Here is a 70,992-nt window from a genome sequence, read left to right as displayed (position 1 = left end):
AGAAAAATCATCAATAAAAATAACATAATAACAACAACCACTCAAGGAAGGTGTGAAAGTGGACCAAATATCAGAGTGAATTATTTCTAGAGGAGCAGTGGATTCTCTTGATGAATCAGAAAAGGGCAATTGTTTAGACTTGCCTAGTTGGCAAGTTGTACAAACTGATGTTTTATTGATGGAATCACTAACTGGAAGAGAAAATTTGGAAATAACACGATGAAGAATTTCTGGGGAAGGATGGCCCAGGCGACAGTGCTAGATGGAAGTAGGAGCCTTGATGCCAATAGTCATTGTGAGAGCATGATATGGTGAAGCAGATAGTTGATGAAGGTTGATTGGATACAATCCATTATCACTTGGTCCCGTCAGGAGCGTGTTCCCCGTCAGGATATCCTTAACAGAAAAATCAGAACCAGTGAGTTTAAAAAGAACATTATTATCCTGATAGAATTTATTAATAGAGAGGAGATGAGCTGATGCTTGAGGACAATAAGCAACATTATTTAAGGCAAGAGTAGTAGAAGAGAGGGTTTTAATAGAAGCATTGCCAATATGAGAAATGTGCAAACCTGTACCGTTACCTACGCCCACGGAAGCATCACCTTCATAAGGGTGAGAAGTTGCAAGATTAGCAATATCTGAGGTAACATGAATATTAGCACCACTGTCTGCATACCATTGATGTTGATTTAAATAAGTTGTATTGGCTTCTGCAACCATGGCAGCTAAGTCAGTGGGAGGATGACATCCTTGAAAAGAGTAATTCATGCGATTAAAGCAATCCAAGGCCTGATGTCCCTCTCGTTTGCAGATTTGGCATGGAGATCGGGAACGAGAGTTAGAAGGAGCTGATGAAGATGGGCGTGAGAGGTGAGGTAGGGGCTGCCGAAACTGAGAGGAAGCACTACCCGATCCTTTAGATGCCCTTGAGAAGCGAGATTTATTACTGCTGTGACAAGAACCTATTTTGGCTGCAGGTTTATGTGAGTAAAGAGTATAGGAACCTGCCTCATGGTGAAGAGACTGACTATGAAATTATTGCATAAGGTCATGGTTTAGTAGTTCAGCATGAAAATCTGAAAATGACATGGATTTCTCTTTGGAGAGGAGCATATACGTGGTGACAAATGAATGAAATGAAGAGTTGAGACCATTGAGAACATATAATATTAGATCAGAATCATCAATAGGTTTGTCAACGGCAGTGAGTTCTTCTGCAAGAGTTTTGACTTCATCCAAAAATTTCTGACAAGACAAGGAGCCTTGTTGCAAAGATTGCAACTTTCACTTGATAAGAGAAATTCAAGAAGTTGATGGTGCAACAAAACGTGCACCAAGGGCTTGCTAAGCAAGACGAGAAGTTTCAAGGCCATAAATGGTGGAAACCACCGAAGGAGATAATGAGGAGATAATCCATCCAAGTATTGTTTGATCTTTATACTGCCAAGCCATATAAGCAGAATTAGTAATACCTTGGACTTTATGTTCTTCGCTAGAAAATTGAGGAGGACAAAGATCAGAACCATCAACAATTCCCATGAGTCCATAACTCCGAAACAGAGGAAGCAATTGAGCACTCCATGCAAGGAAATTAGTTCCATCGAGTTTGATGGAAATAACTTGAGCTGGAAGATGAAATGCAACGGAAGGAGAAAAATCTGAAGCAGTAGCCATAGAATCGTTGGAAGCGTTAGCTATGAGACGCTCTGATACCATGAAAGAATTAAATTAGAACTGAAATTGCTTGACTAAAACTGTGTTTACTCAGCCATATATATACACGTAAAGTCTGTTACAACGGAAACTCTTTATAAGAGTTGTAGTTACAAAAGGATTCATCTGTAGAGATAGGAACAATGCAGAGACAGGAACGAACAAAGAACTGGAAACAATCAAACACTGGGTGACAAATATCAGTGTTTATCCACAATCTTAGTATTGTGAATGTTATCCTTATTAGAGGAAGCCGTTTTTTCTCCAGGGCCATTAGGCCAAATTCCAAGTATATATGATGAAGGAAAGTAATTGCAACATCTGGAGGACACGCTTAACCGACTTTCTGATGTATTGCTTGCAAATCAGGAGCCTCCAAACCAAGCCAACCAGCAACGTGAAGGACAAGAAGGGGGACGATTAATTGTCTCATCCAAGACAGCAAGACTTGAGTTTCCTAGATTCTCAGGAGATGATCCCACTGAGTGGTTTAATCATGTGAATCAATTTTTTGCATTTCAAAACACTCCAGAACTGCAGAAGGTTTCCTTGGCTTCTTATCATTTGGAAGGGGAAGCCAACCAGTGGTGGCAATGGGTTCGACGGTTGACTGAAGAAGAAGGAAGAGTTTTATCATGGGCAAACTTTGAAGACGAACTCTGGGTGCGTTTTGGTCCTTCAAAATGTGAGGATTTTGATGAGAGTCTTTCAAGAATCAGGCAAGGAGGTTCACTGCGAGATTATCAACGCGAATTCGAGCGCTTGGGCAACCGAGTACGCGGATGGACTCAAAAGGCTCTTGTAGGTACATTTATGGGTGGTTTAAAAACTGAGATTTCAGATGGAATACGCATGTTTAAACCACAGACATTGAAAGAGGCCATCAGTCTGCCCCGAATGAAGGATGATCAGCTTAACCGACAGAGGAGGTTCAGCAGACCAGCACCATCACCACCAATGAGATCTATCATTTCTCCTCCCAGTTTCAATCGAGTTGTCCCAACGATTCCTACTACTCCTATTCGGCGCATCACTTGGGAAGAAATGCAGAGACGACGAGCTCAGAATTTATGTTTCAATTGCAATGAAAGATTTACTGTAGGACATAAGTGTCGTGAGCCTCGCATCTTAATGTTAGAAGGGTACGATGACAGTAACACTCTGTTATGTGATAAGGAAGGTGACGACCAAGCATTTCAGGAGAATGTTGAAACAATAACCGAACCAGAAATTACACTACATGCATTGACAGGTTGGGCTGCACCTAACACCATGCGCATCACTGCAAGAATTGGATCGAGCGATGTCATCGCACTAATCAACAGTGGATCAACTTATAACTTTATTAGCGAAAGATTGGCCAATGCATTACGTATACCAGTGGTGCCTACAACATCCTTCACCGTGCGGGTTGCAAATGGTGAAAAATTGAAATGCCAGGGACGTTTTGAAGCAGTCAGAGTGGACCTGGAGGGCACCCATTTTTCATTAACTCTTTATTCTCTTCCACTTACAGGGCTGGATTTGGTGTTGGGCATCCAATGGTTAGAAATGCTAGGTTCTGTGGTCTGTAACTGGAAACAGTTAACCATGGAATTTCAGTGGAAGAACCAACTCAGGCTGTTACGTGGAATGGGTGATGAAGGCATACAACTTGCGTCTATCACTAAACTAACCAAAGCAATTCACCAGCACCATGCCATTTTTGCAATCTGTTTACAGATTAGTACTGTGAAGTCAAAAATACAGCCAACGCATCTGGATATGGAGGCCGTTTTGCATGAGTTTGCAAACATTCTTAAGGAACCAACAGGTCCACCACCTGCCAGGGGGGTTGATCACTGCATTTCTCTCAAAGACGGCACAAAACCTATTAATGTTCGGCCATATCGTTATGCATATTATCAAAAGGAAGAGATTGAGAAGCAAGTTCATGAAATGCTAAATTCCGGCCTTATCAGACCCAGTACCAGCCCTTTTTCATCACCGGTATTGTTGGTGAAGAAAAAAGATGGAACATGGCGTATTTGCACAGATTATAGGGCTCTCAATGCTGCAACCGTGAAGGACCGCTTCCCTATTCCTACAGTTGATGATATGTTAGACGAGCTCTATGGTGCTTCATATTTCACCAAGCTTGATCTTCGAGCTGGATATCATCAGGTACGGGTTAATCCTATGGATATACCAAAAACTGTTTTCCGCACTCACAACGGACACTATGAATATTTGGTTATGCCTTTTAGGTTGTGTAATGCTCCCTCGACATTTCAAGCTATCATGAATTCAATATTTTAACCTCATCTTCGAAAATTTATATTGGTTTTCTTTGATGATATATTAGTCTATAGTCCTACGTGGGACATGCATTTGATGCATGTACGACAGACTTTTGACATATTACAGCAACATCAATTTTTTGTCAAGGCTAATAAGAGTGTTTTTGGTCAACAAGAGCTGGAGTACTTAGGGCACATAATCACCAATCATGGCGTGAAGGTAGATGAAAATAAAATTGCAGCAATGGTAGCATGGCCACGACCTACTAATATTTCAGAGCTTCGTGGTTTTTTAGGGTTAACAGGGAGTTTGTTAAAAATGATAGCATTGTGGCGCGGGCTCTCAACAATCTCCTTAAAAAGGGCCAATTTGGGTGGCATGAGGAAGCTGAAACTGCCTTCCTCGCGCTCAAACAAGCCATGACAACGACACCAATGTTAGCAATGCCTAATTTCAAGGATGTCTTCACTGTAGAGACCGATGCCTCAGGTGATGGTATTGGCGCCATCTTATCCCAGCAAGGCAAACCAATTGTATTTATGAGTAAGGCACTCGGAGTAGCAAAGAAATCTTGGTCTACTTATGCTAAAGAGATGCTGGCTATTCTTGAAGCTATAAGATTGTGGCGACCATACCTATTAGGCCGAAAGTTCTATATTCAGACGGATCAACGCAGTCTAAATTTTTTTCTTGAGCAACGGATCATCACACCAGAGCAACAAGAATGGGTCGTCAAACTCTTAGGCTATGACTATGAGATCAAATACCGGCCTGGTCGAGAAAATGCTGCAGTTGATGCTCTCTCTCGTAAACAGGGAAGTCTTATTCTTCATCATCTTGTGGTTTCTCAGGTTACTTTATGGGAGGACATTACACTTGATTTCATCGAGCGTTTACGCTCTTCTCAGGGCAAGGATACAATCCTGGTTGTCGTCGATAGACTCAGCAAATCAACTCATTTCCTGCCATTAAAACATCATTTTACAGCTAAGAGTGTTGCAGAGAAATTTATGGAAGGCATTATTAAGCTTCATGGCATGCCAAGGTCTATAGTCAGCAATCGGGATCCAGTTTTTGTTAGTCATTTCTGGCAGGAATTCTTTAAGATGTCAGGAACAAAGTTGCAGCTCAGCTCCGCGTATCATCCACAAACGGATGGCCAAACCGAGGTTGTCAAATGATGTGTTGAACAATATTTGCGATGTTTTGTTCATCAGTGGCCAAAGAAGTGGAGTCTCTACTTACCATGGGCAGAATATTGGTATAATACAACATTCCACATCTCAACCGGAATGACTCCTTTTCAGGCATTATATGGCTGGCTTCCACCAACTATTCCATCATACCATGATAGTCTATCACCGGTGCATCAAGTGGATCAGCAGTTGCAGGAGCGAGATGAGTTACTTCAACAGCTCAAAATCAACTTGGCATGCTCGATTAATAGGATGAAACAACTCGCAGACAAAAAAAGAAGAGATGTCTCATTTGATGTGGGTGATTTAGTCCTTCTGAAACTCCATCCATATCGACAGCATACGGTTTTTAAGCAAGAATACCAGAAACTTGCTAGTTGCTTCTATGGACCCTATGAAATTTTGGAGAAAATTGGACCCGTCGCTTACAAACTCAGGTTACCAGCAGAGTCACGTATTCATCCAATATTTCATGTCTCTTTGCTTAAACAGTATCACACCAACACAGAGGTTCACAACCACAGCACAGAGATACCATCCTTCAATGATGATGGGGAAGTTCTGCTGATACCACAAGTTGTTCTTGATCACCGCTGGGTAAAACAGGGTGCCCAAATTATCGAAGAAAGTTTAGTTCACTGGAAGTATCTAACTGTAGAAGAGGCCACATGGGTATCTACCAAACAGCTACTGGAACTGTTTCCAGGTATCAACCTTGGGGACAAGGTTGCACGTGATGGGGGAGGAATTGATAAGCCACACAGATCAACCATGGCCATTAGGCCAAATTCCAAGTATATATGATGAAGGAAAGTAATTGCATAAGCCATGCAGCAATAAGGAACGTGAACAATATTTACATGGATATGCAATTATACAGAAAGAAGAGGAGCAGTTTCAATACAAGATCGGGTCTTGCGATTTATCAGTTATTGCTTTTATTGTTATAGTTGTTGCGATTAATATTCAGTATGTTTAATTCCAGTTTGTACGTGGGTAAACTCACATAGAGCGTTACCAACTTTTCCTTAATTCTAGACATTATCTATAACGGCTTTGCTTACTTAAAGCAGCCGGCTTTGCTTATTTAAGGCAGCCAAGAATTATGAAGAGGCAGTCAATTTGATATTAACACAATTTGTGGTTCTTTCTCACCCGAAAAGAAACAAACAGTTTCAGCAATTACTTGCTAAATAATTGTTGAACTTATCATTGAGCGGCGAAAAAAGCTGCAAGCTTGATCTCTAAATTTATAAAATAACATCGTAACCTTAAAATATAAAAGAAAATAACATAAAATTAAAATGAACACAAAAAATCCAGGAAATGAAGGAAAATTTTCCATATTAGATCTTCCAAGTCTAATTTCGATAAATTTGTATAGTGCATAAACTACAAAAAGAGGATTTTTCATGGAACTTGGTCTAGAAATTTCTTGTAGATTACAAATTTAAGTCTGATTCAACTCGAATCAAAAGTTATAATTGTTTCGAGTAACTATGCAAATCTCGCTAAATCAAATTTATTTTTAGGCCTGACCCTATCTTACTGTACATAAAAATATATGTTAAATCATACATGTAGTATTTAACCGTGGACTGCTAAAAACTTTTAGTTTTGGGTGACATGTCAGCATCAGTTTTCCTAGGTTTCTGATGCCCCCACCGGGCATAAAGTGCGCCTGGCTGAGATGGTTCACTTCCTAAGTTCGAAGTCATATCTGTAAGTCTTAGAAGAATATTCTGATCAGTGGAAAAACAAGCCTTCTCCATTAGTAAACGAAAAGAAAACGAGAATAATTAATCTACCCTTTTACTGTAGATTTTCCTATGTTGAACTTGCTCATTGACCGAGAATCATTAACATAATGTCAAGATGAATACACTATATTTCTAAATAGTCAAGACAAGATTAAATGCCAAACTTGTTTTGAAACTGAAATTGTTGTGACAAAACAGTTAATTTGTATGATGATGTTAAACTCGTTGAATTTCGTCCTAATGGTTTCCTTACAATAGGGGGCTTTGGGAATTATCTGTTTGGAATGAGTGAAACCGTGGCCAAACAATCAACAGAATATAGAGATTCTTTTAAAAATCCATCTCTGTTATGGATGATTGGCTTTCTGTTTGTTGTTAGCTTTCTTGGACTCTTTTCAGTGGTGCCTCTTCGAAAGGTAGACCTCACAACGCCATATAACCATTCAATTTCGTCATATGATTATTGCAAATAAAACACTTTTCTCCGCATTTTCCATTCTTGTCGACTGTGTTGATTTTGCCAAAATCTAATCCTCATTGTTACCCTGGTTATTTCCAGGTCATGATTGTAGACTTCAAATTGACATATCCAAGTGGCACTGCAACTGCTCATCTCATCAACAGCTTCCACACTCCCACAGGGGCCAAGCTAGCAAAGTAAGGCATTTTCAGATCTCATCATGCACTTATAGTTGGATGATCATTTGGCGACTAAACGTATCGTACTTTGTTAATTTTTCTACCATTACAGGAACCAAGTGAGGGCGTTGGGCAAGTTCTTCTCATTCAGCTTCTTGTGGGGTTTCTTTCAGTGGTTCTACACTGCCGGAGATGGTTGTGGTTTGCTGAGTTCCCCTCACTCGGGCTTAAAGCATATGAAAACAAGTAAAAGCATTACTCCACCTTCAAAAATTTTCTCATCCTACCGAATGTAGTTCAATTTATATTGGCTTTGTGTTTCAAATTCGTTGTGGTGTCTTTGACTAATGATGTTCTTGTTACACGTACAGATATTTCTGACTTCTCAGCAACATATGTTGGAGTTGGATTGATTTGCCCATATATCATAAACATATCAGTATTGCTTGGAGGAATTCTTTCCCGGGGTCTCATGTGGCCTCTCATAGATACAAAAAAGGACGATTGGTATCCAGCAGACCTCAAACCAGACAGCCTAAATGGCCTCCAAGGTTACAAGGTAAGTTTTCTAACAAGGTTAAGGTGACAAGAATGCCCAGTACATGGTTTTTTACAGATTCTTGAAGACTTTTCACTCATACGTACCAACACTTATGCAATGTACTCAGGTATTTATTGCCAGTACTGCCTTGATCTTGAGTGACGGTCTGTACAACTTCTTCAAGGTGCTAAGCCGAACACTCGCTGCATTGTTTTTTTAACTTCAAAGGAGAGATGCAACTGGTGGCCTCCCTATTGCGGAACGTTCCTCTCCCGAGACCTCCAGGATCTCATACAATGATCAACGCCGCACCCAACTCTTTCTCAAAGATCAAATTCCAACATGGTTTGCTGTTGCAGGCTATGTCGCAATTGCTGCTATCTCCACGGCCACGCTACCGCATATATTTCCCGAACTCAAATGGTATTATATATTGGTTATCTAAATCTTTGTGCCAGCCCCTGCATTCTGTAATGCTTATGGCTGTGGTCACACTGACTGGTCTCTTGCTTCCACCTATGGCAAGCTTGCAATTTTTGTAATTGGAGCATGGGCTGGTGGCTCTCATGGTGGAGTTCTTGCAGGACTAGCGGCCTGTGGAGTCATGATGAATATCGTCTCCACAGCCTCCGACCTCTCTCAAGATTTCAAGACTGGTTATCTAACCCTTTCTTCACCACGATCCATGTTTGTGAGCCAACTAATTGGCACTGCAATGGGTTGCATTATTTCACCTTGTGTCTTTTGGCTGTTTTTCAAGGCCTTCAAGGATCTTGGGACTCCTGGAAGTCAATACCCTGCTCCTTATGCTACTGTATTTCGAAACATGGCTATATTGGGGGTAGACGGATTCTCGTCTCTACCAAAGAATTGCCTCTATCTTTGTTATGGGTTCTTCGGTGCAGCTATTCTGATAAATTTAATTAAGGATGCTGTGGGTAAGAAATGGGCTAGGTTCATTCCCAATCCAATGGCGATGGCTATACCGTTCTATATTGGCGCATGCTTTGCCATCGACATGTGTGTGGGAAGCTTGATTCTATTTATCTGGGAAAAGATTGACAAGGCAAAGGCAGATGCTTTTGGGCCAGCAGTGGCTTCTGGTTTGATTTGCGGGAATGGGATATGGACTTTGCCTAGTGCGATACTTGCTCTAGTAGGAGTAAAACCTCCCATTTGCATGAAGTTTTTGTCAAGGAGAACAAATGCTAAGGTCGATGCGTTCTTAGGGTCATGAAGTTGAAGTTCAGACCAACTTGAATAGAAACTGTGAAGTAAAGCTGAATTGCTTCCTACACTAAGGTTATGAAGTTTACATGTGAAGTTCGACTAAAAAATGCTGCGGATAATCACCTGCTATTCCGTGGAGCCAACAACTATTTTCTCTGTAATCATTTCTGGAGAAGAAAATCAAATGTCCATTTACTTATATATATATATATATATATATATATATATATATATATATATATGTTTGTAGTTTTTTTCTTGATAGTAGAACAGATGCATCAAGCAATGTGAAAAGTGAAAATTACAGTACCCTTTGTGAGCTGTTATGATCAGTTGCTATATTTGGTAGCTCATTTTGCTCATTTTGCTAGCTATGATCATATCAAGTGGTCCAATGTGTTACTATCAGTCTCACAATAAAACCATGCCAGACTTAGTCATCCAACACAAGAAAAAAAAAGATGGAAAAAATATCAGATGCGTCGAGGAAGACGATAAAAGCTTCAGCGAATATGAGACTTGTAACAAATATGTTGAAGGTTTGTCCTAGGAATATGAAAAGAAGCTGAAAATAGACAAGCATTTCCGTAGTCTTAATGGCATCTAAGCCCAGAGTGAGCGAACTACATAAAGAGGTTATCATTTGGATCATACGTTCTTCCCCATGCAAATATATTCAAAGTTAATTATCATAGAATCCCTCAACTCTCCATCCCTCAAAGGTTTTTGGGAGTTTAGTAATAATTATTTATTAAATTATTTTTAATTTAAAACTATTAAAATAGTGTTTTTAAATTGTTTTAAATTCTACTATATTCTAGTCTAGCTTCTTTAAGTAATTTAATATCATTTTCTTTATTTCTTATATCATTTTTTTTTCCCACAAACTTTGGACAATGGACATTCACAGATCTTTTATTTTCGCTTTATTTTTTTTTAATTTTTTGGAAATTGACTATTGACTTCTCGTCTTCCACAAATTAGAAATAGAAGCTTTTGGCATTGGATTCAGTGGCCATTTGGTAACTTGATTAAAACATTCCTTTTTAAAATTATTTTTTTATTTTAAAATTGTTCTGAAAATATTTTTATTTTTAATTAAGAAAATATTAAAAAAATATTTTTAGATTATTTTAAAAATAACTTTTATTTTATTTCTAGTCAAACAATTTAAAAATATATACGGATCACATATATAAAAAATTACAAACTTAAATCAAACACATGTCATTTAGACTCTTGGAGTGACTTTATTATTTTAAAGGGTATTTAAAAATATAATAATAGTTATTTTTTAAATAATTTTCGTTAAAAAAATTAAAATAATATATTTTTTATATTTTTAAATTTATTTTTAATATTAATATATCAAAATAATTCAAAAATATTAAATAAAATTAATTTAAAATTAAAAAAAAATAACGCAAAAAAGCAGACAGGTTAAAACGCACTCCAACAACCCGTTTTAACTTTTAACTCCTCCTCATATTCATCGTCTTCAATTCGCTTGTGATGTGTTGAGCAATAATCACAACCACTTATTAAACACGCTCCCAACTCTCTTCGTCTCCATAAAGAATCATTCTTTTAAGAAAATAAAATGGAACGTAATGGAAGAGACGAAACCAAGGTAGAGAATGGTTATAATTTGGAGGATGATCATGATCACAGAAAGAAGGACAAGAAAGAGGAACAAGAAGAAGAGTTGTCAGTGGAAAGAATATTTGAGAACCAAGAAGTGCCATCATGGAGGAATCAGCTGACACTGAGGGCCCTTGTGGTGAGCTTCGTGTTGAGCACTTTGTTCTGCGTCATAGTAATGAAGCTCAATCTTACAACCGGTATCATACCTTCCCTCAATGTCTCTGCTGGCCTTCTGGGCTTCTTTTTTATCAAGACCTTGACAAAGTTTCTTGAAAAGTCTGGACTTTTGAAGCAACCCTTTACGAGGCAAGAGAACACTGTAATACAGACTTGCGTGGTTGCCTCCTCTGGCATTGCCTTTAGTGGTATGCTTTCCGTACTGTTTACTGCCATTAATTTTCATTTCATCTCTCTTAATTATTTTGAAATTCAATTTTCTTTCTCTTTTCTTTCGAAGTTGAGGCGATATCTAGGTTTCTTTGATCAAGATATTAATATTTCTGTGCATTTGGTTTTGTTTCTGTTCTTAAAGGTTGCAAACTTACAGTAGTTACTAAAATTCAATGTCAAGATTTTCATCTTCTAATTGCTAGATTACATGATAAGGCAACCATTTTTCTCTCTCTGGATCCCTTTTATCTCAGATGTGAGTAGATTTGCATGATCCTTGAAGACAAAGAATCTCTTACTGCCTAAAGTCTTTGAGAGACAAATCAAAATTGAGGCTTTATGACTACCACTTGTGAAGTTTTGCTAAACTAATCAACACTTGAACTTACCATTAGAGACATGAAAAAATCTATCTCTGTCTCCTGGAGTGTGATAATGTTAGGGGTGCAGCTGGTATGTCACTTGACAGATACTTTTTTGACAGTTCAATTCATATGCGCTGGATATGGATGACTTACTAAGTTCAGATTTGTGTCAGGAAGTCTTATAACAATTTTCTGATTTGTGGAAAAAGAATTCTTCTCCATTAGTAAAAGAAAGGAAAATGTGAATAATATCTGTTTCTAGAATGCTAGTTGTGAGCTTGAGTTATTAATCAAACCTTTTCTTTAACTGTGAATCATTAACATAATGTCAAGATGAATACATTATATTTCTAACTTATCCAAATAGTCAAGAAAAGCCTGATTACTTGCCAAACTTGTTTCGAAACTGAATTAATTATTGTAATGAAACGGGTAATTTGTGATTATGCTTATGATGATATTAAACTTGTTGATTTTTGTACCAATGGTTTCCATTCTATAATTTTTTCCTTGTTTCCTTATAATAGGAGGCTTTGGGAGTTATCTGTTTGGAATGAGTGAAACCGTGGCCAAACAATTAACTGAACATAGTGATGCCTTTAAAAATCCATCTCTGTCTTGGATGATTGGCTTTTTGTTTGTTGTTAGCTTTCTTGGACTCTTTTCGGCGGTGCCTCTTCGAAAGGTAGACTTTACAACCTATATCAGCATTCAATTTCTTTATATGATTATAGGAAATATAAAACTTTTCTCTGCATTTTACATTTTTGCCTAGTGTATTGATTTTGCCAAAAACTAATCCTCATTGTTACCCTGGTTATTTCCAGGTCATGATTATAGACTTCAAATTGACATATCCAAGTGGCACTGCAACTGCCCATCTCATCAACAGCTTCCACACTCCTGCAGGAGCCAAGCTAGCAAAGTAAGGCATTATGAGACCTCATGCACTTATATGGATGATCATTAGACATGAAAGAGTATCGAACTTTGTTATTCTACTGTTACAGGAAACAAGTGAGAGTGTTGGGCAAGTTCTTCTCATTCAGCTTCTTGTGGGGTTTCTTTCAATGGTTCTACACTGCAGGAGATGGTTGTGGATTCGCTGAGTTCCCCTCACTTGGTCTTAAAGCACATGAAAACAAGTAAAAGCATTACTCAATCTTCCAAAATCCTCTCTTCTTGTTGAATGTAGTTCCATTTATTATGGCATTCTGTTTCAAATTTGTTGTGGTATCTTTGACTAATAATGTTCTTGTTACATGTGCAGATTTTTCTTTGATTTCTCAGCAACATATGTTGGAGTTGGAATGATTTGCCCATATATCATAAACATATCAGTATTGCTTGGAGGAATTCTTTCCTGGGGTCTCATGTGGCCTCTCATAGATACAAAAAAGGGTGACTGGTATCCAGCAGACCTCAAACCTGGCAGCTTACATGGCCTCCAAGGTTACAAGGTAAGTTTTCTAACAAGGTTAAGGTGACAAGAATGCCCATTACATGATTTTTAACATTTTCTTGAAGCCTTTTCTTTCATACCAACGCTTATGCATTGAACACAGGTATTTATTGCCACTGCCTTGATCTTGGGTGACGGTCTGTACAACTTCTTCAAGGTTCTAAGCCGAACACTCGCTGCATTGTTTTTTCAACTTCGTGGGAGAGATGCAACTGGTGCTCTGCCTGTTGCTGACCGTTCCTCTCCCGAGACATCCAGGATCTCCTATGATGAGCAACGTCGCACCCACCTCTTTCTCAAAGATCAAATTCCAACATGGTTTGCTGTTGCAGGTTATGTCACAATTGCTGCCATTTCTACAACCACCGTTCCGCATATATTTCCTGAACTGAAATGGTATTACATATTGGTTATCTACATCTTTGCCCCAGCCCTTGCATTCTGTAATGCTTATGGTTGTGGACTCACTGATTGGTCCCTTGCTTCCACCTATGGGACACTTGCAATTTTTGTAATTGGGGCATGGGCTGGTGCCTCTCATGGTGGAGTTCTTGCAGGACTAGCGGCATGTGGAGTCATGATGAATATTGTCTCCACAGCCTCTGACCTATCTCAAGATTTCAAGACTGGTTATTTGACCCTTTCTTCACCACGTTCCATGTTTGTGAGCCAACTAATTGGCACTGCAATGGGTTGCATGATTTCCCCGTGTGTATTTTGGCTTTTTTTTAAGGCCTTCAAGGATCTTGGGACTCCTGGAAGTCAATACCCTGCTCCTTATGCTACTGTATTTCGAAACATGGCTATATTGGGGGTAGAAGGATTCTCCTCTCTACCAAAGAATTGTCTCTATCTTTGTTATTGGTTCTTCGGTGCAGCTATTCTGATAAATTTGATCAAGGATGTGTTGGGTAAGAAACGGGCTAGGTTCATTCCCAATCCAATGGCAATGGCTATACCTTTCTATATTGGCTCATACTTTGCCATCGACATGTGTGTGGGAAGCTTGATTCTATTTATCTGGGAAAAGATTGACAAGGCAAAGGCAGATGCTTTTGGGCCAGCAGTGGCTTCTGGTTTGATTTGCGGGGACGGGATATGGACTTTGCCTAGTTCGATACTTGCTCTAGCAGGAGTAAAACCTCCCATTTGCATGAAGTTTTTGTCAAGGAGAACAAATGCTAAGGTCGATGCGTTCTTAGGGTCATAAATTTGAAGTTCAGAGGAACTTCAATAGAATCTGTGAGTTAGAGCTGAATTGCTTCCCAGACTAAGGTTATGAAGTTTACATATGAAGTTCGACTAAAAATGCTGTAGATAATCACCTGCTATTTGTGGAGTCAACAACTATTTTCTCTATAATCATTTCTGGAGAAGAAAATCAAATGTCCAGTTACTTATATATGCTTGTTAGTCAATCCTTGGAAATATGCTTGTAGTTTTTTTCTTGTCTAGTTTGAAGAAGATAGTGGAACAGATGCATCAAACAATGTGCAAACGGAAAAGCACAGTACCCTTTGTGAACTTTAAACATAATATCAAAAGTGAATGTGCAAATATTACAGGTTGCAGGCATGTTGATTTTGAACATATTGCAATTATCTTTGTTGATTTCTTCTTCCTTATTCGTATACGACCTTCCAGAATCACACCCAAGACCGCTGTTGTTATTCTGGGTTGCTGCTTTCCTGCCTTCAATTCCTCAGCTGTTGTTTTGCTGTTTGATGTTATCACAACATTTGCACCAGTACGTAATATCTTTGGATTTTACTCAAACTGGTAAGGTTATGATCAGTTGCTATATTTGGTATCAGGTTTGCTCATTTTGCTGGCTATGATATCATTGGCAAATCAAAGATATTAAGTATGTCGACTTCCCCAATACAAGTATGTCGACTTCTAAAAAAAACTTGTAAATACACAATACTCTATTAATAGCATAACGTTGGCAAATCAAAGCAAGGTGAAGAATTAATGGGTGCATACGCCAAAAAGCTCGGGAAAAGAAAACATGGCAATAGCTAGGAAGTAACCTAAACCAGCGAAGGAGGACACACAAATAATTACCATGGATAAATTAAGTAGAACATGCCTTCCTTCTTGGCTAATACAAGGATAAACGATTACTGATCATTCATCATACGATTAGGTCAAACCACCTCTCCTAACTCCTCCCCCCATCAAACCTTTGAGCTGCAGCTGGTTCACCGGGTCTGCACTTAGGATCATTGGGGTTATATATGCATGGATCGCTCTTCTCTATTCTTGCTATCACAGTAAGGTTAGAACATGATAACAAAATAATGGTTACAAGGAGTACTATTATTGTCAAGTATCGAGCCTTTCCTTGAGACCCCATTTTTGACACGAAAGAAACCTGAGATTTTTAGGGGATCAAATGTATGTCTTGGTATGTGTAGAGAGCGAGCTAGTCTGCGAGATGGGTGGTTGTAGAGATGGAGAGGGTTAGCTAGCTGATATATATATGAGACACGATATGTTGAATTGGAAAAGTTGGAAAAGTATACTTTCCTCGAAATAGTACTTTCGTATTATTTTCTTCGAAGCAGTTGTGACTTGTGACATAGGTTGAAATTAACATTAAACGGGAGTAATGTGGATCATGTCCAGGTTCTTTAAGTAGTCAAATAAATAAAATTTCTTTGATATTTGTTTTTTAATCTTCTGGCGTGGCCCTTCAGAAACAAACAGTCAAAACCTGTTTAAGTGCCTGTTTTGTTCAAGCAACTTGTACTGTAAATAAATGTTGTGCAAAAACTGAGCACTCTCAACTTTTACTTGATCTTTTTTTTTGTGCGGTATGATGAGATAGAAGATTACACAATATTGTCCTACTCTGATATATTTATCTAATAATGCACAAATAAACATTGAAATAAGCTCTTCAGTTGATTTTATAAACTGCAAATTTGAGGTCTTGGGCTCTTCGCAGCCGAGAAAAAGTCATTCATGGCTGAGGTAAATATAATTTCTTCTTCTTTTGATTTTTTGATGAATGAAAGATTATATTCGTCGGAAAGCAAAAGAACAGGGGGCTCATGACCTGCAAGTGGTTGATGTAAAATAAGTGCTGGAAATTTGATACATGAAGGATACGGTCACAGAGTCGTTCTTCCAGCAACCAAGAAAAAAATTTCCAAATCCAAAAAAACTGAGAAACTATCATACATATAATAAATATAAGAAATAACCATCTAGGTGGTGGCCTAGTGGTAAGAGCTTGAGACTAAGAGGTTTGCTCCCTCTGTAGTCTCAGATTCGAGCCTTATGATTGCTTATATGATGACCATTGGAGGCTTACATGGTCGTTAACTTCAGGACCGTGGAATTAGTCGAAGTGCACATAAGCTGGCCCGGACACCCACATTAAACTAAAAAAAAAATATAAGACATCAAAACAGTACAAAAGACTGAGTAAAAATTGACAACAGATAATTAAAAGACTGATTGGATTGAAAATTAAAAAAGCATGGCGAAAATAAGAAGGTGGAAAAATACTTTTGCAATAACAAAAAAGCAATTAATGGAAGAGAGGTTTGATTTATTCGTTGTGGAATTTATAAATCCTTTCTCATACAATTAATTCAAGAGTCGGTCTTGACTTGGAAAATGAATGATGATACGTATACTTCATGAACACTCGTGTCTTGACTTTGAAAATGAATGGTTATAGGTATTCCCTTGTGAGCACGCAAAACTGTGACTATTTGAACATATGTTCGGCCAACACCTGTCTAAAACAGGCCCATGTCGGCCAAAAAAAATTGGGCCAACACCAGTTTAAAATAGGAGTTAGGCTGATGTCGGCCCAACAAAACTTCTTTTCTATTTATGAAATTGGGCCGAACCTGACCTCACTATTTTGGTCTGGGTCAAAACTAGTTTGGTCTAGTAAACAATGGAGAGACTCTCTACTATTCTGCAAGTGAATAGTAGATAATTAATTATAATTCACTCTCCACTTGCATAATAGTGGAGGGTGACTTAAGGAGAAGCAGAAAATGGAGAAGGAGGAGAGGTTGACCTAGTGGTGGCTTCACGGTGGTGCTAACGATGGCGACGAGGAAAGCAGGCGACGGTGGGGAGAAAAAATAGTGGTTATTGTTGTGGTTTTTTCTTCTCTGTACAGGAGCATGAAATTCCTCTCTTTCCTTTTTTTTATTCCTTTCTTGTTGTCTCTTTTTTTTTCTTCCCTCGTTCTTGTCTCTCCGGTTCTTTCTTTTTTATTCTATGTTTTTGTTTTGTTTTTGTTTCTCTCCTTTTTCCTTCCTTTGTTCTCCCATATTTCTTTTTGTTTCTCTTATGTTTTTGGCTCTTTTCCCTCCCTTTTTCATCTCTTTATCTCTTTGTTTTTGTCTCTCGTCCCTTGGTATTTATAAGGGGACAGGGAGCAGAGAGAGCTACTACCCCTGTCCAATCATGGCGCAAGGGTAGGGTGGCTGGGCGGTCTCTATGTAGCCATCCTAGAGCCGCCCATATGGCTTTTCTCCTCTGCCTCTTTCATCATGGTGGTAGGCCATGAGGGGGATGTGGGTGGTGTCATGGTTTTTGGGCAAGGGGAGGGGGAGAGAGGGAGAGATAGACGCTGCAAAGGAATGGAAGAAAAACCTTCTTCCCCTGCCTTTGTGCGTTAGGGGAAGAAGAAGATACACAGTGCCGTTCAAAACAACATCGTTTTGAGTTTATATATATATATATATGAACAGTGAATGAAACGATGTCGTTTTTTACAAAACACATCATTTTATTTAAATTAAAATAGCGCCAAAACATATCAATTTCCAAATCAGTCCTCAATTTTTTTTATTCAATCAAGTCGTCAATTGCAATTTTGATTTTAAGAATCAATTCAATTGTATCCCTATCAAATTCAAATACCAACCTTGATGTTCGATGTCTTTTTCACTTTAGTCATTGGTTTTGAATTTGTGTATTTTGACCCTTAATTGATCAACAAACTTTTAATTTCTTCAATTTAGCCCCTGATTCGGTCAATTCCAGCCCCTATATTCACGAGCCTTTTCCAGTTGGGTCTTTGGTTTTGGATTTCTTCAATTAAGTCCTTAATTGCCCATCAAACTTCAATATTTATGCAATTAAGCCCCTAATTTGACCAAATTAACTCTTAAAAATTATAATTTAACCCCCAAACTTTAATTTTTTTTCTAATTAAAGTCAAAATTGACTTAAAAATGAATTTTTCTTGCAATCAAACCCTTCAAAAACTTAATTAATCTTTCAACACAATCTAATTGAGTCCTTAAACATTTTATTTTTGACTTTTCTTCATCAAATTGAATTTTCTTTGTCAATAGAGCTTTCATCGATCAAAAATATACTGTCGAATTTTAATATTTGTATTTTTGAACTTTCTCAACCAATTTTTAGCTATTTTCTGGGTGTCCTTGTGTCTTCTTCTCACTGCTATCTATTTTTTGGTTTTCTTCTGGTATTTTTTTTTTCTTTTTTTTTGTGGGGACCCAAAAATAAATAATAACAAGTAGTTTGTAGTTCATATAGACAAATGCTAGAGTAAAGTGGAATGATGGTATCTATCATGTTATGATTTATTTTCTATTTTGTATCAAGAATGATTGATAGATTGGGGTGTGGGGCAATGCCTCTATACTGTAAATGAGTATTGTTAAAAAATTTATAATATCTCTTAGATGGTTAGATCCTTGAGCGGTTTAGGGTGTACTATAAATACACAATAATTCTTGTTGTAACCCAATTTTGGATCCACCAAGATTTTCTCGAATGTTATTTTATTTCTATTATTATTTATAAAAATCCAAAAAAATTAAGAAAAAAGTTTAAAAATTCAAAAATATACTTTTCTCGATTCAACCGCATCTTTCCATCAAAATCGAGTCCACCGGGTCAATACGGGTCAAACCATGTCGACCAGGGTAAAAAATGAGTTTCGGGCCGTTTCGGGTCAAAACCGTCATTTTTGGTCAAAACCGAGTCCACCGGGTCAATACGGGTCAAACCATGTCGACCAGGGTAAAAAATGAGTTTCGGGCCGTTTCGGGTCAAAACCGTCATTTTTTACCAAAACCGAGTCCACCGGGTCAATACGAGTCAAACCATGTCGACCAGGGTAAAAAATAAGTTTCGGGTCAAAACAGTCATTTCCAACCAAAACCGAGTCCACCGGGTCAATACGGGTCAAACCATGTCGACCAGGGTAAAAAATGAGTTTCGAGCTGTTTCGGGTCAAAAACCATCATTTTCGACCAAAACCCGGTTCACGGGTTGATACCCATCAAAAGTTTTTTTCCCAGTGTTTCAACATAATTTTCGGTCATTTAAAATGGATTTTTAGCGGTTGAATCAGGTTTTTCTATTACTAAATTGAGTTTTTAATTTTACCTATATAAATATATATTATTATATATAATAAAATAAAAAATTTTGTCAAACGGCGCAACTCGTTGCGCCGAAAGCAAACGGTGATTAAAAAAATGACAAAAGCAAACGGTGATTAAAAAATAAGATTTGTGGAAATTTAAAGATTTGCTTGCCCCCCTGTGACTAGCTATAAATAGCCAGTGACAGTTCGCCAGACGAGGAGGAAGAAAAAAAAGAAAGAGGAATAAAAAAAAAAAAAAGAAAAGAAATCTTTACTATTCACGTTTTTTTTACTATTTCTTCATGCGAGTAGGATATTGATTTTCAAAAAAAAACAATTTGAAAAATACCAAATATATCCTAACCGTTAGATCTAATAGTGTTTGGATCTGAACTGTTGATTTAATAGGGTACAATAGGACTTACCACACTAGATTAAAACCCAAATCCATCTCAGCCCTTAAAAACATTTTCTCTTAGGTCCTGTGGCGCCACGTCACACGGTGTACCAAGCTTTCGGTACACCGCGACACACCGGATCACACATCTGATCATCCGGACCGTCCGATCAACCTGCAGATCCAGCCAATCACAGCCGTAGGATCAGTTCAACTGCAATCCAACGGTTCACAGCCTTCAGCGGCACCGTTGCACCATGCGCGCGTTCATACCGTAGCACATCTCAGACTCCCTCTCTCCTCTCGCCGGCGACGCTCTCTCTCTCATCCGATCTCCACTTTCCGGCCGTCTCCAGCCTCCGCACCACCACAGAAAGGTTTCTCCCCTGATGTAAAGAAAAACCCCGGTGGTTTTCATTGTTTTCTCCGCCTCATCTGGCCGGAAAAAGACCGCGATCGTTGCCGGCCACCGAAGCTTCAAGTCGTCGATTCTCCTTCGTCAGCCATCAACGGCCGTCGAGACCACCGCCATCAGAATCCTCGACATTAGATCCACCAGGATCGACCGTCGTTTGGACAAAAATCTCGCCGCCGCCCACAGTAACCGCGCGTGTGCCACACGCGCTGCCAGTGGCATTTTCGTAATTTTTCAAGAAATCCGAGGGTATTTCAGTCTTTGACCTATACAGTGACACTCAGGTAATTTTTTGGGTTTCAACTGGTATTTTTGATATTTTTTTATATATAAATGCTTGTAAATTTTCTTGCATGTTGTAAAAAAAATACAAAAACCAAAGTCGACACGTCTCTTTTTTAAAAAAGGACCGATGTCAAAAATGTAAATACCAAATATGGATTATGTCCATTATTTCTTTTGGTAACCCAGACGTAATTCTCCTTTTTAGGGTTAAAACGTCATTTTTTAGACGAGTCTCCTAATTTTTAGGGACTGATGTCATTTTTAACGCGTCTCCTATTTTAGGGACCGACGTTAACCATTTTAAAAAACAAATTACCAATAAGCCCAAAATATAATAGCATTTGAATCAAATAAAAAAACACACAAGTAAGGGTAACATTTCTATTGAAAGGATGTTTTAAGGGTGGTGTCTACCTTCCCTTAATCATAACTAACCCCGTACCCGAATCTCTGGGACCAGTGTTTAATTTGGGATTTCTAGTTTCCCTCAAATTACTAGATGGCGACTCCAATAAAATCTTTGTTTTCCCCAATCGAGAAAAAACCCTTTTTGTTAAATAAACAAAAAAAGCGGGAGCCGTCGCCCGACGTCGTGTATCGACAATTCTATTCGACATATAGTGAAAAATAAAATATCATTGCTCATGGGGATACATACACATTGCCGAATCACATTAAATCTTGTGTTCATTCTAGTTTTTCTCCTTTTACAATATTCATCAATAATTGTTGCAGGTTTTTCACAACAGAGATCATGTTTAAAGTATAAGAATGTGTGAAGGAACTACCAGTGAACTACTACTAGTGAACTTTACAAGAACAAAAGGTGTAATATTTGATATGAATCCTTCTTTAGCTTTCATACACCATAAATTAGAATTTGAAACTCACGAGTCAAAGACATTATACTCAGAGAATATGCACTATAAAGCTATATTCAAAGTATCTATGTTTTTGGAATGGAAGAGTTTAGTTTCTAACACTTAAATCGAGAGCAAGTTTTTTTTATAAGTGGAGAAGAATAAAGTAGGGCACTATATTCATTATGCTTAGCATAATTTGTTTTATTTCTTTATATTTTTTCATTGTTAAGATTTTTTAGATTTTAAGGAGTTTCGAATGAGTCTAATAGGTAGTATAATGAAATAAGGTATAACTTATCATCCGATTATTGAGTTGAGATGAAATTTTTTCAAAACATTCTAAAAGCCTTGTTCCTTAAATGATTAGTATGTCAACTTCATTTGAATTCATGAACATGCTAAATTCAGTCTAAAAGTTATTGCTTAAGATTGTCTTTATTTTTCTTATTGTTTTTGGATTATTCTCCCTATTTAGATTAGGATTTAAAATTTAATTAGGATTTTACTAATAAGCATATATAATGTTTTTTGTATTTAAACTTCCTTGTAGGCTATTTTTAAGGGAAGAATTTACGATATAAAGACTTTTATATTGTGAGACCCCTAGTTTATTTCTCTGCAGTTTAAGACTATGAAATTTTAGGGTTTGAGGATCCTTAACACTATACACCATGTCAATTGATATTAGAGCAACCTATGTTAATAGGGAGGAGTGAGGACTCAAGCAGTAAAATGCTTTTTTTTTTTAATATTCCACAAGAATAAATTCATGAATTATGGATAATCAATTATCCATGCTATAAAATTATTAATATTTGTTAAATAACTATTTTAATCTAAAAATCTAAAAATAGTTTAATAGTAATTCTTTAGCACACTTCTTCAAGTAAAAATTTACATATCTTATGGATATATATCTTATATTTAATTTTTAATTTAATTAGAGAGAATAAAAGCTATCACTATCTTGCTAATAATTTTTAATCTAATTAAAAAAAAAGAGTGATAAGATCACTAGGATTAAAAACTTAATTTGAATATGAAATTAGCTTTTATTTCCTTAAATGAGGAACGAAATTAGTCACCATGAATTTCCCTACGAGGGAGATGAGTTTCGTCTTTAAATCCAACAAAAAGTACAAATTTGTCCCTGGGATAAATTTTCTTGTTATGCACGTCTAATCTTAGTATGTCATCTAGATATTTAAGTTCTTGATATTTAACTGATGTGGGATATATGAAATTTTAAAATATAATTTATATTATTTTTTAATATGTAAAATGTTGATCTCTTAATTAAATCCAAGGCAGACTTTAAGATACAGAACCTGTATAATACGCAAATTAGTCCTCTCAATTGTCATAATCCAAATAAGATGGAGTTGATTTGTCGTTGTGGGATCTATTGAAATCCTTCCTCGTATAACTAATTAATTGAAGAGTTGATCTTGACTTGGGAAATGAATGATGATAGGTATACTTCGAGTCCGTTTGGCTAAGAGTTTGTGGCTGCGTTTAGCATGTAACAGTGATAACATAGTGTTTGGTTAAGAAATGAGCCATGATTTTGATACGTGGAACCTACCATTATCTGCGTTGAAAACACGGTTTTGTTGAAGCAGAATTTACATGCTTTCTGTCACGTTTTTCCCTCTCTGCTGCATGCTTTAACACATCAAGCAAATTAATTGGCATGAACAGTGCAACATGCTGCACTGTTCATGCCAATTAATTCACGTCAACAGTGCAGCATGCTGCACTGTTGATCATAATTAAACAGTGCAGTGTTGCACTGTTCGCGTCAACAGTGTAGCATGCTATATTATTCTGGCCGAACCGATTCCGATTCAAAACTTAAAATATATTAAAACGGGTTTGATCCAGTAAAATAAAAATTATGTTTTATTATTTTAATTGTATTTTATTTAAAAAACTAGTATTTAATATTATTCAATATTTAACTACATAAATTAGACAAAGATCACTTAATGACGTAGCATTTGCAGAATTGTAGATATTTTAATGGAATAATAAAAAATATTTTATATAAAGTATTATTTATTTTATGATGTAATATCAATAGTTAAATCTACAAAATTTTAAATTAAAAACTATCAATATTAATATATATTTTTAAATTATTTTATAACCTCAATTTCAAAAATATTCTTAACCAAACACATTAAACTACTTTTTACTCAACATCAATTTCAACCACAGTTTTAACCAATCATCTATTTTTTTAAATCAACTTTAATTAAAAGTACTTTTTATAAAACAACTTTTTTCAAACTACAACTACAACAGCTACCACAATACCAAACATACTTTTCATGAGCATGCGCGTCTTGACTTAGAAAATGAATGGTTATAGATATTGACAATTACGTCCATTTGCTGAGCCCATGAAATCAAAGTAACGAACAAGTAAAATGATTGGATCAGGCTTCTCAAAGATAATTAAAAGAAAACGAAAAGGGAAAGTAAATAATCAGATCAAAACCTTCTACATTGATTCAAATGCTTTTTGTGTTTTCTCTGCATTTATTTAGATTTAGGAAGCGTTTGGAAACGCGGTTAAAATCGTGTTCTCAAAAAATTTAAATTTTTTTTTTCTAAAATTTAATACGATTTATATATTTTGTTTTGAATCATTTTAATATATTGATATTAAAAATAATTTTTTAAAAATAAAAAAAACATTAACATTTATTTTAGCACAAAAATTATTTTAAAAAGTAACTACTAATAGATTGCCAGGTTGCTGTAAAAGTTATCTAAAAAAAAATGGATTAAAATTTGAAAAGCATAGCAGAAAGACGAAGACAGGAAAAGAAAAAAACAAAAGGCAGAGAAAAGAGATGAGAAGAGATGTTGCAGGCGTGGTGGAGAGCTGGGGGTCCGTGGTCAGAGTGGAGGAGAGAGTCGAGGCTAGTGGGTTTCAGGTAGTTCAGTTTAAATGGTTTAGGTTTGTGGCAACGATACAGCGAGAGGGAGGAGAAATCGACGGGGCCGTGGTGGTATATTTGTGATGCTGGAGGGTGTTGTGCTGCGGCGAAGAGGCAGTGTGTTCGTTTTTTGGGGGGGATGGTATGCCTGGAAAGATGGGAGATCAGCTGCTTTGGTGAGAGGTCGTGACAAGGGTGGTGACCAGTTTGTTTGGATTGTCAGTTTGAGAGGAAGTAGCCGATAGAAGGTGGTGGCTTGGGCTAGGTTGACGTTGGCGGCTAGGGTTTTAGGAATGAAGAAGATGAGATGATTTTTTCATTATTATTTTTACAGGTTCCCTCTTTGCATTTTTTTTTGTTGTTGTTTCAATTATTTTCTTCTATTCAAGAACTCCCCCTTTTTTGTGTTACGGGGTCCCTTATTTATGCCCTTTTCATTTCTTTTCATCTTGAAATGTCCTTCAACAATTATTAAAAGCTGACAAGACACCATTAATTGTCATAATTATTTTCTGTACGCTGTTATGGGGTCCATATCGACTGTGATGATCTGAATAATGTTCCTTGCGCTTATCAAGATAAAAAAAGTGTAAAGCTAGCTAGCTAGCTAGTTGTGTATATTTAGGCTATGGACATTGCAACATACCTACATGATGGAATTAGAAGAACAAAGGTGGGAGTACGTACATCTGTTTACTGTATTATTTACTTTTTGTTCTATTTATACCATTAATTATTTGCCTTAGACATTCCGAGATTATTAAAGCACAGAGTTGATAAAATTAAAAAAAAATACAAAATAACGAAAATAAACAATAAACCAAGAAAATAAAATGTTTGAAGGGTTTACGTTTCACTCTTAACTGCTTATATAAGGTATAACTCTTTTTATATTTATAACATTTACATACAAAAACATTAAAAAAAAATTAGGTGACGATTCACATGGTTGGAAGCACAGGAAAACTTTTTTTGGCTAATATTATTACTAGTATTATTTTGATATTAAGTCATTTATAGTATTATTATATCTTTCTTAGTCATTGCAAATCAGCACAGATTTAACATGTGATGTATATAGAAGCCCTCTTCTAAATGAATATTTTACATAAAGCCGACAAAAAACTCCTTTAATAACCAGCCGTTTTGATCCCTTGACAGTTCTCTTGAAATTTTAGAACTTCTTAATTTGCTTCATTCGTGTTCTTTCTCCATTGCTTCAATCCCCTCTTGAATGATTTGCCATGGCTCAGCAGGGATGGAGGTTAGGTTTATATCCCTTGTTTATATTTTTAAATGTTTTTATTTTAAGATCAAAATTTATAAAAAAAAATATGTCCAAATTAGATATAAGTATACAATTTTCCTAAGTTATTAACAAATTTATATCTCAGTATATTTTTCGACTCTTTACATCTATTTTTTAGATTAAAAAATCATTTCAAACCTTTGAATTAAGTATATATATAGTTATGAAATTTGGTAAAATTAATCTAACTCAAGATTTATGTCAATAGGCATTAATTAAAATAACGGCTTTTCAAAATACTTTTTTTAATATATATATATAAAGTAAAACCAGGTACGCTTCGGAGTTGTAACCAAGTCGAGTTCCTACCCACCGTGAAGGCTGCAACCAGAGTTATGTCAACTTAATTGTCATAACTCTTTCTCACAGTCATCGTCTCCCATTGCTTCCACACTTCTTAAGCAACGCGTCTGTGTTTGGATGGGAGGTGGTTTTAGTTCTTTTTGGATAAAAAGTATGTTGTTTTAGCTTTTAAAGATGTGGTGTGTGCTTAAAGGTGTGTGCTTAAAGAGTATTATACCTTTAAAAAAGCCACCACACCTTCCTTCACGCCTTTGATGTGCAGAGCAATAATCACCACCACCTTATTTAACGCTCTCCCAACTCTCTTAGCCTCCATAAAGAATCTTTCTTTTTTCATGAAAACAAAATGGACCGTAATGGAAGAGACGACACCAAGGTAGAGAATGGTTATGATTTGGAGGATGATCATGGTCACAGAAAGAAGGACAAGAAAGAGGAACAAGAAGAAGAGTTGTCAGTGGAAAGAATATTTGAGAACCAAGAAGTGCCATCATGGAGGAATCAGCTGACACTGAGGGCCTTTGTGGTGAGCTTGGTGTTGAGCATTTTGTTCACCGTCATAGTAACGAAGCTCAATCTTACAACTGGTATCATACCTTCCCTCAATATCTCTGCTGGCCTTCTGGCGTTCTTTTTTATCAAGACCTGGACAAAGTTTCTTGAAAAGTCTGGCCTTTTGAAGCAGCCCTTTACGAGGCAAGAGAACACTGTTATCCAGACTTGTGTGGTTGCATCCTCTGGCATTGCCTTTAGTGGTATACTTTCTGTACTTCTTACTGCCATTAATTTTCATTTCATCTCTCTTACTTTTTGGGTTGAGAAGATATGCAGGCTTCTTCGATCAAGATATTAAAATTTCTATGCATTTGGTTTTGTTCCTGTTCTTAAAGGTTGGAAACTTACAGTAGTTACTAAAGCTCAATGTCAAGATTTGCTTCTTCTAATTGCTATATTACATGATAAGGCAACCCTTTTTTTTTCTCTCTGGATCCCTTTTATCTCAGTTGTGAGTAGATTTACATGATCCTTGAAGACAAGAATTAATTCCTTACTGCCTAAAGTGTTTGGGAGGCAAATCAAGATTGAGGTTTTATGACTATCAGTTCTGCTATTGCTTCAGCCACTTGTGAAATTTTGCTAAACTAATCAACACTTGAACTTGCTGTTTGAGACATGAACAAATATACTTTAGTAAAAAAGTTTAATTAAATGGTCTGTAAATTTTCTTTACTAGCTTTTCCCTGTCTCGTGGAGTGTGATAATGGTGGCGTTTTGTTTTTCTATTCAATTCATATGAGCTGGATATGGATGATTCGCTAACTTCAAAGTTAGACAAGTCTTGTAAGAATATTCTGATTAGCGGAAAAAGAAGTCTTCCCCATTAGCGAGAAAAGAAAATATGAATAATTAATTTGTTTGTACTGTTAATCCATCATGTAAAATTAATTTGAATACACTACATTTCCAGCTTTTCATCCAAGCGGTTTCGAAACTGAAATTGTTGTAACGAAAGAAATAATTTGTGATAATGCTCAAGATGAAATTAAGCTTGTTGATTTTTTGTACTAATAGTTTCCATTCTATAATTTGTTTCTTCGTTTCCTTACAATAGGAGGCTTTGGGAGTTACCTGTTTGGAATGAGTGAAACCGTGGCCCAACAATCAACGGAAGATAGTGATGCCTTTAAGAACCCATCTCTGTCATGGATGATTGGCTTTCTGTTTGTTGTTAGCTTTCTTGGACTCTTTTCAGTGGTGCCTCTTCGAAAGGTATACTTCACAACCTATATCACCATAGAAAACTTATGATGCGAGATAATAAATAATAAAAATAAAAATAAAAAAAGAAAGTTTTTAGAGAAAAAGTCGAGAAGAGAAAGCAAAGAAAAAAGATTTGAGATATGCAAAATTTGCAATATTTCCATTAATCATCAAAAACTCTTTAACATTTAGAAACGTAGGTTATAAATATTAAAACTCTAACTAGAATATGGTCCACTAAATAAAATACCTAACAATAATTAAATCAAACCCAACAAATAAAGCCAAATTGATAAACCTCAACTAGAAGTTCATATAAATTAAACCAAAAAACATAAGTTAAAGCTCAATCTCTCAATTGTTTGGGCTATCCTCCATCGTCTATGATCATATGCGTGCATAAATAATATTCTAGGTTCGGTGTCCCCACCAATTCTCCCGGGGTTGGAAGAACTCGACCTCATCGAGTATAGGTCAAGGCGACTCCGATAACACTCTCAAAGATAAGGATCAGGTTGTTGTGATGTCTATCTGATAATCCAAGTATAGTCTGAATCTGGTCGTCAGGCCCATATACTGAGATTTGCTGAAGTTCACCATCCCTGGTAAAAACAACTTGTGCATTCAAAGTAGCATTAATATGTTCCTTTTGTGGCAAAGATATGGATAATAAGGTAGGGGTATCAAAAAAAGCATCAAGGATAGGTTGTATTTTATAAATACTGAGGTCTTTCATGGTAAAAGTAGAGCTAATATCAAAGTTTAATGGCAATTTAATAACATAATTATTTGATTGAATCATTTGCAACACTTTGAATGGTCTAGCACTACTTACTTGCAATTTATGATCGGTTTTCAAAGGACACCGTTCAAGTCTAATCTGTATTATGAAATAATCTCCAACATTAAGTGCATCATGATACTTAAGTAAATCAGCTCGAAATTTGTATTGTTCATTACTTGCTTGAATTTGTTTCATGATCTCAATATGTAAATTATGAACCCTACATGGTAATGAATCAGCTGATTTAGACATCCTATCGTGAGGAGATATGGGAAGGTGTTCTATAGGCTTCTCATGTTTGTAACTATGAACACTACATGATTGAGGGTGTGGAATGAGACAAACATTGTTTGAAACCTGTGTAGACATGGTATGGACATAATAACGTAAACTAGGATTATCTTCATCTTCCTCATCACGTGCCTGAGGTAAGGGGTCAAGAAGTTCAACATGTTGCTCTAAACTTATGATGTGCTAGACACCAAACATGTGGGGTGAGGAATCAAGTAATTTAGGAGGACTAATATCATGAGACTCTTCTAAAACCATACTTATCTCTATAGGCGATTCCACTGAAGAGTTCCCTAAAACTTCCTCTACCATTAAAGCAGACATATAAACTTTTTCTTAACCTCATTCTCAAGCTCATGTGGACTCATTGTGTTAGGTCCCTCTTCTTACACATCCTCGTCATCTAGGTCACTAAAATCCTCAAGATTGGGCTCATACACTTCAACACTATAATATTTCTCTTTACCTATATCCTTATGTTTTTGGATAACTAAGGGTGTAGACGTGCAATCTAAAAAGATATGACCAAAACCTAAACAATTAGTACACTTAACCTTTGAACTCACCTCAAACACTTCAATGACAACTCGTTTGCCCTTATCTTTCTTATAAAGTTGGGTGCTACTAAGATTAGGTCTGTGGGGTAGAGCACTTAACAAAGAATCACTACTTCTGAACTGGAACCTAGTAGGGATACTATAAGAGCCCTGACGATTCATCCACTGATTCTTCGTGACCAACTTGTAATCTTGAACTAAGGTATAAGCTTGGTTAAGGGTAAATACACATTGAAATACCACTTCTTATCTAAGATCATCATTTAAGCCTTTACAAAATCTACGCAAAGTCATGGCTTCATTCTCTCTTATGGCACATCTAATCATGTAATCGTTAAACTGCGTTATATACTCATTGATAGACTTATTCCCTTGTCTTAGATTGTTCCATTGCTCTAAGAGTTTAATCCTATAAGAATGGGGTAGGTACTTCTCCTGAAGCTTTTGTTTCATTTTGATCCAATCAATTATAGGAGGTTTACCTCTCATCTCTAAACAATCATCAACATCTCTCCAATAAATTTTGGCTTTATCAATGAGCATCATCTTAGTGAATCTAACTTTTATATCATCAGACAAGTTATGTCACTCAAAGAATCTATCCATATCACGAATCCACATATCAAATATCCAAGGGTCATGATGACCGTCAAAAGTGGGGGTTTCTATTTTGTTAGGACTCAAAACTCTCTCATCAAAGTCATCGTGTTTAGAGTAACCTAAATGATAGTCATAATGGTGGCGCTCAGAGTGAACTTGTCCATAATGATTATTCTTGTGATATTTATTGGTCTTTGAGTGTCTTATTCGAAAAATCTCTTGGAGCTCAATTCTTTTAAACATGTTGATCACCTAAGTTTGCAGTTCCCTTTAAATGGTTGTAAGAGTATCACTATAGGTTGAGTCTAAAGTAAGTATAAACTTAAGCTTGGACACTAGATGATCATGACACAAATGCATGCAACACTAACTTATAAATGAAATTGAGATCACAAATGGTTCTTGCATGTAAAATCACAATACAAAAATAAAGCTATTTTTTAATCTTTTTTTTTCATAAATATGGAGATTAATCAAAAACAAATTACACTAATAAAATTGCAAGCATTTAATACTAGATTCTTAAGTGGAAATGATTAATCAAACACGATGTCATAAGTAAGAACTCATAATTATCAAATAGAATAAGATATTAGTTATCACTGATGAAAGAGGTTGATGAACAAAAGTTAATAATTAAAAATACTAGGTGAGATTTTTTTTTATGATTTTTTTTTACATTAAAGTAATATTAATGATAACTTTAAATGAAAATTGCAAAACCAGAAAAGGTAAAATTCAATAAATCAAAAGCTAGACTGATTCACTAACTATATTTGAGGGAGGGAGCTGGAACTTGTTGTCGCTAACGTGGAAGACTGGATGACATGGCGGAGTATGCTGACATGGCATTAAAAGATTGCGTGGCGGCTGACATGGCAGGATAAGCTTAAGTGGCGGATGGGGCAGATGCTGCTTCAGAGTGCTGACGTGTCATGTGACGTGGTGATGGCGTGGCAGGGTGAATTATTTTGTGTTAAGAGCTTTTGTTTCCTTCTTCCTTGCTTTTTGTAATTTGTTGCCACTACTGACGGTGACGACGGCGCAAGAGAAGTGGATCTGTGATTCTGCTTGGGACCGGCGGTGCGAGGAAAGGGGTTATGGTGTCGCTGCTGAAGGCGATGGCACTGTGGACGGTGGCAAATAGAGATCTGTTGCGTTGCCTTTGCTGCGGTGAACCACCAGTGGGTGATGGTTGTGGTGGGTGGGTGGCTACTTCTGGTGGTCTATGCTGCTGATTTGGTTGCTGAAGCTGAAAGTTTGTTGTGGAGGCACCGCTGCAAATGATTTCGCTGTAATCCGTCGGTGGCGTGGGGAATCTCCTTCTGTAGGAGAATCTGTCGTCGTTGGTCTTGGTATGACCGGCATTGAGGCAGAGTTTCCGATCGGCGTTGATGAATAATGAACGCTGAACAGTGAAATTTTTGGATGATGAACAGTGACAATTTTGATTTCGGCAGCTGTTTGCTGTGGACAAGATGAACATTGTTTCCCTCTTTTTTTTTTTCAATCAGAACAGTAGGTTTTTTTTTTAACAGTGAACAATTTTCAACTTTTTTTTAGATCAAACCGGATCTAGAGTTTAGCATAAACATTGTGGATCGTTTAATTGTAAGAACAATTAAAAATCATGCTCTGATACCAAATTTGATGCGGGAAAATAAATAATAAAAATTAAAGCAAGAAAAGAAAAAAACTTTTAGAGAAAAAGCCGAGAAGAGAAAGCAAAGAAAGAAAAGAAAGGGGATTGAAGATATGCAAAATCTGCAATATTTTCATTAATCATCAAAAACTCTTTAACATCTAGAAACGTAGGGTATAAATACTAAAACCCTAACTAGAACAAGCGATTAGAATTATGACCCACTAAATAAAATACCCAACAATAACTTAATCAAACCCAACAAATAAAGCTAAATTGATAAATCTCAACTAAAAGTTCATATAAATTAAACAAAAAAAACATAAGTTAAAGCTCAATCTCTCAATTATTTGGGCTATCCTTCATTTATGATCATACACGTGCATAAATAATATTTTAGGTTCGGTGTCCCCACCAACTTCTCTCTGCACTTTGCGTTCTTGTTGAATGTATTGATTTTGCCAAAATCTAATCCTCATTGTTATTTCCAGGTCATGATTATAGACTTCAAATTGACATATCCAAGTGGCACCGCAACAGCTTTTCTCATCAACAGCTTCCACACTCCTGCAGGAGCCAAGCTAGCAAAGTAAGGCATTATCAGACCTCATGCACATATAGTTGGATGATCATTCGGCATGTAAAAGTATCAAACAACTTCTTTTTTTACTACCGTTTCAGAAAACAAGTGAAAGCGTTGGGCAAGTTCTTATCATTCAGCTTCTTGTGGGGTTTCTTTCAGTGGTTCTACACTGCAGGAGATGGTTGTGGATTTGCTCAGTTCCCCTCACTCGGGCTTAAAGCACATGAAAACAAGTAAAAGCATTACTCAATCTTCCAAAATCCTCTCTTCTTGTTGAATGTAGTTCCATTTATTATGGCATTCTGTTTCAAATTCGTTGTGGTATCTTTGACTAATAATGTTCTTGTTACATGTACAGATTTTTCTTTGATTTCTCAGCAACATATGTAGGAGTTGGAATGATTTGCCCATATATCACAAACATATCAGTATTGCTTGGAGGAATTCTTTCCTGGGGTCTCATGTGGCCTCTCATAGATACAAAAAAGGGTGACTGGTTTCCAGCAGACCTCAAACCAGGCAGCTTACATGGCCTCCAAGGTTACAAGGTAAGTTTTCTAACAAGGTTAAGGTGACAAGAATGCTATTCTTGAAGCCTTTTCATTCATAACATGTCTTATGCAATGAACTCAGGTATTTATTGCCATTGCCTTGATCTTGGGTGACGGTCTGTACAACTTCTTCAAGGTGCTAAGCCGAACACTCACGGCCTTGTTTTTTCAACTTCAAAGGAGAGATGCAACTGGTGTCCTCCCTATTGCAGACCGTTCCTCTCCCGAGACCTCCAGGATCTCATACAATGATCAACGCCGCACCCAACTCTTTCTCAAAGATCAAATTCCAACATGGTTTGCTGTTGCAGGCTATGTCGCAATAGCTGCTATCTCTACAGCCACGCTACCGCATGTATTTCCGGAACTAAAATGGTATTACATATTGGTTATCTACATCTTTGCCCCAGCCCTTGCATTCTGTAATGCTTATGGTTGTGGACTCACTGACTGGTCCCTTGCTTCCACCTATGGGAAGCTTGCAATTTTTGCAATTGGAGCATGGGCTGGTGCCTCTCATGGTGGAGTTCTTGCAGGACTAGCGGCCTGTGGAGTCATGATGAATATCGTCTCCACAGCCTCCGACCTCTCTCAAGATTTCAAGACTGGTTATCTAACCCTTTCTTCACCACGGTCCATGTTTGTGAGCCAACTAATTGGCACTGCAATGGGTTGCATTATTTCACCTTGTGTCTTTTGGCTTTTTTTCAAGGCCTTCAAGGATCTTGGGACTCCTGGAAGTCAATACCCTGCTCCTAATGCTACTGTATATCGAAACATGGCTATATTGGGGGTAGAAGGATTCTCGTCTCTGCCAAAGAATTGCCTCTATCTTTGTTATGGGTTCTTCGGTGCAGCTATTCTGATAAATTTGATCAAGGATGCTTTGGGTAAGAAATGGGCCAGGTTCATTCCCAATCCAATGGCGATGGCTATACCGTTCTATATTGGCCCATACTTTGCCATCGACATGTGTGTGGGAAGCTTGATTCTATTTATCTGGGAAAAGATTGACAAGGCAAAGGCAGATGCTTTTGGGCCAGCAGTGGCTTCTGGTTTGATTTGCGGGGATGGGATATGGACTTTGCCTAGTGCGATACTTGCTCTAGGAGGAGTAAAACCTCCCATTTGCATGAAGTTTTTGTCAAGGGGAACAAATGCTAAGGTCGATGCGTTCTTAGGGTCATGAAGTTGAAGTTCAGATCAACTTGAATAGAAACTGTGAAGTAAAGCTGAATTGCTTCACAGACTAAGGTTATCAAGTTTACATGTGAAGTTCGACTCAAAAAAGCTGTGGATATTCACCTGCTATTTTGTGGAGCCAACAACTATTTTCTCTATAATATATGAATTATGAGAAATAAATTTATCTTCAATAATGGACTTGTGATTTTTAAAAATAATTTTCTCTTGATTTTATATTGTTTCTCAAATTGATTCAAGTTTAAAAAAGATTTTTTTATGACTACTAAAATTAATTTAATTATAAGACCCGAAAATATTATAGGTTAATTTAACAATACTAAATCAAGACTTTAAGTATAAGTATGATGTATTTAGTTTTTTTATTTTTGATGTTTTTTTATAATCTATTTTTATTGGTTTTTTATTTTTATTGGCTGCTTTATGCTTTTGTATTATTTATTTTCTTTTTTTTTAATTTTGTTTTTGGTTATTTTTAAAATTTTTAAAAAAATATATTTAAAAAAAAAATTGAGGTTTCAAGGATGAACGCAGACAACGTAACAAAAGCATCAACTTCAACACGCGTTCTGAAAAAGCGAAGAGAAATCAAGGGTATGTTTTTGTCAACAAAGTGCTTGTATTTTATATGCATAAGACTACGTACATTAATTTTCCAGACTAACCATTTAATTTGTAAAGGATCATAAACGGGCAGTTATATTAGTAAAGGCCACGTGGAGAAGAAAAGGATCATTAATTTGCATGGTGTTTTTATTTTTTTATTCTAGTTATCAAACTTTATCAATTTTAACTTCTTTAATTTGTGTTGATCGGTGATTTGGCTTAATAACTTATTTCGTGCTACTTTTTTTAATTAAGGTCTCGGTGGTCTTAAGAAAAAAAAAAAAAACACTCACCTCTTTATTTTTTAGGCTTAGGATTTTGTCAAATATTATTTTTTATCTATTTAGTCTGAACATTATACATGTTAGCCCAACACTTCATTATATTTATATTTTATTCTCTAAACTTGATGAGAGAGGAGATACAATTGTCCAGAAACAACAAAAGGAGAGAAAGACAATGGTTGTTCCAACACTATTATTAACAAAAGTAATTAAATTTAATGTCAAAATACTTTTCTTGATAAACAAAAGTATTATTGAGATGTTTTTTTGGACTTTCATATCAGAGTTGAAGAGCTTTTTGTTTTTAATTTGTTTTTGAATCAATTTAGATCTTTTAAGATGGGAAATTAATTTTTTGAGGTTATACTAATAAGATTTTTCTTTAGCTAGCATTAAAACCTCTTAACTAGATTATTCCATGTTGGATTTTATTACAAACAATATGAATAGTGCGTCTCCTACATCAGTGTGTTATATTTAACAAAAATAATAATAATTTTTGTTAGATATGAATCCTAAAATTTAAAATAAAAAAAATCAACAAATAAAATATTCTTCCTTAACTGCGAGTTTAATTATTGGGGTTTTTTTATTCTCCAATATTGTGCAAGAATCCTAGCTAGTAAATATTATAGAAATTAAGTTGAACAGTCGAAGGTTTGGTACAGCTATGATTTTTCGTTGGCTGCGGTGGCCATGGACAAATATAGCAAGCACCTCAATTTCCATTTTGCAGGCTTTGAATTCTAGATTTCTGGCTGGACCATCTCATCTTCTTTCCCCCATGTATCAAGTCAAAAGATACCTTTTATTATCAAAAAAAAAAAAAGATACCTTTTATTAAGATCATGTTTAGTCTATTCTTATATTATTTTTCATACTTTACGGTAGTCTTTGCAAAAATTAAAGATTTAGGGTTTATTTTTTATTATATACATCAAGACCTATTTAATTTAATGCAGAAATAACTGATTTGTTTTTTCTAAACATAGAAGAGTAAGAGTAGAGAAGAAGTTCTCGAGAGTTGTTGTGGTAAGATAGCCCTTTTCTTTAGTTAGAGATAATAATATATAATCTATTTTGATAGAAAAATCTAGGTCACTTTGATTTTATTTTTAATGATTAAAATCTCTTTTGACATAGTCAGTGGATAGTTATAATTCTTTACGTAGATTTTTCTTTCTTTCAAAAAATAGATAGCTAATAGTAATTCAATTAAAACATTCTAGTAGATGGTTTAGTGGTAAAATCTTGAGACTAAAGAGTTTGTTTTCCCTGTAATTTCAGGTTTGAGTCATGTGGTTGCTAATATAATAGTCACGGGAGACTTACATGGTCATTAACTTCAGGGCCCGTGAAATTAATCGAGGTACGCGCAACCTGACTCGAAGATCCATATCATTAATAATAAAAAAAAAAACATTTGAGGTGGTGGAACAATGAAACTTTTGAAGCAATCCCTTACTAGGGAAGATGACACTGTTATCAAGACTTGGACAAAGTTTCTTGAAAAGTCTGGCCTTTTGAAGCAACCCTATATTACTACTGGGCAAGAGAACTCTATAAAATAGAAACTCCTTTTCTAAAAAAAAAAAATGTTTCTACGTCAATTTAGATTTTTTTTTCTTAGAATTTTGTCAAATTATATTTTTTATCTTTTTAGTTTCGAACATTATACAATTTAGTCCAACATTTTATTATATTCACATTTTAATTCTTAAACTTGAGAAGAGAGAGAAAATTATATATAAAAAAAAATCGATTGTTTCAATTTTGATTGACAAAAATAATCAAACTTGATGTAAAAGTATTCCAGGAGTGTTGTTGAGTGTTTTTGGGCTTCAACATTACCTAAAAAAGCATATAAGGGTTGAGAGAGTTTTTTTTATTTTCGGTTAAATTTTATATTTTTAAACCAATTAAGATATTTTTTGAGTTGAAAAATTAGTTTTTTTTTTATGTTATAAGAATGTTTTTTAGAGTGTTTTTAGGTGGAAGAAGGTTAAAAATTGTGTTGTTTGGCTAAACATTTAGACAACCTAATTTTTTGGTCACCTCTATAAATTAAAATTTAGACTTATAGACAACATATAATCTCCTTTTTAATGTGAAAAAAAATATTCAAGCCCTAGACGTGTGGGCTTGGGCCGGCAAACCCACCCGCCTAGTTTTATTTTTAAAGGTCTAGTTCCATGCTTTTTGTCTTATTTTTAGAGGTATAATTCCACGTAATTCACTTGTTTTTTTAATAGTTTTTCAGCAATATTTAATTTTAAAAAAAAAATTAAATAATTCAAAATATAATATATATAATTTCTTTTAAATTCTTTGATTTATTGAGTTTTTTTTATATATTATCTTATTAGATTCCAATAGATTTTTGCATTGTTCTAAGAACAATCATTATTTTTTGACAATCCATTATAATCATTTTTTTTAGTTGCTTTACTATTATCATCAATTTTTATTATCATATAATTAAATAAAAAATAATTTTAGAAAAAAAACTTAATAAAATCAATCAGGATAATGCCCCGGTCAAGAGTTTGAGATTGATTTGTCACCACCCTCATATTGAAAAAAACAAGAATGTCATCTTAAATTATTTTTGTTAAGTCAAGCTATGTTTTTATTAATATTTTATGGTTGATTTTTTTTAAAATGTGTCGAGTTGATGAGGTCACATTAATCAATCCTAACATGGTTTAATTTAAACCCAAGTTAAACAAGAATTCAGGTCAAAAGATTTTAAAGTTGACCAACGGAGCCGTGTTTAATTTTGTTAACATTAAAATCTTTTTTTAATATTTATTAACATGTATAATCACCAATTTATTTTATCAAACATATACATCAGATTGTGAGTTAAGGATTGATATTTTTATTTAGTTAGCATTAAAACCTCTTATCCAAATTAGGCCCAATTGGATACTAAAACGTTTGATTTCCTAATTATTATTTTCTTTCAAATATGAGGAATATTCTCATATCACCTTGCTTATATATTTATCAAAACTTTTTGTTTTTACAAACAATATTAAGGGTGGATGTCCTACATCAGTTTGTTATATTAAAAAAGATTAATAAATTTTCTTATATATATGAATACTAAAAATTAAACTCGAAAAATAAAAAAATAAAACATACTTCCATAACGGTGAGTTTAATTATTGGGGTTCTTGATTTGTCAATATTGTGCAAGAATCCCAGCAAGCAAATATTATAGAAATTAAGTTGAACAGTGAAGGTTAGTTGCAGCCATGATTTTTCGTCGGCTGCGATGACCATGAATACTACTACTAGTCTAAAGTAAATTATTGGGATTTTTAAAATCAATCTTTCCACCGTGGTTTTTTTTTTTTAAAAAAAAGAGGTTAAATCAAGACCTTCTCGTAAGTCAGAGAAAATATAACCTATCATGACAGAAATATCTAGAACATTGATTTTAATTTTAATAATATATTAAAATTTCTTTTCACTTAGTCAGTGGATGGTTATAATTTTTTTTAATTAGCAGTATTTGTTTTTCAAGTGTGTGTGTAAAAGGAAATTGAAACCATTAATTTTAAATTTTAAAATGAATTCATCTAATATGATGGGATATATATGTCATCTTATCCGAGAGGAAAAGCTTATTAAATAGCATGTACAAAATGAATGGAAGCCTGGTAATTATTATAAAGTTTTCGGTGCAAACCAATTGTTCAATAACATAAACAGATGTTGAAATTAAAATTTTTTTATTAACTTGGGTGTTCAGGTCAGCTTGCGCGCACCTCGACTAATTTTACGGGTCTTAAAGTTAATGACTATATAAAACTTCAATAGCCATCATATTAGCAACCATATGACTCGAACTTGAAATCACATGAAGAACAAATCTCTTAATTCTAAACTCTTACCAATAAACCACCTACTAGATATTTCTTGAAATTAATTTTCTTGCTATTAGGGGTTGTTGTCATGCTTTCCTTCTCTTCTAAATTCTACTATCAATTGTTGAAAACAATGATTGTTGACTGATTCATCCACTACATTGATTTCTTGAAATTAGGCAAAAAATTAAGATTATGTTTTGCTAATTTTCCAAGATTTATTTTCATTTTGGATTTTAAGATATTATCCTTAATGTTTGAGGCTTCTAATTCCATTATCTCGTATAGGTCAGTTTTCTAGCTTATTTAAAAACATTGTAAACTTTATAGAGAGGTTTTAGGTTCTTTGTATTTTAACCCTACTTCTCCCCTCTCTTTTTTTGTCCTTTTGGGCTTGCTATTGTCTTGTTTTTGCTCCTGCTTTGGATATTCAACACATACAACATACCCAAAAAATTCTGTATGCATGGCCCTTGTATTTGTTGGGTGATTATAAGATCAAACTACCTCATTAATCCAATAAGAATTCTAAATAGAAATTCTTTTAGACTAATTAAGAAATCTTTCTCTAATTTAATTAGGAATGCTTCTTCTACAATTCAATGTACCAAATAAAATGACATTGAATTTATTTTCCACGAATAAGACTCAAGTTTAGATGCACAAAACATAATTCTCGACCAAAACATAGTGTAGTTATAAAAGTTCAGCTCAACAATTAAGCATGTCCAACTCAACCGAATGGCTTGATTCCAAAAATCCACAAATCTAAAATAATAATGCTATTTCTTTTCCTTTTCCTGGCATAAATTTTTATATCACTTTCAGATTTCGACTTTGTAAGCGTGGCAGCCAAGTCAACAGTCAAATCTAAAATAATGCCAGTTCTTATTGGTTTCAATTTTCCAAACATATTTTTTATATATATATAATCATCAAGCATATTGAAAAGTCTATAAAACTAATAATTAAAATAAAATACAAGGACATAAAAAAAAAAAAAAAAAAAAACAGACACAAATAGCCGAAGAAAAAATTGTCCAGACACAATTGTCCAGACACTTATTTAAGACTCTCCCAACTTTCGTAGCCTCCACAAAGAAATTTTTTTTTAAGAAAAGAAAATGGAACGTAATGGCAGAGATGACATCGAGGTAGAGAATGGTTATGATTTGGAGGATGATCATGGTCACAGAAAGAAGGACAACAAAGAGGAACAAGAAGAAGAGTTGTCAGTGGAAAGAATATTTGAGAACCAAGAAGTGCCATCATGGAGGAATCAGCTGACACTGAGGGCCTTTGTGGTGAGCTTCGTGTTGAGCATTTTGTTCACCGTCATAGTAATGAAGCTCAATCTTACAACTGGTATCATACCTTCCCTCAATATCTCTGCTGGCCTTCTGGGGTTCTTTTTTATCAAGACTTGGACAAAGTTTCTTGAAAAGTCTGGCCTTTTGAAGCAACCCTTTACCAGGCAAGAGAACACTGTTATCCAGACTTGTGTGGTTGCCTCCTCTGGCATTGCCAATAGTGGTATACTTTCTGTACTTCTTACTGCCATTAATTTTCATTTCATCTCTCAATTATTTTTAAAATCAATTTTTTTTTCTCTTTTCTTTCTGAGTTGAGGAGGTATCTAGGCTTCTTTGATCAAGATAATATTTATTTCTATGCATTTGGTTTTGTTTCTGTTCTTAATTGTTGCTAAATTCATGTAGTTGCTAAAATTCAATGTCAAGTTTTCCTTCTTCTAATTGCTAGATTACAAGATGAGGCAGCCGTTTTTTTCTCTCTGTCCCTTTCATCTCAGATGTGAGATCTTTGAAGACAATAATTTTTTACTGCCTAAAGTCTGAGAGACAAATCAAAATTGAGGTTTTATGACTAACATTGTGCTATTGTTTCAGCCACTTGTTACTAAACTACTCAACACTTGAACTTGCTGTTAGAGACAGGAACAAATCTACTTCAGTGAAAAAGTTTGATGAGTGTCTTCTTTAAATGATCTGTAAATTTTCTTTACTAGCTTCCTCCCCATCTCCTGGAGTGTGATAATGGTGTTGGGGGTGGCTGCTTTTTATTTTTCATCTGGTGTTTTTTATGCAGGCAGAAGCATAAAGACAGTTCAACAACTACAGAGAAGACAAATTTGTTGAGCGAAAAGAACTGCAAGCTTGATCTCTAAATTTACAAAATAATATCATAACCTTAAAATATAAAAGAAAATAACATAAAATTCAAAAGAACACAAAAAAATCCAGGAAATGAAGGAAAATTTTCTATATTAGATCTTCCAAGTCTAATTTCAATAAATTTGTATAGTGGATAAACTACAAAAAGAGGTCAAGAGTTATAGTTGTTTTAAGTAACTATGCAAATCTCGCTAAATCAAATTTATTTTTAGGGCTGACCCTATCTTACTGTACATAAAAATATATGTTAAATCATACATATAGTATTTAACTGTGAACTGCTAAAAACTTTTAGTTTTGGGTGACATGCCAGCATCAGTTTTCTTAGGTTTCTAATGCCCCACCGGGCATAAAGTGCGACTGGCTGAGATGGTTAACTTACTAAGTTCAAAGTTATATCTGCAAGTCTTAAAATAATGTTCTGATTAGTGGAAAAACAAGCCTTCTCCATTAGTAAACGAAAAGAAAACGAGAATAATTAATCAACCCTTTTACTGTAGATTTTCCTATGTTGAACTTGTTCATTGACCGAGAATCATTAACATAATGTCAAGATGAATACGCTATATTTCTAAATAGTCAAGACAAGATTAAATGCCAAACTTGTTTTGAAACTGAAATTGTTGTGATAAAACAGTTAATTTGTATGATGATGTTAAACTCGTTGAATTTCGTACTAATGGTTTCCTTACAATAGGAGGCTTTGGGAATTATCTGTTTGGAATGAGTGAAACCGTGGCCAAACAATCAACAGAATATAGAGATGCTTTTAAAAATCCATCTCTGTCATGGATGATTGGCTTTCTGTTTGTTGTTAGCTTTCTTGGACTCTTTTCAGTGGTGCCTCTTCGAAAGGTAGACTTCACAACGCTATATAACCATTCAATTTCGTCATATGATTGTTGGAAATAGAACACTTTTCTCTGCATTTTCCTTTCTTGTCGACTGTATTGATTTTGCCAAAATCTAATCTTCATTGTTACCCTGGTTGTTTCCAGGTCATGATTGTAGACTTCAAATTGACATATCCAAGTGGCACTGCAACTGGTCATCTCATCAACAGCTTCCACACTCCTACAGGGGCCAAGCTAGCAAAGTAAGGCATTATCAGATCTCATGCACTTATAGTTGGATGATCATTTGGCAACTAAAAGTATCGTACTTTGTTTTTCTACCATTGCAGGAAACAAGTGAGGGTGTTGGGCAAGTTCTTCTCATTCAGCTTCTTGTGGGGTTTCTTTCAATGGTTCTACACTGCCGGAGATGGTTGTGGATTTGCTGAGTTCCCCTCACTCGGTCTTAAAGCATATGAAAACAAGTAAAAGCATTACTCCACCTTCAAAAAATTTCTCTTCCTACTGAATGTAGTTCAATTTATATTGGCATTGTGTTTCAAATTCGTTGTGGTATCTTTGACTAATGATGTTCTTGTTACACGTACAGATTTTTCTTTGATTTCTCAGCAACATTTGTTGGAGTTGGAATGATTTGCCCATATATCATAAACATATCAGTATTGCTGGGAGGAATTCTTTCCTGGGGTCTCATGTGGCCTCTCATAGATACAAAAAAGGGTGATTGGTATCCAGCAGACCTCAAACCAGACAGCCTAAATGGCCTCCAAGGTTACAAGGTAAGTTTTCTAACAAGGTTAAGGTGACAAGAGTGCCCAGCACATGATTTTTTACATATTCTTGAAGACTTTTCATTCATACAAACACTTATGCAATGTACTCAGGTATTTATTGCCACTGCCTTGATCTTGGGTGACGGTCTGTACAACTTCGTCAAGGTGCTAAGCCGAACACTCGTTGCCTTGTTTTCTCAACTTCGTGGGAGAAATGCAATTGGTGCTCTCCTTATTGCTGACCGTTCCTCTCTCGAGATCTCCAGCATCTCCTATGATGAGCAACGCCGCAACCAATTCTTTCTTAAAGATCAAATTCCAACATGGTTTGCTGTTGCAGGCTATGTCGCAATTGCTGCCATCTCCACAGCCACCGTTCCGCGTATATTTCCCGAACTAAAATGGTATTACATATTGGTTATCTACATCTTTGCCCCAGCCCTTGCATTCAGTAATGCTTATGGCTGTGGCCTCACTGATTGGTCCCTTGCTTACTCCTATGGGACGCTTGCAATTTTTGCAATTGGAGCATGGGCTGGTGCCTCTCATGGTGGAGTTCTTGCAGGACTAGCGGCCTGTGGAGTCATGATGAATATCGTCTCCACAGCCTCCGACCTCTCTCAAGATTTCAAGACTGGTTATCTAACCCTTTCTTCCCCACGGTCCATGTTTGTGAGCCAACTAATTGGCACTGCAATGGGTTGCATTATTTCACCTTGCGTCTTTTGGCTGTTTTTCAAGGCTTTCAAGGATCTTGGGACTCCTGGAAGTCAATACCCTGCTCCTTATGCTACTGTATTTCGAAACATGGCAATATTGGGGGTAGAAGGATTCTCGTCTCTGCCAAAGAATTGCCTCTATCTTTGTTATGGGTTCTTCGGTACTGCTATTCTGATAAATTTGATCAAGGATGCTTTGGGTAAGAAATGGGCCAGGTTCATTCCCAATCCAATGGCAATGGCTATACCTTTCTATGTTGGCTCATACTTTGCCATCGACGCGTGTGTGGGAAGCTTGATTCTATTTATCTGGGAAAAGATTGACAAGGCAAAGGCTGATGCTTTTGGGCCAGTAGTGGCTTCTGGTTTGATATGCGGGGATGGAATATGGACTTTGCCTAGTTCGATACTTGCTCTGGCAGGAATAAAACCTCCCATTTGCATGAAGTTTTTGTCTAGGGGAACAAATTCTAAGGTCGATGCGTTCTTGGGGTCATAAAGTACACTTACAATTACAAAAAACACAAAAAATCTGTCGAATTCATTGTAGCTCTCTTCATAGAGCATTGTTTGTTCACTAGAACAATGCTCTATCTTTATTTTCGGTTCTTCATTTTTTTTTTTTTGGTTTTCATTTGGTTTTGTTTTCTATATATTCTTTTGATATTGTGTTTATTAAAAATTGATATTTATAATTTGTTTACCTTTATTTTTTACAAAATTATCATGGTGTCTACATCAACAAAGATGGGTGATTCTGGATTTTGTGAAAATATAATTGATTTCATTTTTTGTAGAAGATTGAAAGTAAAGGGATGAAAATTCAAGAAAAAAAAGCAGTCATATTATTAAAAAAAAAAAATTGATCCCTCCGCTCTTATGTTTAGTTTTGCCATTGGATTTAAAAAATTTGATGATTAAATATTTTAGTTTAAAATTTTATTTTATTCTCATGGTAATAAATTTGAGAAAGAAAAGAGAAAATGATAAAGATAAGAAAAGGTTATTATTTCAAACTATTTTTGTTTGGGAGTGTGGTTACGATTGCTTTTTAAAGTTATTTTCACTCAAAAAATTATCAAATTAATATATTTTTTAATTTTAAAAAAATTATTTTTAGTATCAATGTATCAAAATAATCTAAAAACACTAAAAAAAATTAATTTAAAAAAAAAATTAATTTTTTTTTTAAATATTTTTTAAACATATTTTTACTGCAGTTCATGCATGCTGCCGCTGCCGAATTGGCATAACTTCCTTAAAACCTTTCAAATATTTGTTATCATCATCATCAAGCTCTGTTTCAGGAGACTCTTCTTCCACATATTTTGTCCCACCACTTTTATCAACTACATGCTCCTGCCCCACCTTTAAAATCACATTCAATTCCTTGTCCCCGAAACAAACATCAATTACAAGAAAAAATTACCAAAGATATGTTCTGTTCCGACCCCTTTTCCTTCATTATATATATATATATATAACCAAAAACAAAAAATGACAGATACATAAATAAAAAGGACCTCAAACAGTTCCTCAAGAAAATCAAGTTGCAATTCCTCCGGGTTCTCTTCTTTCGTTCCAATCCACCATGCCTCAGATAATACAATCTGATTTTATCACGAAATGAATAAATATCAGTGCTTGTTTCACAACTCACCCCCTTAAAATACATAGCAAGAGAGACAAAAACAAAAATTGTTCCAACAATTTGCTAACTCGACGAAGGTCCTACATCATTAACAAATTATTAATCACACTAGCAAGAAAATGAGTAATGTAAGCACACAAACATTTAATCAGCCAAGTTAAAACAAGAAAGAAAGAAAGAAAGAAATCATGTGATCAAAATAATCCTCACACATAACATTCTTTCCACTCGTAGAGAATTGCAATGTCAGCTATCTGTTTTTTTGGATACACAACAGTCCCAAGCAGCTTCATCCGTCCCTGTAATATAAAAACAGAAACGTATGTCATTCATTCACAAACCTCATTTCACCATGACCATCAAAACCCAAAAACACAACAACACACAAATCAAAAGCCAAAAAGAAACAAAACCCAGAAATGTTAAGTCAAAACCTGAGGAAAATCGAGGTAAAGAACAGGGCTTTTAGAGGACAAGTCTTTGAGCTCGCCAATCTTGCCACCACCATTGACAGGAGCAAGAAGACCAGGAAATGAAGGCAAGTACCTGTTTTTTCTTTGAGATTTCCTAATAATATCCTTACCATGATGTTTAACAAAAAAATTTGATGGGTTCAATGAATATGGAGCCCCTGACTTGTGTGTCTGATACTATGTTGTTGGTTATTGCAAGCTTTTTCAGTCTTTTTCTCTCTAACACATCTGGGTTTTCTCTGTTAGAATTGCTGGCTTCTGTTTTCTTGGATTTCACCATTTTTTTAAAAAAGTTCTTTGATGATGATGATGTTATCTGGATTTCTCACGAAAGGGTTTTTTTTTTCTTGCATTTTGGAGGCGCAAAGCTGCAATGTTTTGCTCCTTTTTCCTCTGTAAATGCAACAGCAAGCTGGAGATTGAGTGATTTCGTTCTAGGCTAAGGTAGGATTAGCCATTAAACTCTGGCTTGAAATTGGCCCAGAGCTTGAGGTTTGCTCAAACAAGGGCTTCTCTTTAGATATGGACTCATGAATAAATATTTTTTATTCAATACTTTTAAAAAAGGGATGGATTCTATCATCTTTATTTTAATTGTCTTAATTATTTTGGATCAAGTGGTCACACATTGTTAATAAGAATGATAATCTTACTCGAATTCCATAAATTTTAATCAAGTCTAACTCGAATATATAAGATTTTTTTCTAATCACTTAATAGAATATTAATATTGTTAAAGTCGTCTCGAAATTTAATCCAAACTATGAAAAAATAACTATTGATTTTTATCACTAATATATATATATATATATATATATATATGCGCGTGTGGATATCAATATTATCTCACTCTATTACAAAAAATAAAATAAGTATAAGCTCAATACAGAAGTTTAGCTCATTTATTAATAGGAAGAGTTTGGATTTAAAAAGGGAAAATTAAACACCAAGTAAAGCCCAAGCCTTGGTGTATCAATAATATTTCTCAAGAAAATAAGGCTGTAGAATTCACCTTGTTATGATCCGTAAATAAGTTTGTCGATATAACTTCGTGTAAAATTACAATTCTTTTATCAAGTTTAATTAACTTAGCAAGAAATCAAACTCAACATTGATTCACAAATTTTTTTAAAAAAAATATATGAAGTTATTGTAGCATTTAAGACAATGAAGTTGTTTTTTACCAAAAAAATTTAAAGTAAAATTGATATAACCACTTACATAATGATTGAATTTGTCAAAAAAAAAAACCTAGATTAGAATTTAAGGCAAGATAAAATTTAAAGTTCTCAAACTCTAAAATTCTTTGATATTTTTATTAACTTTAATTAATAGTCTTGATCTTTATAAAATAAATTAGACATTCCTATTTATATTAATCCAAAAATCTTTATAGAAAATAATTCCTAATTAAAACTTTCTTAACTTATAAAATCAATCTAGCATTAGGATTTCTAAATATTAAAATATTAATTAAATTAAAATTTCTAATCCAAGTAGAAAATAAATAATTAAAATCCAAAATTAACGAGGAAAATAATTAAAACAGAAAAATAGTAACTTTAGGTTTTATATCAAATGCTTTTGGGAGTTTTTTTTTGCAAACTTCTTTTCAAACTTGACCTTGTCAATCTAATTTATAAACTCTTGGGTAATTGTTCTACGTCAATCTTCCTCACTTGAAAAAAACTCATCATCGAGTTATTTGTTAAAAATTAAACTCTTTCATTGCAGGGAAACAAATACTTCAAATATAATACTGTAACTAACTTATTCATGAAATAACATGTTTTTTTACTTGTGAAAGGTTTTTGCACATAATGACATTCAATCATGTTGATTGATTTTTGTTTCTTGGATTATGATTGTTTGTCTTGATTTGACAATGTTCCATATATAGCTTTCATCAAGTTTATCTTCATCAACACCTTTACATAATTAAGTGGTTGTCTAGATAGAATTTTAAAAATATATATAAGGTAAGGTCAACCTCAAGGTAAGTCTCCAAACATGTTTCTCTTCTCTTTTACAATTCCTGTTTGTGCCTCTCATCAACCAAAAAGATATTCTTCATCATATGAATATCCATGGTCATACTGACCACGAAGTTTTGAACAAACTAGTTCAATAATAGGTTGGTCATGGGTGTCATCCCCAGCTTGTGCTTCTCTTCTTCCTCAGTTCATGTGTTGTGTCCAACCTTAATATCTCAAGCTTGGTTATAAGGTCATCAACTCTAGTATTGATGTCGCCAAACCTAGTCTGTATTTGCCCTTCCAAAACTGAAATCACTAATGAATGGTGGTTTAACTAATTCCAAACTGCTTGCATCCTTTAATCATCATCATGGAGATGGTTGCCACCAACTGCTCCATGATTATCTTCATGGTTCACTATCGAACCGAATATTGACTCGCTCTGATACCATCTGATATGGAGTATAATGAAGATAAAATTAGGTTTCTCAAGCCTTAAAGTTATAGACCAAACTGTAGAGAAATTTAAAGAACATTTCTGGTATTTTTATTAACTCTAAATAATAGTCTTGATCTTTATAAAATAAACTAGACATTTCTATTTATATTAGTTCTAAAATTATTTGTATAAAATGATTCATAATTAAAAAAAATTAACTAATATAATCCATCTAGTTTTAGGGCTTGGCTTCTAAATAGTAAAATTCTAATTGAATTAAAAAATTTAAATTAAATAAAAAACAAATAATTAAGATACAAAATTATTACCTCATATGATACAGCAAACTTTGTTGTCCACTTTACTACGGTGGTTCTCACCCTCCATTTCATTGGTGTTTGTGTTGTCCTTTCCCTTGAGGAGGACCTCAACAGGGAGGTTGATGCATTCATCGCCACTGTTTAAGGGGTTTGTTACTGTGTTTGGGAACGCGATTCAACCCGTGTTTTTAAAAAATTAAAATTTTTTTTTTACTAAAATTTAATATGGTTTATACGTTTTGATGTGCTGATATCAAAAATAATTTTAAAAAAATAAAAAAAATATTATTAACATGTATTTTAACACAAAAAATTATTTGAAAATCACCCGCAATCACACAACCAAAAAAGCCCAGCCTTCCCTTTCTATTCACTTTCTCATTGCTATAGCACCCTATATTGCAGGCAAAACTGATACATACATCGTCACTGTTTCTGCCACCTTTCCTTCCATCAAATTCCATCATCTACCCCCTGTTACCCCAGTTTCCACCACTGTAACCCACCATGAAGAACTCACTTTAGAGATCCTTCGCCTTAGCAACCATTATTTTCATCAACAACTCCTCAACATATCGAAAATTAAGGTAAAAAACTCATGGCCTTATTATGGACTTCATTTGCACTTCTGGTCTTTGTGTAGCAGCTGAACTTGACATCCCTAGTTACTTTTTCATTACATCTGCTGCTTGCTTTCTTGCCTTTTTTCTCTACTTCCCTACCCTTCATCAAGCTTATACAGAAATTAAGTTTCAGACATATGAAAGACTTTCTTGATATTCCTAGCTTGCCACCAATCCTTGCCACTGATGTGTCAAAGCCTTTTCTTGACCGAGACAACAAGGCCTGTATACTTTCTTGATGTTGCCTCTCAATTCCCTCAAGTAGCAAGGATTATGATCAATACATTTGAATTGCTAGAGTCCAAAGCTGTTAAGGCAATATCAGAAGCACTCCGTGTGCCTCATAATCGCACACCACCATTTTCTTGCATCGGTCCATTGACTATAGTTGATGCCAAAAGGGGTGGTAGCGGGAGTGTTTAACTTGGCTAGACTCCCAACCAAACCAAAGTGTTGTGTTTCTTTGTTTTGGTAGCTTGGGGCTGTTCACTATGGAGCAGTTAAGGGAAATAGCTATTGGATTGGAAAAAAGTGGCCAAAGGTTCTTGTGGGTGGTGCGCAATCCATGCAGCTACTAATAATCACAGGACAGGCAGACCCTGATTTGGATTCTTTGCTTCCTGAAGGCTTCTTGGAACGTACTAAAGAGAGGGGACTAGCTAGCAGTGAAGTTATGAGCACCACAAGTGGAAATCTTGAATCACAGTTCGGCCGGTGGATTTGTGACACATTGTGGGTGGAGTTCTATACCTGAAGCAGTGTGTGCCAATGGTGACTAGGCCATTGTATGCAGGACAAAGGCTGAACAGGGAATTGTTAGCGGAGGAAATGAAGCTTGCTCTGTCAATGAATGATTACGAATCAATTATTTGTTTTTTGTTTTTTAAGAGTTTTTTAAAAAAGATTTAAAATTTAAATTCTTTTTTTGTTTTTTAAATTATTTTTATATATTATATTAAAAATAAAAAATATTATTTTAATATATTTTTAAACCAAAAAAATATTTTAAAAATAAAAAATCACCGATCTCTTTAACTCCCAACCACCCTATAATTTTGAAAGTACCGATGAGGTGGTGGAGAAAAAAGCTAGAATGGTGATGGATTCCGAGGAAGGTAGAATGATCAGAGGGAGCAATTGCTACGAAAGGTGGAGCCATGGCATCATGAAAAATGAGCCCAGTCAGCTGGCTTTCTGACAATTCAGGCATTAAGATGCTATTGTCAAGTGCTAGAACTTGTTGTGATGTCAAAATCATTATTTATTATTTATTATTTTACTTATTTTTTACGTAAAGTGAATATTCGTTAACTATATAAATTTAGAAGGCACTTAGTTGATAAAATTATGAACGCATAAATACTAAAAAATTTAAAATATTAAGCATAGCTTGACATATCAACATGTCATGTGTCCATTTTAATGGTCGCAATTGTACATACATTATTAATAAAATCTAACAAGACCATTTAATTAAAAGAACTTTGGAAATTCAAACGTTAAAATAGTCAAAATAAAAATAAAAAAATATTGAAAAATTCAAACACTAAGTCAAGGTGGTTAGGTTTCTTGCTCCCATGAACACTCTACCATTACCAGCAGCAGAATCATCACTCCACAAACCGTTTTCACTTCCAAACTTTGAATATGTTCCTCAGCAAGCCCACAGTGAGCACAAGAAACCCTTAAATAATGTAACTGAGTTGACTATTATGGACGCACAAGCATTTATATCATTAAACTTCCCTATCTTCCTCGACAACCTAGCTAATATGGTAGCCCACCACCACCTCGGTCTCATAGGAGTTATTACATCGTTAAATGAACTCAAATCAATATTTTTTATTTAAACTATTTAGTTTAATTTTTTAAAAAAATATTATTGTTAACTTAATATGTATACGAGTTTAATTAGAACAATTGAATCATAAATATTCAAATAGATTTAATTAAATTATTTTAAAAAAATTAAATTAAAAATCAACTCGAAACAAGTTTTAAATTTTTAATTTTTTCTTAGTGAAGTTGTCAAGATATATAGCAAATAGTTGATTGAATTTCAGTTTTGGCTAATCATATGAATAATTAAGAAAATTGATTTGGCATACCTGATTGAACTCTCATGAAGAATCCTACCGTGGTAAACATTCTTCTTTTATTCATTAAGCAATAAAGCTAAGCAAAACAGCACCATAACAAGTGATGATACTACAAGCAAAACCAGAAAACCAATACAGCAACTAGATGGTCATGACAGCTGATATATTGTATCAGTTCTAATTAAATTTTATTTTCCATGCTTCCATGATTCAATGAGCTTGGAAAAGGCTGTATACGAAGAACCACCTTCATCCATTGCAGCCTTGGCTGCATTCTTCATAGCAATAGCTCTCTCCCTAATCAGTTCACCTTCCTCAGACTCCATCAATCCTCTAACCTTCGTCTCCACCTCATCTGCGCTCACAAATCCATCTTCAGACTCATTCATTGACAAAGCAAGCTTCATTTCCTCTACTAACACTACCCTATTCAGCCTTTGCTCTGCATACAATGGCCAAGCCACCATTGGCACACCAGCACACACTGCTTCAAGTGTAGAATTCCACCCACAATGAGTCACAAATCCACCTATTGAACTGTGATTCAAAATTTTTACTTGAGGTGCCCATAACTTCACCACTAGTCCCCTCTCTTTGGTGCGTTCCAAGAAACCATCAGGAAACAAAGAATCCAAATCAGGATCTCTCTGTGCTTTGATGGCTACACTAAGATCATTGGCAGGTGGATTACGAACCACCCACAAGAACCTTTGGCCACTTTTTTCCAACCCAATAGCTATCTCCCTTAATTGCTCCTTGGTTAACAGCCCCAGGCTACCAAAACAAAGAAACACAACACTTTGGCTTGGTTGGGAATCAAGCCAAGTTATACACTCATCAGGCACAGCATCATCAGAACTACTCTTGCTTCCACCTCCTGCTCTTTGCCCTTCAGCTAGAATCAATGGACCGACACAGAAAAGTGGCGGTGTGCGATTATTAGGCACACAGAGTCCATCTGATATTGTCTTGATAACTTTGGACTCCAAAAGTTCAAAAGTGTTTATGATAATTCCTTTGGCTTCTGGTGTTTGAATGGCAAAATCAAGAAAGTTTATGTAGGCATCATCTTCACGATCAAGAAATGGCATGACCATGTCAGTGCCATGGATTGGTGGCAAACCTGGAATATCATGGAACTCTTTTATATCTCTGAAACTTTTGGCAGTCTTTTGATGAAGGGTAGGGAGATAAAGATAAGAAGCAAGAAATGAAGCACAAGAAGTGATGTAAATATAAGCAGGGATGTTGAGTTCTTCTGTAGCCAAAGAGAGAGCAGAAGTGGCAAGGAAGTCTATAATAATTCCACAAATGGTATAGTTTTTGGAGATGGAGAGGAGTTGTTCGTGCACAAAAGGTTTACTCAAACGGAGGGCCTCAAAAATGAAGGTTTCGTGGTGGGTTGCGGAGGTGGTAGAGAGGATGACAGTGGGAAGATGGTGGAATTTGATGGAAGGAAAGGTGCCAGAGATGGAGGATACGTAAGTATCCATTTTGCCAGCACTGTATGGTTCTGTGGGCATGAGTATGTGAATGGAGAGGGAGGGTTGGTGGGTGAGCAAGCGTTTGCCTAGCTCCACCAAAGATATCAAGTGCCCGATTGTTGGTGATGGGTAGAGAACGACTGCCTCGTCCATGGCTGTCTAGCTCAGCTCCCTGCCGTGTTTCCTCTGTGTTTCTCTGTAGACTTTTATAGACAAGGAGGGGACAGGGTGGGACTAGACTAAGCTAGCACTTGAATGGATTACTATTTTTTTATTTTTTTATTTGTTTTTCTTTCATACTTATTGAAGCTAAACACATCTCCTACCAAGCTTGCCTTAATTTCAATCTTGAAATTAACGTTCATTGACATAGAAATTATTGTGTTCATATTTTAAATCATAGAATAAGATAATATTATACCACATAAAATTTACAAATATAAATAAAAATACTGATAAAAAAAAATTATTAATATATTATGATAATATTTACTAACATAATTTTTCATCCTTTTATTTATTGATAAAAATCGATAGAAAATTTTTGTTGGTATATACCAAGGGAATGACAAAGAATATTACAATAGGATTCAAAAAGAAAAATCATATGGTGACGTGATATTTTTACCGATAGCATGACCGACGAAGTTATTAACAGAATAATCTGGTCGGTAATGTCGTCAGTGATATTTAATTTATAATTTAACGATCGACCATTCTCTCCTCCTCTCTTATTTTTTCATTTATTCTTCTTTCTTATGCATTTTTTTTGGAACAAACACCCCCTCCCCAAACCTCAACATAATTCAACTTCTCACAACAAATCTGGCCACTGCAATACAGTTTATTAGCATTCATGTTCTTATTCAAATTTTATTAAGAATTCTTCACTTTAAGTAAATAAATATACTCTTTTTTATTTGAACTCAATTTTAAAATGTTGGTTTTTTTAAAATATTTTTTGTAGTATATTTATTTTATTTGGTTGTTTACTTATTTTATAGTTTTTTCTTATACAAATTTGTTGTATGGATTTATGATTTGAACATGTTAAGGTTTGTTTTAGATTTTGTAAAAATATATTTGTTTGTAAATGACTTATTTAATGGGTCCGTTTTATATTTTGTTAATTTTACTGCCGAGTTAAATGTTTGGTAAATGTGTAGAAATTTAAATTTATGTACATAATTGATAACTAATTAAGAGTACTATTAAAATAATTGAATAAATTTGAGCTAAATCAATATTTTTACAAATTATTTAGTTAACGTAGTTAATTAACACATTTTGTTATCATTATTTTATATAAGTTTTATATAAATAATTGATGATCGTTCATGAATGTATAGAAATTCACCCCAAGGGTTGTGGAAGGTGAATTATTGTAATGGGGTTCAGGATTTTATTAATTATACATGATCTAATCCGAGAAATATTAATGAAGAGGGTATTAGATGTCCATGCAAGAGGTGTAAAAATAAAAGTTTCTCGATCCAAATATCATAATGATGTATCTTTTACAGAAAAAGGTTCATGGAAAAATACATGTGTTGGTATGCACATAAAGAACCATATGTTCTTCCTGATATCATGGTAGAAAGGATGGTTGAGTCAACTTTTAGTTTTAGCAACGTGTATAGAGTTGTAGATGATAATAGCAATCCTTATAGGAATATGGTTATGAATGTAATAAGAATGAATCAAATTCATGTCAGTCAATGTTCAATCGTATATGAAAAATCTAATGCAGATGCGGCCAGGTTTTTTTTTGGCAAACCAATATAGGATTGTTGCACAAATCACAGTAAATTATCGGTCGTTGCATAAGTGTTCAACATCAAGTCAAATTATAGGTTGAGTGAAGTCGATTATGACAAAATTGTCAAATGGGCACGAGAAACATTTTACCTAAAGGAAAAAGGCTGAAAGAGAACTTCTACAATGCTAAATCCATGAAGAAATCCTCTTGGTCTAGGGTACTAGAAAATTGACATGTATCCAAACTTGTGCAAGTTTTACTATCTTGAAAATGCAGAATTGACCAAGTGTAGAACATGTTGATATTTTCGTTATAAACTCGTAACTGACATAGAAAGGTCTCTTGTTGCACACAGAAAACTTAGATGTTTCTCAATTACACTTAGACTACATAGGTTATTCATATCACTAAAAACTGTTGAGCACATGACATGATACCAATCACATGATGCAATGGATACAGTGATAGTGCACTCTTTTGATGGTAAAGCCTAAAACCACTTTAACACCGTGCATCTTTAATTTTTATCCTTGTTTTTTTGATTTTTTTCCCTTTTATTTAAATTTATTTTTCTTTTCAATTTCACTCTTCAATCAAAAAATTATTTTTATTTTTCAAGTTAATTTTGAACTTCAATTTTTTTATTGTTTTTTGGAGTCCTTATGCTAAATTGATTTTTCTTTTTAATTTTAATTTTCAATAAAATATAAAATTTATTTTCTATTATGATTTTGATCTTTATTTTTTTAATTGCTATTTTTTAAAAATTCATTTGTATAATTGAGATTATTTTTTCAATTTTATTTTTAATATTTGATTGATTAAGAATTTATATTTATATTTTTTTTAGATATAATATTTCAGGTCTAATTATTCACATCAACACGGATTTTTAATCAACTCAGACAAAATTAATTCATTCCCTGATTTTTTATTCAACCCAAACTGTTCTAGGTTTAGTTGTGCTAGTTTTTATTAGAAGTGCATTTGTATGCGTTTGAGGTTTGCTTAGATCACCATTGTTTTTAAAGGTTCTACCGATTAGAAATTGAAATCATAATTTTCATATCATGTTGTTATAATAACTTTTTTTCATGTCCTTTCAATCCTAAACCATTCTAGCTATTTAATCCTTTAATTGTTTCTTTAACCAAAAATAATTAAAATTGATACAAATATGATGATAATTAATTAGCAGACGACCTGTCGTGGTATTTGAACAATCCTATAGAAGCAGCCCTTGCTTTCACCATTGATGATGATGATAACCCAAATTACATCTCTTCAATATCCAAACAGAGGATTAGTTTTGGTATAAATGCATCATTGAAAAGTATATATAACAATGAATTAATAAACCAATATTTCACTTTCATAGATATTCATTCAAAGTTGTACTGCCGGAATTAATTATGATTGATTCCGTGGATATTGAACAAGTTTTTAATTTAAAAAGGTTGATAGCCAATATACAAGGCAATATTGATCGCAAAGTCTCATTGAAAAGTGTGATCTTTGCCCAGGTTAGAATTAATTATGATTGATTCCGTGGATAAACAAGTTTTTAATTTAAAAAGGTTGACAGCCAATATATATAGATTATAAGGCAGTGATCGCAAAGTCTCATTGAAAAGTTGGACCATGAGAATTTTGTGTACTAATCAATTAAATATTGTGTGTTTTTTATTTCATTTTGTATGATTTACATGAGAAATTCACTCAATCATGGTATTAAAAAAAAACATCATCAAAAAATGAAAAACAAACAAACAAACAAACCTAGAAAAATCTTATAAACTTGATCTAGTTTCTAAAAATCACAACTCGTAAAATCTCGGATTTGGATTCAACTAAGAAACTCAATCATCATTCAATTTAATTTTAAATGATGAAATCAGTAAAAAATATTATTAAAAAAACTTGCAAAGGTAAAAAAGAGCAAAGAAAAAAATCAAGAAAAAATTTCATAGAAAAAAACCCAAGAAGGATGAAATTTGAAAAAAAATTTAAAAATGAACCCAAAAATAAATAGTAGTTAAAAGAATGAGAACCAAATTTAAAATATAAAAAAATCATAGGGGTGTTAAATTGAAAAAAAATTATAATTTCATAGATTATTCATATATTAAAAAATGATAAGGAGAGAAATTGAAACAAATAGTAGGCAAACCTCAAAAAATAACAGAACAAAACTAAAAAAGAAATTAAGATAAAAAAAATCACTTTAAAAAAAACAAGCAAACCTGGACGAATCTTTTAAACTTGATCTAGTCTCTAAAACTCACAACCCGTGAAATATTGGACTGAGGTTAAATCAAAAAGCTTAATTCTCAACAAATTTAATTTTGAAGGATGAAATCGGTGAAAATTATCAACAAAAAAAAAATGCAAAAGCCAACAAATAGCAACAAAAAGAATGATGATAAAATTTGATTGAAAAGCACCTAAGGAGGATGAAATTAAAAAAATAAACAATTTTAAAAATGATATCAAACAAAATAAGTAGCAATTAAAAGAATAAGAACCAAATTTTAAAAATCATAGGGGGTGAAATTGGAAAATATTTTTTAATTTGATATATTATTTATATATTTAAAAATGATAGGGGTGAAATTGAAAAATATTTTTAATTTGAAAGATTATTTATAAATTAAAAAATAGTACGGGTAAAATTGAAAATAATTTATAATCTTATACCTTATTCTAAAATAAAAAAATAGTAATCAAAAGCATCAGAACCAAATGTGAAGGAAAAAACAATTAAAGGGGTTGTACTGAAATTTTGTAGGAGCTAACACAAAATTTGAGGAGGAGAAAGAAAGGAAAAAAAATGATCATTGGTGTCAAACTAGTAGTGATTATATATGATATACATGACTTACCACTATGTAAATGGTTTCGAGATCTTCCAAACACCACCCTGAAAGATGGAGTTTAATAGTTGGACAGCTCCACACGTGCTACTTGAACTACGTTGGAGTCATCCAATGCTGAAGTGTGCTAGTAAGTTTTTTTAAAATAATATTAAATATATTATTATTACAATGTTTCTCCTATGAAACATCTAAATCTATGATAAAATTAATATAAAATGATTAAAAACCTCTAATGAGAGAGTTGTATTGTTTGTTTTCAATACCAAATACCACTAAAGTAATTGTATTATTTTACAAAGATAAATGGCCCAAAAACACCCGTGATTCAAAAGCATTAGAATTATTTATTCTAAGGCTAAATTATAATTGCACTATGTGTTAATGACAAAACGACAATTATACCATGAGAAAAAAGACAATCTTTTTCCCTAAGCTTAGTTCATTGCTTAAAAAAAAAAAATAGTAATTATACTATTAGAATGAAATGGAAAATAAGTCTTGGCTAGTAACTTCTACTCCGGGTACAGTTGTTTCTTAATTTGAGGTTTGCTTGGATAAAGATTAATTGTCCATGTTTTTAAGGATTTGACCGACAATTTTCATTATAAAAACTTTTTTCATGTCTTTCTTTCAAATTTAAACCATGCTTACCATCCTAGCTATTTAATCCTTTGATTGTTTTTTTTTAACCAAGAATAATTAAAATTGATACAAGTATTAGGATTATGATTGAGTTTGGGGATGAAATTCTTTTTAAAGTAGGTTGGTGGATACAAACGTAATAATTCATGAGAATATCAATTCTATGTCTGATGGTAGTGTTATTTTCTTACAAAATACATCATTGATACATTAATTTCGACAAGGTACACAGACAAAAGATAAGGGTGCGCAATTCCACCTAAGAATCCAAGGTAGAACAGGCCAAGGAGACAAGCAGGCTCAAGTCATTTTTCATGCTTCCATGACTCAAGAAGCTTGGACACGGCTACATGAGAAGAACCACCTTCACTTAGTGCAGCCCTGGCTTCATTCTTCATAGCAAGAGCTCTTTCCCTAATCATTTTACCTTCCTTGGACTCCATTAATCCTCTAACCTTCTTCTCCACCTCATCAGCACTCACAAATCCATCTTCAGACTCATTCATTGACAAAGCAAGCTTCATTTCCTCCACTAACACTACCCTATTCAGCCTCTGCTCCGCATACAATGGCCAAGCCACCATTGGTAAACCAGCATAGACTGCTTCAAGTGTAGAATTCCACCCACAGTGAGTCACAAATCCACCTACTGAACTGTGATTCACAATTGCCACTTGTGGTGCCCATGACTTGACCACATATCCCCTCTCCTTAGTTCGTTCCAAGAAACCTTCAGGCAGCAAAGAATCCAAATCAGGGTCTCCCTGTTCTTTGATGGCTACCTTTAGATTATGAGAAGGTGGGTTCCGAACCACCCACAAGAACCGCTGACCACTGTTTTCCAACCCAGTAGCTATTTCCCATAACTGTTCCTTGGTGAATAGCCCCAAGCTACCAAAACAAAGAAACACAACACTTTGGCTTGGTTGGGAATCAAGCCAAGATAAACACTCGTGCACATCTTCGGGGCTATTCTTGCCGCTACCACCTCTTTTGTCATCAGCTACAATCAATGGACCAATGCAAGAAATTGGCGGTGTGCGATTATTAGGCACACAGAGCCCATCCGATATCGCCTTAACAACCCTGGACTCCAGCAATTCAAATGTGTTGATCATAATTCCTGATGCTTGAGGGAACTGAGTGGCAAAATCAAGGAAGTGTTGATAAGCCTGATTGTCCCGGTCAAGAAAAGGGTTTGGCAAATCAGTAGCAAGAAGTGGTGGCAAGCCAGGAATATCAAGGTAGTGATCTTTCATATCTTTGAAACTTTTGGAGGTTTTTTGGTGAAGGGTAGGGAGGTAAAGGAAAAAGGCGAGAAAACAAGCACCAGAAGTGAGGAAAAAGTAACTAGGGATGTCAAGTTCAGTGGCCACAGATAGACCCGAGGTGCAAAAGAAGTCCATAACAAGGCCATGAATTTTATACCTTTTGGATATGTTGAGGAGCTCTTCATGAACATGTGGTTTGCTAAGGTGAAGGACCTCCAAAGTGAGTTCTTCATGGTGGGTTATATTGGTGGAAACTGGTGTAACAATGGGGAGATGATGGAAATCGATGGAAGGAACATTGGCGGAAACAGTAGCCATGTATTTATCAGCCTTGCCTGCAACATAGGGTGATGCAGCAATGAGAATATGAATGGAGAGAGATGGTCTATGAGTGAGTAAAAGTTTTCCTAGCTCCACCATAGAAACCAAGTGGCCAATAGGTGGTGAAGGGTACAGAACTAGCGCTTCCTCCATTGCTCACCTCGAGAGATTGAACAGTAACAAGCGCTACAAAATCTTGGGATGGGATGAGAAGTGAGTGGACAACATATTTGTAATGTGAGAGAACAATAATTTAAAAGGTGATAAGATTAGGTTTTGAATTGTTGAACATGCAATTAAGCCTCCCTATCTTCCTTGCAATCAAATTCCTTTTCAATTCTTTAGTGGGATCTCTCACATCTCAATCGTTCAGCCATTATTGTGACAAGTCATGATTGAAACGTGCTACAATGCATTTTTTTTGTCAGGACTACGTTTGTATGAAACATACAAGCAAGTGGTAATCGGTGTATGTGCCTGTAATTGTGGAAGTCTACAACATTGACGAAGCTTCGTGTTGGATTTAATTAATGAATCCCTATTAATTAATTGATGCAATGCTTCGTTTGTTGCTGTCACTTGTGAGAAATAAGTTATTATTGATGCGACAATTTGCCGTATTAAATATATAGATTTCAATACAGGAAGATCAATCATTCAGTATTTTGATTCCCATTGTCCTAATTGTTATATACATACGTAGTATTATACTCAAAGTTATTAAACATGTGTTTCGGTACAAGGCTATCCATGGCTTCACGATTTATTAAAAAATAAAAAAACTAAAACGATATTATTTTGAATTTCTTTTAAAAAAATAAAATAAAATATTGATTAAACTAACCATGTGTTAACCACGTCAAATCCAATCTAATTTATTTTAAAACTAAACCCAGGCTAAATCCTGAATTGACAAAACACCAGTTAACATGTCTAGCTGGAACAGGTTTAACAACCCTAGTTGTAATGATGGATGAAAACACAATTTTGGTCGAAATTCTCCTGTAATTATGGGAAGAGAAGTAGCAAAATGTTGAACTCCATGACATAAATTGTCAAACTTTGTTTGTGATTCAATTCAGATCCTATATGATGGCAGCAATTATATCAGAAGTTAGGTGGATGAAGAAAGCATGCTTAATTACCAAGCAATGCCGTGCATCACTACTCTTTCTCATATGATTGCTGTTGTCGATTTTGACAGGATAAACATGACATGGCTATCCTTTTTTCTTCTTTTCTTTCTAGTTATAAAGGATAGAGAAAATAGAAGTTAAGCATCCCATCCTTCAATAAAAACTGATGGAAAATCTAAGATAAAAGGATAAAAATACCACTCGAGCTCAACAACTGTAATGGCAGCTCAACTAAGCTATTCCCTTTGCCATTTCTGGTGCCAATAATTCTTCTGCTAGAGACCCTTTGATACTGGAAATAAAAGATTTCTCACATCATCATGAAGGTAATCGATATGATGAGTGGTTGACTGATCATGACAGCAATTGCTCCTTTGGAATTCATTTTCGGTTTGGAAGATCTCTATATCATGATTTCATAACGGTAGTTGTTTAGTTGACTTGTAATTCGATCTATCTAGTAAAAACTTTTTAATTTTTTTAAATACTATTATTTTAATTTTTTTTAAACAGGATTGAGTTTAGTAAATATATTTTTTTTCTTCCTTGTGCTTTGGTCGCAATTAAAAAAAAAAACAAAAGCAGGTCCTTCCCCTTAGAGAAAACACCAGCTAAACAAATTTAGCATTTTCATTCATGGATTAATTGAATTTCTTTCATGGTGTTCTAATTGATTGATTTTGTCGCGTTGCTGACTTTTGTCTTGACATCAGTTTAGTGGATTCCAGCCTCTAAATATATAAAATAATAAATTATAATCATCACAATCTTCGTTTCAAGATTCTTGGCTGGCTATGATTTGTTTGAATTAATTATTGAAGTGGGCCCCTGGCAAAGGACAACATGATCACACTAACTCCACAGACAAAACGACGTAAACAAGCCACATGCACGGACCTGACCGCCCTCAATGCAGCCTTGGCTGCATTTTTCACAGCAAGAGTTCGCTACCAAACCAACTGACCTTTCTCTGACTCCATCTACCCTCTAACTCGCTCCTCGAACCTCGGCTAAACTTACAAACCCGTCATCCACTTCGTTTATTGGCAAAGCAAGTTTCATTTCTTCCGATTCAACAATAAGGTTGCTGGGTACAGAAGTGATGAGCATGTGAATAGATAGTGAAGGTTTCTGTGTACAGAAGTGATGAGCATGTGAATTTACTGGGTGCAGAAGTGATGAGCATGTGAATATATAGGGAAGGTTGCTGGGTCAATAACAGTTTGCCTAGCTCCACCATAGATATCAACTGGCCAATCGGAGAAGCGTGGCCTCTTGTATGGCTCCTTGTGGCCTTTCCTATGGCGGTATATTTTAATAGGAAAAAAAAGAGAGGCTAGAAGCAGCATCTTGGCATGGAATAGGGACAGATATGTGCTGTTCCACCAAGATTTTCAATGATTTGTTTAGATATTAAATAATTGATATCAGGTCTTTCACCTTGGTTTCTCATACTCGGCAAAGACAATAGAAAAGTAGCAAACAACCATTGAAACCAAACCTAAAACTAAAACCCCTAAATCTAGACAAAATTAAGGCTAGAGTAAATTAGAAATCTAAGCCCTAAACAGTAGTCAGCACTAACGTCAGATTCCATGGTTGTTTGTAGCCACAAGATATCTTCTACATTTTCACCACAATGGAAGCCAATAGAATGTATTTGTCTTTCCTTGACAACTAGTTACCAGGACCATCAGTAGAAAAACAGGGGCAGGGAGTCGGAAAGGAAGGGAGGACCACAAAATTTCAGACTTCAGAGTCCCATCATGAAAACAAACTTTTGTTTCTATGACTTGCAATGTGTCCATGTCTTTCCTTTAAAAAAATTTTATGAAAACGTCCAAGCTTTTGTTAAATCAACTTTAAACTGCTTACGATTAGTTTGGATTCACAGCAATTTTATATTCAACAAACTCAGAGCCCATAATGTCCTACCACATCAGATAATGAAGTTCTATCTAGATCACAACAAAGCATCTTTCACTAAAAACAGATAGATTCTCAGATTATATTAAGAATATCCCTGCTCCCCAAGTTTTTCACCACTGATTTTGACACAGAAATCAGTGCCTTAATAATGGAAATCAACACCAAACTGTATGCCTAAGTTCACCAATTAGAATGAAAGAGCATCACAATTCTATAACATTCTTGAGATCATACTGTCACAAAGTATCCACGGAAAGTAGGCAGTTCCGCTGAACTTTTGCAGAACCAAATCTCCAGTTCCACTTGGGTCTTGGTTTGAAGAGTAGACTGAATACGAAAACCCTCACTTATTTCTTATTCAGTATAAACAAGAATCAAAATCATGCACCTTGCAGAGGATAACAAGATAACAGTTTACTACCTGAGGGACTATGAAATGCTTCTTACATATTGATCAAGAGAAGTGTTGAACAACTCACACCTATAGAAAGTAAAAACAAATTCATTTAGTTAAAAACAATAATCCAGCTATTACTATTAGAAGAAAAACTAATCAAATTCAGTACAAGCAATTTTCAACGGAGGATAGAAGAAAACACATGAATACATGTATGCATGTGTGTATATATGTGTGTGGATTACTTTGGAGTTACACAGGGCCGGGCATTAACTATTAGTAATTTAAAAAAAAACCAAAATAACTGTGCTTTTATGCAGAGATGCGACTGAATCTGTCAATCATCTACCATTGAGCTTTGCATTGTGCACTAGCAGTTCAGAATTGGTGAATGGGGAGCTATAGGATCCTCCAAGGTTCATAAAAGGTAAAGCTGAATGCATAGGGCGTAGAGTTATATTGCTTTTGTGTACACAAAACAAAGTACAGGTTATATCCCATTAACACTTTTTTGTGTTGGGAACAGAACATATGTACACGAAGAAGAACTTTTCAGCATACCTCTTTGAAGGATACACAGAAAAGGAATATTTTTTTTGTTTCGTGACAATCTTTTGTCAGTGAGGATAAATTCAGCTACACTGATTGTTCATCCTTAAAGTAATACAGGTAGTGTTACACTGCATGCAGCTTTGTTACAAAGTAGGGTTTTGCATTACCTGATAGGGGCTCCAGGAGTGTAGATTGGATTCTTGACTACATATTCAACATACAAGTTATAAATGTACTTTAAGGATTCCCGTAGATCACCAGTTTTGGGATGAGTAATCAGGATAATCTGCACAAACCTAATGCTGATTAAAAAGAATAACAATTGAACAAAATACAAGAACTTGGAGCTGCTACGGAATTAGATCTTGCATAATCAAACTGCTTTCGAGAATGAGGCCATTAAGCTGCAATGGTAAAATGGGATGTCCAAGAACTACATTCCTCAACCAATCAGACAGCCAACTGAACTATGTGGATTTTATTCATAGTACTTTTTGAAAGCTTTAATTAGAACTGGAATTCAAGAAGAATTAAGAGTTACTCATCAAACATGACACTTGTACAAGTCTGCTATTCATGGCATTGTTTGAAAAGTTAATTGCAACTGGATATTAATCAGAATTAAGATTTACTGATCAAACATAACAGTAATAAAATCCAGCTATGAGAAAAACAAGTCAATGCAAGTTCTGAGAGGTAAATCAAAATCATTTAAGCACATCCCAATTTCTTATAAATATGTAAACCAGTTTGTAACTGATTTATGGGTAAGTTCTATCATATCTCAAACAAAATTATAAGCTTCTAAAGTTGTACAAATTAAATGAAGCATTTCCACAACATCATCCGCCATACTGGAAACCATATCACATCACTTTGGCAACATTGCAATGTTTAAGGGATAAAATACATATCAGGTATTCAATCAAACTGAAAGAAGAGATTGAGCCTTCGATAAAATCAAGAATAACTTGAGTTTTACAGTGGCATCATGAGTGACATGAGAACTTCGCTAACATAATTGATTTCTCATTCCATTATCCACTTTAGCAAGACTTCCAATTACAATATTTAGCAGGAAACCCCACTAATGGACTCACTTTTCACCAAAACCTCTTCCCAAAAACTGAAATTGCATGATCTCAAACTAACAATCAAGCACTCAACAAAAATGTAAAGCAAATGAATGCTTAAATTCACACACATTAAAACATATAAAGTACAAAAATCTGACCTTTATCCCAGAAGGAGTTTCCATGAAGCTAAGCTTGTATGTATTTGTACGAAAACTGTGAAACGAACAACCTTGTCCTGGTAATTGAGGCACCCCAAGGTTTCCTTTATCCATACTGCTCACCCAACAAAGAATTAAAAAGTAATAATAATGATAAAATCAACACAATCTCAAGTGCTACAAATAAGTCCCTAAAATATCACTCTAAACTATCTAAGTTGAATCAAAATTAAGCAATTAATCCCTTCTGCACTTCACAACCACTCACTAAAATCATAATCAATAACCATTTTATGATCCAGAAAATGAATCTTTACTCAAAATCACAACTACTGAGTATCAAAAGGAGCATGCAAATGTTACATATCCTCATGATTAACAATCACAGTCCTCAAACATTCTCTAAGATCATCCTTAATTACAAGCAATGGACTCTAAAAAATAATCTTTACACAAGTCACAGCTCCCAATCCTAAAAAAAAACATTCAAACATTACATTAACTAAAAATCAACAGCCCCATTTCACAATCATGCACTAGTATGTTTGGGAGTGTGGTTGTGGTTGCTTTTCAAAGTGCTTTTCACTCAGAAATGCATTAAAAAAAAATTTTATTATTTTTTAAAAATTATTTTTGATATCAGCGTATCAAAACAATCCAAAAACACTAAAAAATATTAATTTTAAGCAAAAAAAAAATCAAAATTTTTGGGAACCCGGGTTGGACCGCGTTCCCAAACGGTCCTAAGATCATATCCTCTATGAATCTCAAAATTGAATCTTTACTCAAAATTTCCCCTTATCCAGTATCAAAAAGGAGCATCTCAAATGTTACTTATCCTAAAGAACAACAACCCATTTCACAACCATGAACCAAAATCACATTCATTCACCATTCATGGTTCTCAAAACTGAATACTCACTAAAATACCACAACCATTCAAATTATATATATAAAAGAGAGCACATAAATATTGCAATACCATTCTATGATTTTCAAAAATCAACACAATCTCAAATGCTACAAATAAATAAAATCCCTATAATATCACTCATAACTAATCAGCAACTGAATCCAAAATCGAATCTTTACTTAGAATCACAACCACTCAGTATCAAAAGAAGCATCCAGATATTACATATCCTAATGATGAACCATCCCAATTCTCAACCAGTCACAAAGATCACATTAAATCAGCATTCCATGATTCTCAAAATTGATTTTAATGCAAAATCACAACCAGCCAAGTAACATAAGAAGAGAGCATCCCAGATGTTACATCCCTTAAAGAAGAACTAACCACTTCGCAACCATGCACTAAAATCACATTCAATCACCACCCCATGATTCTAATAATCGAAACCTTACTCGAAATTAAAGCTACTCAGTAACAAAGATAAATAAATAAAACCTTGTGGGACCATATTTAATTACCATTCTAAGTTCCCAAAATTTGAACCTTTAATCAAAATTCAGCAATCCCAGTAACAAAGCAGCGAGAAAAGTTACACAACATTAGAGAAATTAGGAAAAAAAACCTTGTGGGATCCATCTTGGCAGTCAAGGATTTGAGAGAGAAGAGCAAACCAAACATGAGCTTGTGGTCTTGCTGAGCATTAAGAGTGTGAAGTGGGCGATTCCATTCTCTATAAAGCAAACAAACGCCGTTCCTGTTAAAGACATACATCATGTGTGCATTGTTCCCTGATGCAGTTGGTGCTGGTGGTGATGGACTTATGTCTGACCCTCCAAAAAACTGCATCTTGTTGGGATTTCAACGATGAATCTCACTGACCCTGATCGAAGAACTGAAGTTTAAGATACCGAGAGACAACAATTACCAGAGAAATTTGTAGATCGTTGAGGTTGCCTGGAGAAGAAACAGGGTGCGAGTGGAAGGGTGGAGGAAGAAAGCTTTCTAGTTTGTTGGGCTTTGGAGATGTGGGAGCTTCAAACGACCTGTCGTGGACGCCTTTATTTTATTTTATTTTAAGTCTATCCTATTTGGAAAGGAAAATGTTGTGTACTGTTCAATTTTTTAATTTAATATTTTTTTTGTTTTTTACAATAATATGATGATAAATTCTATAAAGATCTCATGTAATGCTGTTTTTCATTATTTTTAAAGTAAGGTACGTTTTTAATTTTTATTAATAAAAATAAAAAAATTAATTTTGCTAGGTTTCATAGTTAGTGATATCTATATGTAACGAAATGCACTTCAATATTTGGATTTTAAAATAAAAGTAGATTATATCAATCAAGATTGAAGGTAGGTTTGATTAAGATTACAGTTCCACAAGCATCTCTTAGATTGATATACTCATTTTAAAATGATTTGCTTGTTTAAGTTTTTTTTAAAAAGCATAAATCTATTGTTTTTCTAAATAAATCAATTTTATGCTTAAAAAAGTCTTCTGCAACGGTTGGGTTTTATTAGATAACAGCTACATTTGTTCTCATATATTTATTTACTGTTTAATAGATGATTGGTTGTGGTCACTCGATTATTTTTATTATTATATACATTATTTGTGCAGCATCTAATTCTCTATCATTTCAAGATAGCATACAAAGATTTAGGATTTAGGATTTTAAAAATTCTTTATATTCATATTATTGCATAGCTCAAGGGGATTTTCAAAATAATAAATTAAGATGTGGATATATTGGGGAATTTTATATTATAGAAGAACACAGTGATAAATACAAGAATCTATTAAAGACACGACCGAGTATATAAAAAATAGATTTGAGTTATTTAACCATCATCCCTGACGGTCATTTTCAAAGCACACACTCACACACACACACACACACACACACACACCACTTTGCCAGACGAGTGAAAGCAGTCAAGTTCTTAGACATTGTACAGACGCGGCAGTTTTCTGCAATGACACCACCCTATCACACAACACCACAACCGTCAACCTATTCTTTTTAGCTCATAATTTTTAGGCAAGGAAAAACAAACAGCAACAACAACCATCATTCAGGGAACAAAATCTAACTGTTATGTCTTTTTACAGCACATTCCCCATTACCAAAACACAAGCTCAGTACTCCCATTTCCTCATCTCCATCCCATCAGGAGGGCTTCCTTCCACCTTCTTCGTACCCACTTCTTTCCAGTTTGTCGACAGCACCGTGCCGTTGGACTCCACCTTTTGTTGTTAAACAGAAAGCACAGCAAATATTAGGCTGCTTGTTCCATCACTCTTGAATGATTGCATAACACTTCATAAACAATTATAGTGTGTTCAAAGGCCTTACAAAAGATTTTTTCATGGCTCTTCTTGTGTCTTCATCAGCATCTTGATAAATTTCTCGGAAAAATTTGTTCAAAGCTGCATCCCCATCTAGCTTCTCTTCTTTCTCCTGATATCCATAAATTATATATCACGCTTCAATTCTCTACGTCTTTTGCAAAACATGAACACAAAACACGAGTACAGATTCAGTAAATGTTACTTACCTCCTTCTTTACTTGAGCTTCAATCTTGTCCCAATCAACTCGTTTTGGTTTTGATGAGGAATAGGTAGGCTTTTGAACAATTTCTGCACCGTACATCATGAAAAGCAAATTTATCAAAGAGAGATGTAAAGCAATGTTAGCAAGGACAATGCAGCATGCACAAATTCAAGCTACTAGCAGTAGGCTTAAGGGATCCCTGATCCCACCAACATACAATTCTAGCGCACACAGTTCCAAAACAACCCCTGAACCCTGAGAAATGCATCTCATCTTACAAGGCATATTCCTTGAACAATTCATTGATTCTCTTGAAGTAAGTTACACAAGTGAATTTCAAGATCAATTACAAGGATTTCACCTATACTTGGTATAGAAAATTTAATAAACTAAGTAATGAACGAAGCTAGCTGAGACAATGGAATAGATTAAAACTCACAATTTATAACAAATTATCCTTGATAATGCAAGATGAAAACATGCACGATACAATGCCTTGAAAACAACAAATAACAAGAGGAAGAGGGTTAAAGAAAACATTTTACAAGAATGGATTCCACAATCAGTTCAACCTCCAGTTCATATTAGTAAATAGTTGTATTTTAATCGTATTTAACATAGCTGATGATGATACATTAATGTATTGCTAGCAATTTGACATACCAGAGGATACAGCAATCCTTTGTACTACTGCTGTCTCCTTGTTGTATTCAAGAGATGCCCAGTGCAGACCTTGTTCAGCTTTTGCAAGTCGAAATTCAACTTTGGTGGACAAGATGTTATACTTGCACTTGTCAGGTATTATCTGTTTGCATAAAATTTGCCTCCACAATGAGTAGCCAAAAAAAGAAAAGAGTAGAAGAAGGTTGCCCCTATGGTATTACAGGGGAAAAGACTCAGAATGAAAGTAGTACTAGACGCTAATTATTTTAGATAACCCTCCATTCCTCTCAAGTCAAACGAGCAAATGCTAATCGATCTAAATATTATAGCCTGCTCAAACAAGCGAAAGATTCCAAAACATGAATCTCAATTAATACCTTCCCAAATAAGCGCGGTTGAAAATGATACCCATCTTCACCAGGAACCTCAATCCTAACACTTAGCTGCAAAGCAATCAGCATGCTTTAAAAGTTATAAATTCAGCTCCTTGTATCCAGGAAAATGAACAAAGAAATAGAGTTCTGATTGAAGTGCATACAATCTGTTCACCAAAATCAACACTAATCCAACTGGCTTGTACGCCCTTTGCAAATATACTCACAACCACCTCTTCTGGCTTTTGGTAGAATTCATGCCTGTACAACACAGAAGATCAATTGCATAATTCATTTGAGAAGAAAAAAAAACATTAAATTACTAGTATTCATTAAAATGAGAAACAATACTAAGAAGTTTTAAGATAAAAGCAATCCTTCACCAGCATTGCCAAATTTAATGTCACCGGAACAAATTTTGAAAATCATAAACCATGGGATTGAAGGTGCCTGCAAAAGATACACAAGCACAAATTTGTGCTAACCTGTACTTTGGCTTGGAAGGTATTACCATTGGAGCCTGGCTAGAAGTGTCTTCTGGCTCGACATCTTTTATGGAAACAGTGTTAACTGGGGCATCTGCTGCATGATTTTTCAACCCACCAGTTTCCTCTGAAACGACATAAAAATCCATTTATGAGATCATGATAAAGTGACAATGTTTCTAAAAACACAACAATACTGTCCTAAACAATTTTGTTTCAATTAATAAAATATGAATAAATGGACCAAGTATTCACAATGATACTGGAAAGGGAGAACTACATACCTGCAATGCACTCATCACATTCCTTGATCAAGTTAGTGAATCTAGACTCTCCCGGTGCCAAAGAAGCGCCTGCTTCCAATGCTGCCTTAGCAGTCTGATATTCCTCAAGTTTCATACATGCAATACTGCAACAGAGAGAGTGCCAACAGAAAATCAGTCAGAAAATCCAGCAAGCAGAACCAGACCATTCATGAGAAGAAAGGTAAAAATGCACCACCTCAAACACATGTGGTGAAACAGAGGGCCACAAGTTTAAATACAGGTCAACAAACTTGAACATAACAGAGCTGTGTGTCTACAATGAAAACCTATGCAGCCTTTTAAAGAAGTTTTCCTGTAAAAAGCATTGCTTCCAATATTTTGTTCACCCTATCAGAACCTAAAATATGTAGTAAAAATTCCAATCTACCTGCTTGTCAAGTGAATTTTATAATTTTTCACCCCACATGTTACCCAATGAAGAATGCGAGCAAGCACACTAATCTCCAGAAAACAAAAGGAAAAAATAAAAAACAATACCTAATGATAGTCCCAGAAAGCCAAACACTAGCAGATAAAAAGGAGTACCATAATCACCATCCTCAAGTTCTAACTTGCTCCAAAGGGATTGCAAGCGCAAAAGTTTTACATTGCACTAACAATGATCACTTTGACTAGTAACCATCTTCTAAAAGCAAAACTAACATTCTGTAGATAAAAGTGAATGAAGATCAAAATAATACAGGAGAGAGGAAAACATCACATGGTTATAGGAAAACTGAACAGCCCAAATAGGAAAGAAATCTGATGCTGGTACATTGAAAATCAAACTGACAAAGAACCATGAAGCAATGAAGTTATGCTAAAATATGATCCGTGATTCATTTGTTGAGTTCATTTACCAAAATAGAGGTATAAATAGCATTCCATTTAATATCTGGATACACAAACCCATTCTTGAACATATAGGTCTGTCTCATCCCAAAGTCACAATAATCAGTTGCAGCACTAGTTATGACTAGACATGGGGCCACTGCAATAAGGTTTCCCTAGTGATGCCAAAGAGACTATAAGGTGAATGCCAGGTTTTGTGGATAGTAATGATTATGATGGTAAAACACGCATGAAATTATCTTTATAGCTATGGCGAAAA

The 70,992-nt window shown here is 34.8% G+C and overlaps 7 protein-coding genes and 3 pseudogenes across 7 annotated transcripts in view; 5 read left to right on the top strand and 5 right to left on the bottom strand.

The window, feature by feature from the left end:
• LOC133670973 (probable metal-nicotianamine transporter YSL7) overlaps positions 1-9,764 on the top strand; it is a 13,273-nt pseudogene extending 3,509 nt beyond the window's left edge.
• Positions 9,765-10,858: 1,094 nt separating this feature from the next.
• LOC133670972 (probable metal-nicotianamine transporter YSL7) lies at positions 10,859-14,813 on the top strand. Its single transcript, XM_062091577.1, has 6 exons — positions 10,859-11,371; positions 12,289-12,446; positions 12,589-12,686; positions 12,772-12,906; positions 13,032-13,221; positions 13,327-14,813. Exons 1-6 carry the CDS (start codon positions 10,963-10,965, stop codon positions 14,431-14,433), a joined length of 2,097 nt encoding a protein of 698 aa, XP_061947561.1. The 5' UTR covers positions 10,859-10,962; the 3' UTR covers positions 14,434-14,813.
• Positions 14,814-26,144: 11,331 nt separating this feature from the next.
• Positions 26,145-34,270, top strand: LOC133670971 (probable metal-nicotianamine transporter YSL5). The gene is made up of 6 exons (XM_062091576.1): positions 26,145-26,877; positions 27,735-27,892; positions 32,249-32,346; positions 32,439-32,573; positions 32,699-32,888; positions 32,974-34,270. Exons 1-6 carry the CDS (start codon positions 26,469-26,471, stop codon positions 34,078-34,080), a joined length of 2,097 nt encoding a protein of 698 aa, XP_061947560.1. The 5' UTR covers positions 26,145-26,468; the 3' UTR covers positions 34,081-34,270.
• A 5,713-nt stretch (positions 34,271-39,983) lies between these two features.
• On the top strand, positions 39,984-44,028 carry LOC133670974 (probable metal-nicotianamine transporter YSL5). Its single transcript, XM_062091578.1, has 6 exons — positions 39,984-40,392; positions 41,749-41,906; positions 42,050-42,147; positions 42,235-42,369; positions 42,495-42,684; positions 42,790-44,028. The coding sequence occupies exons 1-6, from the start codon at positions 39,984-39,986 to the stop codon at positions 43,894-43,896; spliced, it is 2,097 nt and encodes a 698-aa protein (XP_061947562.1). The 3' UTR covers positions 43,897-44,028.
• A 590-nt stretch (positions 44,029-44,618) lies between these two features.
• On the bottom strand, positions 44,619-46,070 carry LOC133670859 (DNA-binding protein RHL1-like; annotated as a pseudogene).
• A 1,797-nt stretch (positions 46,071-47,867) lies between these two features.
• Positions 47,868-50,077, top strand: LOC133670858 (UDP-glycosyltransferase 88A1-like; annotated as a pseudogene).
• Positions 50,078-51,017: 940 nt separating this feature from the next.
• On the bottom strand, positions 51,018-52,684 carry LOC133670388 (UDP-glycosyltransferase 88A1-like). The gene has a single exon (XM_062090874.1). It carries the CDS (start codon positions 52,613-52,615, stop codon positions 51,167-51,169), a length of 1,449 nt encoding a protein of 482 aa, XP_061946858.1. The 5' UTR covers positions 52,616-52,684; the 3' UTR covers positions 51,018-51,166.
• Positions 52,685-57,892: 5,208 nt separating this feature from the next.
• LOC133671221 (UDP-glycosyltransferase 88A1-like) lies at positions 57,893-59,622 on the bottom strand. The gene has a single exon (XM_062091905.1). It carries the CDS (start codon positions 59,482-59,484, stop codon positions 58,045-58,047), a length of 1,440 nt encoding a protein of 479 aa, XP_061947889.1. The 5' UTR covers positions 59,485-59,622; the 3' UTR covers positions 57,893-58,044.
• Positions 59,623-62,445: 2,823 nt separating this feature from the next.
• Positions 62,446-66,547, bottom strand: LOC133671714 (uncharacterized). The gene is made up of 5 exons (XM_062092558.1): positions 66,118-66,547; positions 64,580-64,694; positions 63,513-63,631; positions 62,818-62,877; positions 62,446-62,723 (listed from the first exon to the last, which is right to left on the bottom strand). Exons 1-4 carry the CDS (start codon positions 66,339-66,341, stop codon positions 62,826-62,828), a joined length of 510 nt encoding a protein of 169 aa, XP_061948542.1. The 5' UTR covers positions 66,342-66,547; the 3' UTR covers positions 62,446-62,723; positions 62,818-62,825.
• Positions 66,548-67,296: 749 nt separating this feature from the next.
• LOC133671374 (protein SGT1 homolog) overlaps positions 67,297-70,992 on the bottom strand; it is a 4,646-nt gene continuing 950 nt past the window's right edge. The window contains exons 3-10 of the mRNA XM_062092122.1: positions 69,861-69,985; positions 69,577-69,703; positions 69,256-69,352; positions 69,095-69,160; positions 68,718-68,859; positions 68,058-68,140; positions 67,856-67,960; positions 67,297-67,746 (exon numbers count right to left, since the gene is read on the bottom strand). Coding sequence (XP_061948106.1) covers positions 67,639-67,746; positions 67,856-67,960; positions 68,058-68,140; positions 68,718-68,859; positions 69,095-69,160; positions 69,256-69,352; positions 69,577-69,703; positions 69,861-69,985 — 853 coding nt within the window. The 3' untranslated portion in view covers positions 67,297-67,638. The remainder of the gene's footprint in view (positions 67,747-67,855; positions 67,961-68,057; positions 68,141-68,717; positions 68,860-69,094; positions 69,161-69,255; positions 69,353-69,576; positions 69,704-69,860; positions 69,986-70,992) is intronic.

This window comes from Populus nigra, chromosome 13 (genome assembly GCF_951802175.1).
Source record: "Populus nigra chromosome 13, ddPopNigr1.1, whole genome shotgun sequence".
Classification (NCBI taxonomy): domain Eukaryota; kingdom Viridiplantae; phylum Streptophyta; class Magnoliopsida; order Malpighiales; family Salicaceae; genus Populus; species Populus nigra.
This window is presented reverse-complemented; position numbering and strand designations above follow the sequence as displayed.

Coding starts and splice junctions, on each gene's coding strand:
- LOC133670388 (XM_062090874.1), bottom strand. CDS start 52,615: ATGGACGAGGCAGTCGTTCTCTACCCATCACCAACAATCGGGCACTTG.
- LOC133670972 (XM_062091577.1), top strand. CDS start 10,963: ATGGAACGTAATGGAAGAGACGAAACCAAGGTAGAGAATGGTTATAAT. Junction 11,372..12,288: donor CTCTGGCATTGCCTTTAGTG/GTATGCTTTCCG, acceptor TCCTTATAATAG/GAGGCTTTGGGAGTTATCTG. Junction 12,447..12,588: donor CGGCGGTGCCTCTTCGAAAG/GTAGACTTTACA, acceptor GGTTATTTCCAG/GTCATGATTATAGACTTCAA.
- LOC133670971 (XM_062091576.1), top strand. CDS start 26,469: ATGGACCGTAATGGAAGAGACGACACCAAGGTAGAGAATGGTTATGAT. Junction 32,574..32,698: donor CTTAAAGCACATGAAAACAA/GTAAAAGCATTA, acceptor TTACATGTACAG/ATTTTTCTTTGATTTCTCAG. Junction 32,889..32,973: donor ATGGCCTCCAAGGTTACAAG/GTAAGTTTTCTA, acceptor CAATGAACTCAG/GTATTTATTGCCATTGCCTT.
- LOC133671221 (XM_062091905.1), bottom strand. CDS start 59,484: ATGGAGGAAGCGCTAGTTCTGTACCCTTCACCACCTATTGGCCACTTG.
- LOC133671714 (XM_062092558.1), bottom strand. CDS start 66,341: ATGCAGTTTTTTGGAGGGTCAGACATAAGTCCATCACCACCAGCACCA. Junction 64,695..66,117: donor GCCAAGATGGATCCCACAAG/GTTTTTTTTCCT, acceptor TTGGGTGAGCAG/TATGGATAAAGGAAACCTTG. Junction 62,878..63,512: donor ACTCCTGGAGCCCCTATCAG/GTAATGCAAAAC, acceptor TACTTTCTATAG/GTGTGAGTTGTTCAACACTT.
- LOC133670974 (XM_062091578.1), top strand. CDS start 39,984: ATGGAACGTAATGGCAGAGATGACATCGAGGTAGAGAATGGTTATGAT. Junction 42,148..42,234: donor ACAGGGGCCAAGCTAGCAAA/GTAAGGCATTAT, acceptor CTACCATTGCAG/GAAACAAGTGAGGGTGTTGG. Junction 42,685..42,789: donor ATGGCCTCCAAGGTTACAAG/GTAAGTTTTCTA, acceptor CAATGTACTCAG/GTATTTATTGCCACTGCCTT.